Consider the following 72,089-nt stretch of genomic DNA (forward strand, 5'->3'; position numbering starts at 1 on the left):
CCGAGTCCGGCTCCAGAGAGTCCACATCCATAGAGGTGTTCAGGAGAGCCTCCAAGATGTGGTCTAAAGACAGAAAAACACATTAAATAAACTTTATTCGACAAAGACTCTCGTCTAACATGATAGTGAAGTTCGCTGATGACACCACTATAACTGTAACTGTGAAACATCTTTACCATGCACTGTAGATGGAATCTCAGGAACAGACAACATTGCTGAGTTATGGCGACAGCATTATAGCACCTTATTGAACTGCATCAAAAGTGATTTGTACAGCGTGGACAGTTCTGAGAGTAATGAGTGAATGGTAATTACATCATATGAGGTGCACCAAGCTATCAACAAACTGTCTGAAGGCAAAGCAAGTGGCTCAGACCATATTACTGCTGAACACCTTCAATATGCTAGTCCGAGGTTAGCTCCTCTCCTCGCTGTTTGTTTTACTGGCGTCATGATTCACGGCTTGTTACCAGACTCAATGCTGTCTGTTCTCTCAGTGCCAGTCATTAAAAACAAAGCTGGTAAAGTATGTAGCCTAGAGAATTACAGGCCCATTGCTTTGGCCAGCGTCCTGTCAAAAGTCCTGGAAAGAATCCTGCTGGACAGAATACAGGACTTCATCACCTCCACAGATAACCAGTTGGGCTTCAAAGCCAAACATGGCACTGACTTGTGTATATATGCCTTAAAGGACATTGTAAACAAATACAGAGGTCAAAACTCATCAGTGTTGATGTGTTTCATTGATGCCTCCAAAGCTTTTGATCGTGTTAATCACAGTAAGTTATTTTTTAAACTGAGCCAAAGAGGTGTCCCCACATACACAGTGAGAATTCTGGCTTACTGGTATGCGCACCAGAGTATGAGAGTAAAATGGGTAAAAGTGTGTCAGCCCCATTAGGGGTTAGCAATGGTGTCAGACAAGTTCTGTTTAATCTGTATATTGATGATCTGTCCAAGCAACTGAAAGCCTGTAATCCTGGTGCATGATGGGTAATACTCTGGTTAATCACATCATGTCTGCAGATGATCTGGTGATCTTTAGTCCTTCTAGTGCTGGTCTTCAGCAGCTCCTCACTATATGTACTGTGTACGGTGTGGAACATGACATCAAACACAACGCCAGTAAGAGTGCTGTCCTGATCTGTAGAACTAAAGAGGACAAATGTCTAAACTTCCCTGACTTCAAATTGTCTGACAATAATCTTGGTGTCTGTAGTGAAGTCAAATATCTTGGTCATTTTTTAACAGAACACGTGTCTGATGATAACGACATTTCCAGGCAATGTGGTATGATGTCTGCACAACAAAGAGTCTCTCACGTTAGTCTGGTGTGTGTACAGATGGAGTGAAGATGTCTCTGTTCAGAGCATATTGTACTCCACAAAGGATCTGAAATGGGCCCTTAACACCTCCACCTGTGGAGAAAGCCCAACAGAGGCTTTTCTTCTTGAGGAAACTCAAAAAAGTCAAACTCCCCTCTCAGCTCCTAGTCAACTTCTCCAGGAGCACCATAGAGACAATCCTCTGCCACTGCGCCACCGTGTGGTACACCAGCTGCCCAGCAGAGAACCGGAGAGACCCGGCCGGGTAGTTAAAGCAGCGCAGAGAACCGTAGGAACCGTAGGAACCGAGCTCCCGACTCGGGACACGGTGTATGCTGGCAACATCAGCAAGGACCCAACCCACCCAGGTCACAGTCTGTTTGTCCCCCTGCCATCGGGGAGAAGCTACAGAACTACACAAACACGCACAAACAGACTGAGGCCACGTCCACACTACTTCGTTTTCGTTTGGAAACGCATGTTTTGCTACGTTTACACTGAGCGTACACACTACGCCGGCGTTTGAGCACCAAAAAACAGAAGAGTTTAGAAACGATGACGCCCGCGTTCGCTACTTGATTGGTTGTTAGCAGTCACGACGTGTCCTTCCCCGATTGGTCACGCTCCTATCACGTGACCCTTACCCTGAAGATCACCAACAACATTGATGACCGATCATCTACCAGGTCAACTCAACATGGCCGACCGATCGCAGGCGCTGCTGACCGCGTTGTCTTTACCAGCAGCTGTTCAGTTGAAGTCTGCTTTGTTACGGAGGAAGCAGCTGTTAGTGCAGCGATCAGTGAGCAGCGTGACCAGCGGAGGTCCACTATCGGCTTTAGGGAGGGTGATGGACTCAAAACGGAGGACTCTCCTTATTAATGCTTAGTTTGTTCTGCACATCTATTGTGAAGTCCAGAGATAAACTGTAAAGGAACAAAAGCAGTAAATGCTCTGAGAGACTTCAGCCACCAGCAGAGCTACGAGTGAGAACAACGAAACCGAGGACACGAGTGAGAGACGTGTTTATGGATCATAATCTAGTAAACCTTTACGTGTAAGTGTTGATGTTAAAGTAAATGTGATGCGAGAGACAGAGATATAAAGACCTGCAGCGCTGTAACTACGTCTGAAAAAAATGTAACTTTCCACGAACTGTCTGTTTGAGTTCATAGAGGAAGATCTTAAGTATCAAACAACCTTTCATTATTAAAGACGACTTTATTACTCTGTCATATTTTTAAAACTAAGCAACCAATCCACTTCCTGTTTACACCGGCAACCACGCGCATGCCCAGTGTACGTGAAGAGTCACGTGATATTCGTTTTTAGGCGTTTTCGTCTGGACGGAGATCATTTCGTAAACGATGCTGAAACGCTGTGTGGACGGAGATCGTTTTGTTTTAAAACTCCGTTTTCAAATGGAGTAGTGTGGACATGGCCTGAGGAACAGCCTCTTCCTCCATCACCCCCCCGCCCCCCATCAAGCTGCTGATAACTCCACTGACTCCACTGACACACTTTATACTCAGTTACTGCACTGTTTGCACATTTTATTATTACTTTAGTAGCGTTTTTATTCATTTTGTGTATTTAATCTTGTATATTGCTTGTTGCCGTTGTTCGCTGCTGGCTAAGGGCTCGTTGTATCTACAATGAGAATAAAAACCTCTTTATCTTTATAAAGCACATTAAATAAACTTTTTGATACAAAAACTCAAACACTGAGTCTTTGTATGAATAAATGTATTCAAACACTTTCTTCAGAACTTTCTTTCTTTCAGAACTTTATTGATAACATTAATCGTCTCTTACCAAAGTCTCTGTTCATGGCCTCAGCGAGAGACGCCGCCGTCATCCTCTGTCTGATCTCCACTTCCTGTTTGTCCCCTTTAGCTTTGACCTTCTGGTTCCTTTGATCTTTTACCTATGACACATCACAACATCTAGTGTGTTTACATCGTTTAAATATTATATTTATGTGTGTTTATATGTTTAAATATTATATTTATGTGCGTTTATATGTTTACATATTATATTTATGTGTTTATGTTTACATATTATATTTATGTGTGTTTATATGTTTAAATATTATATTTATGTGCATTTATATGTTTACATGTTATGTTTATGTGTGTTTATATGTTTACATATTATATTTGTGTGTGTTTATATGTTTACATATTATATTTATGTGTTTATGTTTACATATTATATTTATGTGTGTTTGTATGTTTACATATTATATTTATGTGTTTATGTTTACATATTATATTTATGTGTGTTTATATGTTTACATGTTATGTTTATGTGTGTTTATATGTTTACATATTATATTTGTGTGTGTTTATATGTTTACATATTATATTTATGTGTGTATGTTTACATATTATATTTGTGTGTTTATGTTTACATATTATATTTATGTGTTTATGTTTACATATTATATTTATGTGTGTTTATATGTTTACATATTATATTTATGTGTGTATGTTTACATATTATATTTGTGTGTTTATGTTTACATATTATATTTATGTGTTTATGTTTACATATTATATTTATGTGTGTTTGTATGTTTACATATTATATTTATGTGCATTTATATGTTTACATATTATATTTATGTGTGTTTATATGTTTACATATTATATTTATGTGTGTTTGTATGTTTACATATTATATTTATGTGTGTTTGTATGTTTACATATTATATTTATGTGTGTTTATATGTTTACATATTATGTTTATGTGTGTTTGTATGTTTACATATTATATTTATGTGTGTTTATATGTTTACATATTATATTTATGCGTTTATGTTTACATATTATATTTATGTGTGTTTGTATGTTTACATATTATATTTATGTGTGTTTGTATGTTTACATATTATATTTATGTGTGTTTATATGTTTACATATTATGTTTATGTGTGTTTGTATGTTTACATATTATATTTATGTGTGTTTATATGTTAACATATTATATTTATGTGTTTATGTTTACATATTATATTTATGTGCGTTTGTATGTTTACATATTATATTTATGTGTGTTTATATGTTTACATATTATATTTATGTGTTTATGTTTACATATGTTTATGTGTGTTTGTATGTTTACATATTATATTTATGTGTGTTTATATGTTTACATATTATATTTATGTGTTTATGTTTACATATTATATTTATGTGTGTTTGTATGTTTACATATTATATTTATGTGTGTTTATATGTTAACATATTATATTTATGTGTTTATGTTTACATATTATATTTATGTGCGTTTGTATGTTTACATATTATGTTTATGTGTGTTTGTATGTTTACATATTATATTTATGTGTGTTTATATGTTAACATATTATATTTATGTGTTTATGTTTACATATTATATTTATGTGCATTTATATGTTTACATATTATGTTTATGTGTGTTTGTATGTTTACATATTATATTTATGTGTGTTTATATGTTAACATATTATATTTATGTGTTTATGTTAACATATTATATTTATGTGCGTTTGTATGTTTACATATTATATTTATGTGCGTTTGTATGTTTACATATTATATTTATGCGTTTATGTTTACATATTATATTTATGTGTGTTTGTATGTTTACATATTATATTTATGTGTGTTTGTATGTTTACATATTATATTTATGTGTGTTTGTATGTTTACATATTATATTTATGTGTGTTTATATGTTTACATATTATGTTTATGTGTGTTTGTATGTTTACATATTATATTTATGTGTGTTTATATGTTAACATATTATATTTATGTGTTTATGTTTACATATTATATTTATGTGCGTTTGTATGTTTACATATTATATTTATGTGTGTTTATATGTTTACATATTATATTTATGTGCGTTTGTATGTTTACATATTATATTTATGTGTGTTTATATGTTTACATATTATATTTATGTGTGTATGTTTACATATTATATTTATGTGTGTTTGTATGTTTACATATTATATTTATGTGTGTTTATATGTTTACATATTATATTTATGTGTTTATGTTTACATATTATATTTATGTGTGTTTGTATGTTTACATATTATATTTATGTGTGTTTATATGTTTACATATTATGTTTATGTGTGTTTGTATGTTTACATATTATATTTATGTGTGTTTATATGTTAACATATTATATTTATGTGTTTATGTTTACATATTATATTTATGTGCGTTTGTATGTTTACATATTATATTTATGTGTGTTTATATGTTTACATATTATATTTATGTGTTTATGTTTACATATGTTTATGTGTGTTTGTATGTTTACATATTATATTTATGTGTGTTTGTATGTTTACATATTATATTTATGTGTTTATGTTTACATATTATATTTATGTGTGTTTGTATGTTTACATATTATATTTATGTGTTTATGTTTACATGTTATATTTGTGTGTGTTTGTATGTTTACATATTATATTTATGTGTTTATGTTTACATATTATATTTATGTGTGTTTGTATGTTTACATATTATATTTATGTGTTTATGTTTACATATTATATTTATGTGTGTTTGTATGTTTACATATTATATTTGTGTGTGTTTGTATGTTTACATATTATATGTATGTGTGTTTATATGTTTACATATTATATTTATGTGTTTATGTTTACATATTATATTTATGAGTGTTTGTATGTTTACATATTATATTTATATGTTTACATATTATATTTATGTGTTTATGTTTACATATTATATTTATGTGTTTATGTTTACATATTATATTTATGTGTTTATGTTTACATATTATATTTATGTGTTTATGTTTACATATTATATTTATGTGTGTTTGTATGTTTACATATTATATTTATGTGTTTATGTTTACATATTATATTTATGTGTGTTTGTATGTTTACATATTATATTTATATGTTTACATATTATATTTATGTGTTTATGTTTACATATTATATTTATGTGTGTTTGTATGTTTACATATTATATTTATGTGTGTTTGTATGTTTACATATTATATTTATGTGTGTTTGTATGTTTACATATTATATTTATGTGTTTATGTTTACATATTATATGTATGTGTGTTTGTATGTTTACATATTATATTTATGTGTTTACATATTATATTTATGTGTTTATGTTTACATATTATATTTATGTGTGTTTGTATGTTTACATATTATATTTATATGTTTACATATTATATTTATGTGTGTTTGTATGTTTACATATTATATTTATGTGTGTTTGTATGTTTACATATTATATTTATGTGTGTTTGTATGTTTACATATTATATTTGTGTGTTTGTATGTTTACATATTATATTTATGTGTGTTTATATGTTTACATATTATATTTATGTGTGTTTGTATGTTTACATATTATATTTATGTGTGTTTGTATGTTTACATATTATATGTATGTGTGTTTATATGTTTACATATTATATGTATGTGTGTTTATATGTTTACATATTATATTTATGTGTGTTTGTATGTTTACATATTATATTTATGTGTGTTTGTATGTTTCCATATTATATTTATGTGTGTTTATATGTTTACATATTATATTTATGTGTGTTTGTATGTTTACATATTATATTTATGTGTGTTTGTATGTTTCCATATTATATTTATGTGTGTTTATATGTTTACATATTATATTTATGTGTGTTTGTATGTTTACATATTATATTTATGTGTGTTTATATGTTTACATATTATATGTATGTGTGTTTATATGGTTACATATTATATTTATGCGTTTATGTTTAAATATTATATTTATGTGTGTTTATGTTTACATATTATATTTATGTGTGTTTATATGTTTACATATTATATTTATGTGTTTATGTTTACATATAATATTCATGTGTGTTTGTATGTTTACATATTATATTTATGTGTGTTTGTATGTTTACATATTATATTTATGTGTGTTTATATGTTTACATATTATATTTATGTGTTTATGTTTAAATATTATATTTATGTGTGTTTGTATGTTTACATATTATATTTATGTGTTTATGTTTACATATTATATTTATGTGTGTTTGTATGTTTACATATTATATTTATGTGTGTTTGTATGTTTACATATTATATTTATGTGTGTTTATATGTTTACATATTATATTTATGTGTTTATGTTTAAATATTATATTTATGTGTGTTTGTATGTTTACATATTATATTTATGTGTGTTTGTATGTTTACATATTATGTTTATGTGTTTGCATGTTTACATATTATATTTATGTGTGTTTATATGTTTAAATATTATATTTATGTGTGTTTGTATGTTTACATATTATATTTATGTGTGTTTGTATGTTTACATATTATGTTTATGTGTGTTTGTATGTTTACATATTATATTTATGTGTGTTTATATGTTTACATATTATATTTATGTGTGTTTGTATGTTTACATATTATATTTATGTGTGTTTGTATGTTTACATATTATATTTATGTGTGTTTATATGTTTAAATATTATATTTATGTGTGTTTATATGTTTACATATTATATTTATGTGTGTTTATATGTTTACATATTATATTTATGTGTGTTTGTATGTTTACATATTATATTTATGTGTGTTTGTATGTTTACATATTATATTTATGTGTGTTTATATGTTTAAATATTATATTTATGTGTGTTTATATGTTTACATATTATATTTATGTGTGTTTATATGTTTACATATTATATTTATGTGTGTTTGTATGTTTACATATTATGTTTATGTGTGTTTGTATGTTTACATATTATATTTATGTGTGTTTATATGTTTACATATTATATTTATGTGTGTTTGTATGTTTACATATTATATTTATGTGTGTTTGTATGTTTACATATTATATTTATGTGTGTTTATATGTTTACATATTATATTTGTGTGTGTTTGTATGTTTACATATTATATTTATGTGTTTATGTTTCCATATTATATTTATGTGTTTATGTTTCCATATTATATTTATGTGTTTATATGTTTACATATTATATTTATGTTTTAAACAGGCAGTGACATCACTAGCAGATCGGAAGTGTCGAGTCAAGACTCACCTGTTTGGAGGCGAACTTCCTGTTCTGTTCACAGGTGAGCAAGGGGGCGGAGCTTCGAGCCGGACAGTGGACGGGCGGAAACAGGAAGTGGCTGAACAGAGCAGAGTCCACGAGGGCGAGCCGGCGGCCCCCCCGCATCACTGATGACATCACATTCATACCTGTAGAGGGACAGGTGAGGCTCACTCTGATTGGTCCTCTGATGCTGCCTGGTTGTTGTGACAACAGCATTAGAAAACATTTTTAATCCAATAGACTCACACAGACAACAGACAACAACAGATTCACACAAACAATAAACAACAATAGACAACAACAGACAACAATAGACAACAGATTCACACAGACAACAATAAACAATAGACAACAACAGACAACAGACTCACACAGACAACAACAGACTCACACAGACAACAGACACCAACAGACACACACAGACAACAATAGACACACACCGACAACAACAGACACCAACAGACTCACACAGACAACAATAAACAACAATAGACTCACACAGACAACAACAGACAACAACAGACTCACACAGACAACAGACACAACAGACAACAACAGACACCAACAGACAACAGACAACAACAGACTCACACAGACAACAATAGACACACACAGACAACAACAGACAACAACAGACTCACACAGACAACATACACCAACAGACACACACAGACAACAATAGACAACAGACTCACACAGACAACAGACACCAACAGACAACAGACAACAACAGACTCACACAGACAACAACAGACTCACACAGACACCAACAGACTCACACAGACAACAGACACCAACAGACAACAGACAACAGACTCACACAGACAACAACAGACACCAACAGACAACAAACAACAGACTCACACAGACAACAACAGACTCACACAGACAACAGACACCAACAGACACCAACAGACTCACACAGACAACAGACACCAACAGACAACAGACTCACACAGACAACAACAGACACCAACAGACAACAAACAATAGACTCACACAGACAACAACAGACAACAACAGACTCACACAGACAACAGACACAACAGACAACAACAGACACCAACAGACAACAGACAACAACAGACTCACACAGACAACAATAGACACACACAGACAACAACAGACAACAACAGACTCACACAGACAACATACACCAACAGACACACACAGACAACAATAGACAACAGACTCACACAGACAACAGACACCAACAGACAACAGACAACAACAGACTCACACAGACAACAACAGACTCACACAGACACCAACAGACTCACACAGACAACAGACACCAACAGACAACAGACAACAGACTCACACAGACAACAGACACCAACAGACAACAGACAACAGACTCACACAGACAACAACAGACACCAACAGACAACAAACAACAGACTCACACAGACAACAACAGACTCACACAGACAACAGACACCAACAGACACCAACAGACTCACACAGACAACAGACACCAACAGACAACAGACTCACACAGACAACAACAGACACCAACAGACAACAAACAACAGACTCACACAGACAACAATAGACACACACAGACAACAACAGACAACAGACTCAGACAACAGACACCAACAGACAACAGACACCAACAGACAACAGACACCAACAGACTCACACAGACAACAATAGACACACACAGACAACAGACACCAACAGACTCACACAAACAATAAACAATAGACACACACAGACAACAATAAACAACAATAGACTCACACAGACTCACAGAATATATTTGATTTCGTCATTGAAGCTCTTTTGACAAAACGAATAAATAGATGATATGAAGTTACCTCATCTAGTGAGGAAAGAGCCTGAAGACGTTCAAATCAGGGAGTACAAAGTATACAATAAATACCCACATCATTATGCATCATATTTTTTGTCGTTGTCATGGTAACTTGATATGTTGCTGCAAAGTGCTGTCCGTTCCTATTACACCATCTCAAGCCCTCACAGCCTCTCACACTCACCCGCTCACCAGGTGACGTCAGTAAGTCCTTGAGGGTTCAGGGTTTGAGGGTTTAGGGGGACATTGGGATTTGGCCCGTGTTTAACGTCACATTGCAATGATTTGTGGGTAATTCCCTGAGGCTAAGTCACCATGCTGACTTACGGAAAGGGTTCATAAAGGGCTCAACATGTCTGCGAGAGACTCAAACCCTTGATGATGTGACAGTGGGACAGAACTAAACCCTCACGGACTTCGCGGGAGCGCGCCTCAAAGTCCGTGAGTCCGTAAGGGGGACATTGGGATTTGGCCGATATGTCAACGACGTCTGGCGAGTCCGTCCGATCCACACGAGACGTTAGATTAGAACGAGACACAGAGCGCGAGGACAGAAAAGAACTCTCAGGTGAACTGAGTTCTGTCTCACCTGAGAGTCACGTGCTTCTTCTTCTTTCAGCTCATCCTCAAACTACCTCTGAATCTGTTGGTTCAGTTTCACCGTGAAGGAACCGTCCGACAGGGAGCCGCCATGACACCTTTTACACGACCAGGTGGTCCGGCAGCGCCTCCTGCTGGTCTGGAGTAGACCTGCTTCTTCCTGAGACTCTAGATCGAGACGAGGGTACATCCCAAGTCTCTTAATTGCATCCCCGTTTCCCTCACTTGCGTCCTTTCCTTGAGATTATTGTTTCTCTTAAATGATAAAACTCATCAAACACTCAGGAATGAACAGCGTCACGTGACTGAATGACATGATGATACATATATCTATATATATATATATATATATATTTGATCGGCTGCAGCGTCCAATCACATGACTGATGAACAATGAGGGGGCGTGTCGGCTGTTAAAACACTTCCTGGAAGTCTGTTCTCGTGGGTCCTCCTCACGGCTCCTCAGAGATCCCTCCTCCATCCTCAGAGCAGAATTAAGAGCTTTGGGACGATCGTCAATATGGCGGTGCAGAACAACTTCCTGTTCAAGCAAAGGAACGAGGAAATGACAATTAAGAGACTTGGGATGTACCCGAGCTTGAAACAAGGGGCCTTTCTCAATACCCAAGTTCACAAGTATGGACCAGACTCCAAGTCCATACTCCAAAAGTTCACAAGTCCAGAGAACGCAGTACGGACAATTGGAACAACAGCTTACTTGATGACATCACCACCTCAGCTGGTCTTACTAATGAGTTTAATCCGTTTTTTTACGGTAAAGTATTTTTACAATCAAACTAAATATGACAACCCTGCTGTTTTCGTTTTCATTTAAAATACAAAATTATATATTATTAAATAAGTATTATATTATATACACATATATATACATACAATTATATGTTTATATATATATATATATATATTATGTATATAATTGTAATTGTATGTATATATGTATCAGTGGCGGGCCGTGCATTTTATACCTGGGCCTTCACTGCTGTCCTGCAGCTGAAATACCACCTTAGAACCACATTGTGGCACCACAGTTCATCTTTAAGGCTGTAACTATGTACGTCTTTGTATTAAATCGTTCGGTACGAGTCGTTTGAATAACGCTCGAGCATTTAGAGAATGCAAAAGCCTAAATTCAGGAAAATATAATGTTCTCAGCTGGTCTGGCTGTGGGATCCACAGTCATTCCTTCATGACAAGCCGCGACCCAAAGAGAGTATCAAAGGATTTTACTTTCACAACATGAACGTTGAAGTACTGCTCTGCAGTGTCTTTCCTCCTCTCAGCACTCTCTATCATGTGCAGCTCAACTCAGTCAGAATGCTCATATTTGATTGGCTGAGCTGCATCACGTGATGTGATTCACTACCCATCAGCCTCTACTAGCTGTTAAATTTCGTGATAGTCACGTGCTCGCCCACTGACCAATCACAGCACACTGCACCTCGCGGGAAAGCTACAGATGAACACTGAGCTGCAGTAATGCTGACGTCATTATAGGCCGCTAGCGGCCGCTGACACGTCAAAGAATACGCCCAACATGTCAAACTAAAGATCTGATTGATTGAACACTGACAATCAACAATATCGTCCCCATATACTTTAACCTGCACTGGCGGCAGAGCCGAGTCTGCAGGCATCTGGCACAGACACAGAGGTGAGATCTGAGAGCAACTGAGGAAGACAGTAGCTGTGCAATGAGAAAATAAGATAATGGGAAAAATATTTTTATAAATTATAATACATGTAGTGCATTTAAGAAAAATTATAAAATTATAAAATAAATTATAATTTTTTTTTTTTTTTTATATAAATAGCTTTGTGATTCTGTTTAGGCCAGCAGAGAAGGCCTTGCAGGCCCGGACTGCCCGCAACTGATATATATATATATATATATATATATATATATAAAATTGTATGTCTATAAGTATGTGGATCAGATCCGGATTGATGTACTCTTTGCCGACGAGGAAAACGCTACAGAGACGTCTTTACCAGCAACAAGTTTCAAAGACTCGCCGAGATCAGGCAGTTCTAGGTGGGTAACGTGAGCGCTGAGCCCCGGTGCTGGTTTACTGCCGGTCCCGCTAGCAACACCTCACATCTCCAAAATCGTCGGAGCAGATTTTTAAATCGGCTGAATCTTGACAAACCGACCACAGATTTGATGCTTGAACAACCAACTTCTCGCCTCAAAACATCCTAAAATTACTTTCTGTGACTTAACAACAGTAGTATTTAGAAAGTTTCAACTTCCAGTTGTGTGATTTCTCCTCCGCCATTGTTTCCTGTTGCTGGTGCAAAATGCGTTCTGGGATATTTGGCTGTCCCAAGTACAGACAAGTCACATCCGGGCATTAGGACCGTGCTTGGCTCGATGTGAACTTTGAATTGGAACAGTACTTGGGCTGAGACTGATGACGTTTCACGAGTCCACAAGTACAGAGAAGTACGCATGTTGAGAAAGGCCCACAGTCAGTCAAGTGGACACTTTTTTTTTAAAGACAAGTTGTTTATTGTTGATTTTTGAATGCATCCTGAAGTTGGTCACCATAGCAACAAGTCAGGTTTAACTGTCAATAGTTATTGTTTGTTGTTATTAATAAAGTTATATTAATGTGTGTTTATACCATTTGTACATTTTTCAATGAAAACAAAAGTTACAGCGTCGTAAACGAAGCTCAACATCCAGATTATCTAAAAACACTCACAATAACATTGAACATCTTTCGTTTTACAAAATAAATCACACAGAACCAGAAGCACCAGAATCACATCTCTGGGGGAAAATCCTTGACGGTAATAAAGTCTCTCTAATAACAAACAGTTCCTTAAAGAACAGCTCCTTACAGAACAGTTCCTTATCCTTAAAGAACAGCTCCTATCCTTGAAGAACAGCTCCTTGAAGAACAGCTCCTTGCAGAACAGCTCCTTATCCTGAAAGAACAGTTTCTTGTAGAACAGTTACCTTCAGTTCGAACTATGCGTGAGACGTTCAGGTGTCTAACGTCCATGGGTAAAGTCTGTTCACGTGAAATAACAAGGGACCCAACACGGAACCCTGTGGAACTCCACAAGTACTAAAGGTGAGCTCATGTTTCTTCAATAAAGTACTGTCACCTGTACCAACATTAATCTTTGTGCTATAATTTATTAGGACGACACTCAATGATTCTTAACTCTAATTTATCAAACTCTTAAATACAGTTTCTGTTCTGACTGAGGCTGTTGGTTCTCTAGAGAACCTGTGGTTCTCAAACCTTTTCCCTGGTTAACTTCTATGTACTTCTTCTAAATATGAGTATTTATATTCTTTCGTTAAATGAAGCTCTACAAAAATAAACATTGTTCTGTAAACTTGAGCTACAAAACAGTTTTCATATTATAGAACACCTCCTCACAGAACAGTTCCACACAGAACAGTTCCACACAGAACAGTTCCTTACAGAACTGAGGATCATAAGGTAAATAACAAAGCATTCTGGGTGGTATTTCTCTTTAAATCCTCGTTCAGACGTTGAAAAGCAGTGTTCAGTTTCTTTAAAGTGATATTTCTACGGTTCTCAGAGAGAACACAGCGCCACCATGTGGACAGAAAAGGTTCCCATGTCTCTGTTCTGCTCAATGAATTCTAATTTGAATACCTTTAAAAAGTTTCACTTTGTTGTTTTTGAGGTAGAATTACTTTTTTTTTTTACTGGGATCAAACTAAGATCCATCTTTCTTCTATTTGTTCTACTTCATTTCAGAACTCAGTGCAGGAACATAGACCATCTTCATCATCATCAGACAACATAAAAACAACACATCTGTAAAAAGCCCGAAATGATCACGTTCCATAGCACCACGATTATAAATAAAGTTTTATCAAATGTTTGGTCAGAGTTAAAAAGGCACATTCTGACAAACAAACACCATTTAACAACACAGAGAACCTGAAATATAAAGAAGAACTACGTCACAATAACATACAGTACCATCACAGGTTTGATCCCCTGTGATGTCCCTTCCTGTCCCGTGTGGTTTTCAAGTTAAAAGAGCTGAAGAGTCAGCAGACTGCAGCATCACAGGAGGAGGAAGATGGAGGATTTCACTGACATTTCCACACAAATAAACTGCAGGGAAGAAACAGAGAAATAGGTTTATTTCACAATAAATGTTACATGATTTATCCCAGAGCACAGCGATTGTCTCCGCATGGCTCTCAACATGGTGACAGCCAGCGGCTAGCAGCTAACGAGGCTAACTAACGTGAACCAACGTGCACCAACGTGAACTAACGTGCACTAACGTGCCCTGTGTTCCTATATATTTGAGGGTTCCATCCAGAAAAACAATTTCATTTTAGATTTTTAGAATTTAGGAACGTTTCATCGGTGAGTGTAAAAACCTCTTTTGTGTCTTAGAAGCAGTTTATTCTTCTGCTCTTTACTGTGTGTTTGTAATAAATAAATAATACACACAAAGAGCTCTTCTGATTGGTCCTGATTGGACACTATTCAGGTATTTTCTCTGAACTATCTCACCTGCAGTCGCTGCCACCGGCGCTGATGACGAACTTATCGTCGCAGGAGAAGCGAACGTTTGTGATGTGAGCGGAGTGACCGAAGTAGCGCTTGTGTTTCGCCTGTGAGGTAAAAACCAGAAGGTTAAGTACGAAGAGGTCGATGAAGTGAACCCAAAGACGAGATTTCATCGTCATTACCGACGCTAAACTTACAAATTTGTCAGAGCATGGGAAGTCAAAGAGCTTGATGAGGCCGAAGTCGTCTCCGGTCACCAGGTTGAGGCCGGCGTGAGAAACACAAGCACAGTTAACGTCGGCCTTCTCTGTGTTACGAGGCCAAACTCCAAGAACCTCGTCACCGAGGATGCTGAGAAAACAAAAGTAACTAAGCTCTTCAGTATGTTCCTTAGACCCAACAGGATGACACCATAGAGCATGTTCCCTGAACTTAACACATCTCACAGTATGTTAGAGCATCTGAGACCCATTGATTTTTTTATCTCCAGTCAGCCTCACCTGGTCCAGGTAGCCCAGGTGATCCTCTCAAATACAGACTGCTCTGTGACAATCTTTCCTGAGGGAACTTCATGCACCTGTCGAGTGTAGGTGCTGGTGGACACCTGGGGTGGAAATGAAGGATTTCACGTTTTAGTCAGTTCACTGATATAAGCATCTGCACCATATAACAAGGAGCACCAAACCTACATTTGCGCCTGACTAAACTAAACCAGTTAACTTGGGTTTTTTTGTCTTTTTTAACCTGGATATGTTTGCTGTCAGCCGAGAAGTCGATCTGGATTACGGAGCCAGGGATGTCCTTACAATAGCCAATCCTGTTAAGAGACGGTCCCAGAGAAAGGTCGTAGAAATCCACAGCACTCTCAACTGAACCCACCGCCAAGAATCGGTTGTCTGGACTAAACCTGAACCACAAGAAGACCCCCAAAAATATGTGCAGTTGATTAAGGTTCAACATAGAGGTGTTAAAGACATGATATCTGTTGAAGACTGAAGTTGTACCGTATGTCCTGGATGGCGATGCTGCGGTCTCTCTTCTTGCCCCAGACGGTGAGGGAGTTGACCAGCAGGACTATGAACTCTCCGTTCTCCATACCGATGGAAACCATCTCTCCGTTGGGACTGTAGGAGGTACACTTGGCAGGGTGGCCCAAACTCACCTTGTTCAGAAGTTTCTAACACACAGAAAACAGAACAAATGAGTAGTTAAAAGGTTGAACCCACATCCTCAATCCCAGTCTTCAGGCCCGCTACCTTATCAGCCAGGTCCCATATTCGGATGGTGCCGTCATCGCTGGCGGAGATGAAGACGTCTTTGAAAGGATGAGTTGCCAAACCCCAGATGCCTCCCTGAGTGTGTCCGTTGATCATGGTGTTGGAGGCGGCGTTCTTTTCTCCAACCTCTATGATCTCGCCATCTTTGGTGCCCACCAGGATTTTACCCTGGACCAGGGACAAAAAGAGTCATTAAAGGTTTGCATTTATGCTGCATCAGAGCTTTCTAAATGTGATCTGATGAGCCTCGTACCTTCCCTCTGCAGACGGATCGGACGTTCTCCACCGGCTGGCCGGTCTCCAGCTGAAACGCTCTGCAGCGCTTCATCTCCTGATCCCACAGCTTGACAGCACCGCCCTCTTTAGTCCTGTCATATGCAACAAACAGACATATCATGGCTTTCTTTTAATCGTTCTTAATGCACTGCTTCCCCTATGTATCACATTCAAAGGGCCAGGAACATCAGCTGCCTCAGCTATTGTGGATCCAGATGAACTAAAACCAACTGCACCCCCAAGTCTTGACTTCAGGATTTGGTCCGGGTGTAACCTATTCCTGCTTCATGAACCAAATATGGGAGTCAGGAAAGAACCAATTGTCTCGTCTTTCATCTGAGACCAAGAGTTGGCCCTCATGTCCATAAGTCCTGCCACAGTTCTCTCTGATCATCTTTAAACCATCACAGGAGTCAAGAGCCACAGTTTGTCCGGTCCGTCACCTGGAACTCGGACCTTTGCTGAACCCACCAGAGGCACTGTTATTGTTATGATACAGGTGTGAGAACAACAAGAACCAGGATGTAAATAGACTAATTGTGACCTAGAGTGTGGTGGATTACAGTTTCTAACTGTAGCTGGGATAAAAGCATGTTGATTCTCGGGTACTCACGGCCTTTCCTTCCCTCCGGTGACGATGAGTCCGTCCCTCAGGGTGGTGTACATGGTGAAGACTGGACCGCTGTGCGCCTTCGCCACCACTCGGACCAGGAAGTGCTCCCTCCAAACATAAACGTCTCCGTTTATCGCGCCGGTGAACGTCAGGTTGCCCTGGAGACAAATCACTGACTTAACACAGGTTCATGCATCTTATTTTAGAAGGTGAGTCAGAGCTCCACGGTTCTGATCTTACAGCACCGAAGGCGACAGACAGCATGGTCTGCATGCGGCCGTCCTCCACCGAGCCGATCACGCCTTTCTTGTAAACGAGCGAACCTCCAACCAGAGTCCAGAACTTGATGTGTTTGATTCCCACTGACACAAACTGGGTGTCAGAGTCCGGTCTGAACTCCACCACGAAGATCCGCTCGGCGTGGCCACCTTTACAAGTCACCTTGGTGCCTGGCAGAGACGGTCAAAGGTCACATTCCAAGTCAATACGTCTCTATGGCATAATCATAAACCACTCAAAGCATTCCCCTTTACTGGGGCTCAGTATGTTCTTGGATCTTAATGGACGACCGTTCTACCTTCCTGAACCGCAGCCGCTCCTAAAAACGAATAAAGGACGTTGTACCTTCCTGCCACCTCCACACTGTGATGGTGTGTTCAAGCTCCACTCCCACCGACAGCAGCAGCTTTCCTGTGGCGCTGAAGTTAACGTAGCCGACACCTTTAGCGTGGGAACAGCGGAGGATGGACAACGTCTGCTTGGTCATGGCATCCCAAACGTGGATGGATGGAGCGAGGCCTGATAGAGGAAAAGACAAATGTCGGAACCAAAAGAGCTGAGGAGCCACAAAACTAAGGCAACGAGACACCCATGGTCTAAGGATCCAAGGAACTGTGGACCAGAGGGCCTAAGGCAGTAAGGAAGCCCTGGAACCATAGCACTTATGAACCAAAGAACCACAGTATCAATGGGCCAAGTAACTGTAGAACCAGGGACCTAAGGTAGTGAGGTAGCCCTGGAACCATAGCACTTAGGAACCTGAAAACCACAGTATCAATGGACCAAGGAACTATAGCACCAGGGACCTGAGGTACTATGGTAGCCCAGGAGTCAAAGAACCAAAATACCTAACAACTATGTTAATAGTCAACTATTCTGTCAATTATTACTTTGATTAATCAATTATTAATCTAATAAAGAGAACCAAGATCATCAGGGCCGTTAGCTTTATCAAGTCTTAAGGTTAAATTGGCTTTATCGGGGGCGTTAGCTTTAAAATAACTTTATCAAGCATTACGTTTAAAGTCCTTAGTAATTAAGATAGTAAGGAAGCTGAGGAACCACAGTATCAAGGAACCAAGGATCCCAAGAACTGTGGTACCAAGGAACCATGGAAATTATGCATCTCCTTAGATGTGGATCCTTGAAACTGTGGAACCAAGGATTCAAAGAACAGTAGAACCAAGCAACCTAAGACCCACAGTATCAAGGAGCAAAGGACTAGAGGTTCCCAGGCACTGTGGAAGCAACACACAAGGCACAGCTATAAGAAAACAAGGTTATGTACAGACAGGAACCTGGGGAACCTAAGGAATCAAGTACTTAGGGTAGTAAGGGAACCAAGGAACCAAAGAACAGAGACACAGAGAATCATGGAATCAAGGAGTTGATGGACCAAGGAATCGGGGAACAAAGGAATCAAAGAGCCATGAAATTAAGGAGGCAAAACACTAAAGAATAAAGTAAACAATGGACTGAGGAGGTAAGGAAATGGAACCAAAGGAAGTGAGGAGTGGAGAGTATCAGGGAGAACAGGCTAAGAATCAGGAGTTGAGGGAGGAGATGTATGGAACTGGACATTTATCTGGTTTAACAGAGGAAATCTGGTATAAGAGACTGTTTTGGATTCAGGGTTTGGGGAAAAATACAAACTGCTTCTTTTTCACTTTCACCGTGTAAGCAAACATTTAGAGCAAACACTATCAACTCCTTCAGCCACAATCACACAGGAGTTCCTTTAAGTCAGCGCAGATTGAGACAAGTTGTGTTTTTTGGGACGATCGGCTGAGTCGGCGCAAACAAAACAAATCCAGACCAAAAGGTAGTAAAGTTGCAGCAGCAGACTACTAAAACTTACTTTGGATGTTTGGAGCTTTGACAGATGGATTCGTATCAGCTGCGACTCTTCTGTTAATCTCTGGTGGGACACCCCAAGGCTCCAGTTTAGGGCCTCTGGTGTTTCACCTGAAATGGCTTTTGCTTTTTTTTCAATCTCTAAATCTCTGTAATTCCTCTTCGACATCCATTTGATTCCTCAGGTTCTCCTCCGAAGGTGATCAGACCTTTTTTCCAGAACAGTCTACATTATTTTTTAGTCCCCACAATATAGTTTTATATTTCATTTTGTGGTTATTTTTTTAAATTGTACTGTATAAATAAATCATTGGATTCGTCCTCTGGGGACCATGAACATATACATTTACTGTAGATGTTCATGGTCCCATGTGATCACGGCTGTAGAAGTTAATAAGACTGAATCCCAGTCTCGCCACGCGGCTACCTTAGCATGCTAATAAGAGCCGCTAAGTAAGGCTTTAGTCTCTCTACTGCCATGCTCACTCTAAAATGGACACATTTGAAAACACTGTTTGCAAAAAGGTTAACGATCCACACTAATGTTTTCAGATTCAAAATTAAGTCCTGAGCGACATGTGGAAATATTCCGTGAATTTCCCCTTTAGGACAGCATCAAAGAGGCTTTACAGTCTTGTTTTCCTTATTGCTAGTGCAACATTATTTCAACCAGTTTTCCAAAATTTGTTTAAAGAATGAACTTTCACATTTCCCTCGCTGTGGTTTCTGTTGAACAACCATCAGCTGAGATAGTAAATAGCTGCTGGTCGGCTCAAAGCACTTCCAGTGTTTCAGTAGCTTCAAGTCTTGTTTGAGCTCACGGATGTCCTCACCGACATCTTTAACACCTCCCTGAGCCAGGCTGTTGTTCCCACGTGCTTCAAGGAAACCACCATCATTCCTGTGCCGAAGAAGTCATCTCCAGTCTGCTTCAACGACTACCGCCCCGTCGCATTGACTTCTACCATCATGAAGTGCTTCGAAAGGTTGGTCATGAAGCAGATCAAATCCACCCTTCCTCCCTCCCTGGACCCGTTTCAGTTTGCTTACCGAACCAAACGGTCCACAGAGGATGCAATCACCTCCGCTCTACACCCAGCCCTCACACACCTGGACACTAAGAACTCCTACGTCAGAATGCTGTTCATAGATTTCAGCTCAGCATTCAATACAATCATCCCCCAGCAGCTTGTGTGTAAACTTACAGACCTGGGCCTCAGCCCCTCTCTCTGCAACTGGTTGTTGGACTTCCTCACAGAGAGACCACAAGCTGTTCGGGTCAACAACAACACTTCGAACACACTAACACTGAGTACGGGGGCCCCCCAAGGTTGTGTGCTCAGCCCCCTTCTCTTCACCCTGCTGACCCATGACTGTAAACCCAACTACAGCTCCAACCACATCGTGAAGTTCGCTGACGACACTACCGTGGTAGGTCTCATCAGCCACAACGATGAGACTAACTACAGGAAGGAAGTGAACCAGCTGGTCCGTTGGTGCCAAAATAACAATCTCTTCCTCAATGTGGGGAAAACAAAGGAGATTGTTGTTGACTTCAGGAGAACCCACTCCCAACCCCCCCTCCCTCTGACCATCAATGGTGCTGCTGTGGAGCAGGTGAGCAGCACCAAATTCCTGGGTGTGACAATCACAGATGACCTCACCTGGAACAGCAACACCACTGCACTGGCAAAGAAGGCCCAGCAACGCCTGTACTTCATCAGGAAGCTCAAGCGAGCAGGAGTCCCCCCCCCCCATCATGCTCTCATTCTACCGAGGCGCCACTGAGAGCATCCTCAGCAGCTGCATCACGCTGTGGTTCGGAAGCTGCACCGCCTCCAACCGCAAGAGCCTGCAGCGCATTGTGAACTCTGCCCAGAGGATCATCGGAGTCTCACTCCCTACACTACAGGACATTTACAACACCCGCCTCACCCGCAAAGCACTCGGCATTGCGGGTGACCCCACCCACCCCTCCAACAGCCTCTTCAGCCTCCTGCCTTCAGGGAGAAGGTTCCGCAGTCTCCGTTCGAGCTCTACCCGGCTGAGGAACAGCTTCTTCCACCAGGCGGTCAGGATGCTGAACTCTCTCCCTCCCTCTCTCCTCTCGCTCCCCCTCTCTCCCCCCTGCCATCTCTGCCATCTCTCCCCTGACCTCTCTACCCTCCCTCCCACCCACCTTTCCCCACTGCCTCAAATGGAACATACCAGGACATCTACTCCCCCTCACACACCCTTCCCTCATCCAGCACCAGTCACTTTTTATTCTCTGCTGCTACTGTAAAAATACTTTAAGGAATATTCTCTTACACTAGAAATATTTGCACTAAAGACAATAATAACCTGCACTACTGTTGACTGTGTTGATATATATCTTTAGATAGTTTGATATATATCTTTAGATAGATCTTTAGATAGTACTTAGCTTCTTGTTAATCCTTTATCTAGGCCCTTATGTTCTTAACTTTTCTTTTCTATTTTATTCTATTTTATTCTATTATATGTTATATGTTCATGTCTATATCACACTGTGGGACTGCAAGAAACGGCATTTCAAATTTTCTGTATGCATAACACGTGGAAACTTTGACAATAAAGTGAACTTTGACTTTGACTTGACTTTGACTGACTTTGTTTATAAAAAAAATGTCCAGTGCAGGGGGGGGGGGGGGGGGGGGGGAGCTACAAACAGATGAACCAGACCTGAACGGGATCCTGACTGCTGATACTCACCAGACACTTCAACCTCTACACACCGACAGCACACAGCACACAACACCAACACGTTAGACACTGAGTTCTCCACATGGATGTCAACATAAATTGTGTGGATGATTAGTGATGCTGAGTGACAGCACACTTACCTGGCAGGTCAGCCATGTCACCTGGTGATGAGGTGAGGCGGTGACAATGAGGAAGCAGTGGAAAAGAAAAGAAGTGCAAATGGACAAAAAAGCAGTCCGATCATGCATCAGAACAACATGGCTGTTTATCTGTATAAACACAAAGTGTGAGCTCTGCTTGTATCTCTACTCTGTAAATACTGTTCCATTCTTAAACTAGAGAGAATTCAAAACAGGAGCAGACGAGACAACTAAAATATCATCTCTATGTGGTTGTTTTGAGTCTATTTGGTTGTTTTGAGTCTATTTGTGGTTGTTTTGATAGATAGATAGATAGATAGATAGATAAACTTTATTTCAGACTCGGGGTCCATACAGACAGATACATAAAAAGACAGACACAAACAATAAAAGTACATAGGCCTAGCAATGCCTTACAAAGAGACAGCTGTACCAATGTCTCCACAGCTGGACTGGTAGCGTGTGGTGCTAAACCGTATGTTGGTTAAAACAAGTATGATCCCATTTACAGAGTCATTCAGTCTACAGATGAATTTGTACATGAGATTTCTTAAAACAGTTTGGAAAGTGTTGACTCGTGCAGCCACAAACATTACACTGGCACTGCTCCATCTCGCTCTCTTTAACAGTATTCTCATGGCGTCATTGAACGCTACTTGAAGTCTCTGTAAACTCTTTATTCTGTAGTTTGACCACAAGTGTGCAGTAGAGTGGAGTACAATATGCTCTGAACAGAGACATCTTCACTCCATCTGTACACACACCAGACTAACGTGAGAGACTGTTTGTTGTGCAGACATCATACCACATTGCCTGGAAATGTCGTTATCATCAGACACGTGTTCTGTTAAAAAATGACCAAGATATTTGACTTCACTACAGACACCAAGATTATTGTCAGACAATTTGAAGTCAGGGAAGTTTAGACATTTGTCCTCTTTAGTTCTACAGATCAGGACAGCACTCTTACTGGCGTTGTGTTTGATGTCATGTTCCACACCGTACACAGTACATATAGTGAGGAGCTGCTGAAGACCAGCGCTAGAAGGACTAAAGATCACCAGATCATCTGCAGACATGATGTGATTAACCAGAGTATTACCCATCATGCACCAGGATTACAGGCTTTCAATGCTTGGACAGATCATCAATATACAGATTAAACAGAACTTGTCTGACACCATTGCTAACCCCTAATGGGGCTGACACACTTTTACCCATTTTACTCTCATACTCTGGTGCGCATACCAGTAAGCCAGAATTCTCACTATATATGTGGGGACACCTCTTTGGCTCAGTTTAAAAAATAATTTACTGTGATTAACACGATCAAAAGCTTTGGAGGCATCAATGAAACACATCAACACTGATGAGTTTTGACCTCTGTATTTGTTTACAATGTCCTTTAAGGCATATATACACAAGTCAGTGCCATGTTTGGCTTTGAAGCCCAACTGGTTATCTGTGGAGGTGATGAAGTCCTGTATTCTGTCCAGCAGGATTCTTTCCAGGACTTTTGACAGGACGCTGGCCAAAGCAATGGGCCTGTAATTCTCTAGGCTACATACTTTACCAGCTTTGTTTTGAATGACTGGCACTAAGAGAACAGACAGCATTGATTCTATTTGTAGTTGTTTTGAGTCTAGTTGTGGTTGTTTTGAGTCGTTGTGGTTGTTTTGAGTCTATTTGTGGTTGTTTTGAGTCTCTTTGTGGTTGTTTTGAGTCTATTTGTGGTTGTTTTGAGTCTCTTTGTGGTTGTTTTGAGTCTCTTTGTGGTTGTTTTGAGTCTCTTTGTGGTTGTTTTGAGTCGTTGTGGTTGTTTTGAGTCTATTTGTGGTTGTTTTGAGTCTCTTTGTGGTTGTTTTGAGTCTCTTTGTGGTTGTTTTGAGTCTTTGTGGTTGTTTGGAGTCTATTTGTGGTCGTTTTGTGTCTATTTGTGGTTGTTTGGAGTCTATTTGTGGTCGTTTTGTGTCTATTTGTGGTCGTTTTGAGTCTATCCGTGGTCGTTTTGAGTCTATTCGTGGTCGTTTTGAGTCTCTTTGTGGTCGTTTTGAGTCTATTTGTGGTTGTTTTGAGTCTCTTTGTGGTTGCTTTGAGTCTATTTGTGGTTGTTTTGAGTCTCTTTGTGGTTGCTTTGAGTCTTTGTGGTTGTTTTGAGTCTCTTTGTGGTTGCTTTGAGTCTATTTGTGGTTGTTTTGAGTCTCTTTGTGGTTGCTTTGAGTCTTTGTGGTTGTTTTGAGTCTCTTTGTGGTTGTTTTGAGTCTCTTTGTGGTTGTTTTGAGTCTCTTTGTGGTTGCTTCGAGTCTCTTTGTGGTTGCTTTGCTTGCTCACCAATCTGTCCCGTAGCGATGACGTTTTGGTACTTTGGGTGTTGATTGACGGTCAGACAGAGGATGTCGTCAGTGTGTTCCAGATAGAAACTCTGGGTTCCTGTCAGGACAGGAAGCAGGTGGTGTGATGTCATCATCAACAACATTTACCATTAGAGGCCCGGTCTGAGGGCTGAACTGACCGGCCGACAGGTTCTGGACGACCACGGCAGCAGCGGTGTGGAAGATGATCTCAGCGCCGTCATTGAGGTAATGCAGGTTGTTGCGACAGTCGAAGCCTCTGTAGCCGAAGACGTGCTCCAACACCAGCTCCTGAAAACGAGATACGATCAGCTGTTTGAAGTGAAGTCACATGTCAGCGGACCGGCCAGTGTAAACGTGGTTCGGACTGACCTCCACCACCTTCTTCTTCTTCATCACATTGTTCTTCAGGAGTTTATCGGGCAGCGGAGCAGCTCGACTCACAGGAGGCCTGAAGAGGAGATCGGTTCAGAACCAGTTCAGATAGTGAAGCACTGTGTGTGTGTGTGAGAGTCATCATCTGATCACCTCTCCTCCACAGGTAGCTCTTTGAGCTGCAGGTGAGGTCTGGTTCCTGACATATTCCTGATGCTGGCAGAGTAGATCTTGGTGACGTAGTCCACCACCTTCTCTCGAGCCACATCGCTGTCGTACCCTGAAAACACAACGACGAGTCCACGGCTGAGATCACTGAGGGGAGATTTTCAGAATAAAAGTCTCCGTGGACTCGTTACCTCCATCCTCCTCCGTGTCGTCGTCTGACTCCTCGCTGTCCACAGCTTTGCTCTCTTTGTGGCCGGCTAGCTCTCTGGTCCAGATCATCAGCGCCGTGTCGGCTCCGCCCAACGACAGCAGCACGGAATCATCGTTGGACCAGCGGACGTTGGTCACGTTGGTGCTGTGACCCACGTACTTCTTAAACCTGGCAAACTGGCCCTGAGAGGGTCAGAGCAGAGGAAAAGTCAGAAAGAGAAGAAGTCACGATAAAAGAAGCATCATCAGACGGTTCTCACTCTGGACGGGAAGCTGAACAGTTTGAGGAAGCCGAAGTCGTCTCCGGTAGCGAGCAGTTTGCGATCTCTGGTGAGCGAAGCGGCGTTAACGACACTGAGCGTCGGCCATATTCCCTCACAGGTCGGACCCAGAACGGACGTCCAGCTCGCCCAGTCCAGCTTCTCAAACTGGAAAGCACACAAATATACAAATGTGTATCTATTATATTATATATAAACAACCCTGATGTGAATCATTCCACACAGACTGACCTCCACCACACTGATGTTCTGTTGGCGTCCTCGTGGAGCCTCAAAGAACAGCTGCTCTTTGGCTCCGGTGTTCACCTGCAGCAGTTTACCTGAGGAAGGACAGACATCCATGAAGCATCACAGGACTGAGACACAATGTTTCATCAGGACCATTGAAGTTAAAAACAGAAAAAGAAATGACGGAGCCGGAGGAGGGTAATATTAAATAATAAAGGCTTCAAGATAAAAGTCTTAAATTCATGAGAAAAACAACTCAAGCTTAAACCAACCTCATGACGCCATGTTTGAGGTGGACGACCTGATCAAATGATAGAAATGTTGTTACTGTAAACATCATAAACTGATGATTTTAACCCAGAAGCTCCATTTTAGCATCAAAACAACCGCCTGATGAGGACGAGGAGACTCTTCATCAGGAACTAAACACAGTGGACAGATGATGATGATGATCCTTCACGATGCTCTTTGTGGTGTTTCCTGTTTACCGGCGGTGGTGTGAAGACGTTGATCCATCCAAAGTGAAGCCGTGTCGTTTCTTGACATCTGAGAGTCTCTGAATATTGCCTCCCTCCTCCAGCTCTGTGTCTAATACGCCGTTGTATGTTTTTATGTCTCTTCTATGTAAAAGTGTATTTATCCTCAAGAGCTAATCTTTGAGTGCGTTCACCTCGAGAGTCCCAGTCGATGTGTGCGATGAAGCTGCCGGCTCCTTTACAGATGCCGACTCTCTTGCTGGTCAGGACGTTGTAGATGTCCACAAAGGAGTCGTGGGAGGCCACAGCCAGGTACTTCCCTCCATCTAAAAACACACAGAGCTCATGTGACCTCATCACAGACGGACCAATCACCTTCATCCTCACCTCTATGCTGAGTTCAGGTACCTTGGGAGAAGCGGACGTCTGAGATGAGCTCCCTGCGGTGGTGGAAGGTCACCATGTCCTCCAGCGTGTCGGCGTTCACCACCAGGAAGCTTCCGTCGTTCAGACCGACGGCCAGAGCTTTACCGTCAGGAGAGAAGGCACAGCACCGCCCACCTGATGGGTAACAAGCACAGGTAAACACACACACACACAGGTAACACGCACAGGTAAACACACACACACAGGTAACAAGCACAGGTAAACACACACACACACAGGTAACACGCACAGGTAAACACACACACACAGGTAACAAGCACAGGTAAACACACACACACAGGTAACAAGCACAGGTAAACACACACACACACACACACAGGTAACAAGCACAGGTAAACACACACACACAGGTAACAAGCACAGGTAAACACACACACACAGGTAACAAGCACAGGTAAACACACACACACACACACACACACACAGGTAACAAGCACAGGTAAACACACACACACACACACACACACACACACAGGTAACAAGCACAGGTAAACACACACACACACAGGTAACAAGCACAGGTAAACACACACACACACACACACACACACAGGTAACAAGCACAGGTAAACACACACAGGTAACACACACAGTTTGGATCCTATCTATCGGATCGATCTCAGTTTGTTTATGTAAATGATGAAGCCTGGATGAAGACCAACGTCAGTTATGGAGTTCCACAAGGTTCTGTGCTTGGACCAATCTTGTTCACCTTATATATGCTTCCTTTAGGCAATATTATCAGAAAACACTCTATAACCGTTCATTGTTATGCAGATGATACTCAATTATATATATCGATCAAACCAGACGAAACCAACCAGCTTGCTAAACTGCAAGCGTGTCTTAAGGACATAAAACCTGGATGACCTGCAACTTCCTGATGTTCAACTCAGACAAAACTGAAGTTATTCTACGAGGCCCAGAACACCTCCGACATCAGTTATCTGATGATATAGTTTCTCTAGATGGCATTGCACTGGCATCCAGCAGCACCGTCAAGAATCTTGGAGTTACCTTTGATCAGGATTTGTCTTTTAACTCTCAGATAAAACTTATTTCTAGGACTGCCTTTTTTCACCGACGTAATATTTCAAAAATCAGGCACATCCTGTCTCAAAGCGATGCAGAGAAATGAGTTCATGCATTTGTTACCTCTAGACTAGATTACTGTGATTCCTTATTTTCAGGCTGCTCTAATAAGTCTCTTAAATCTCTCCAGCTGATCCAGAATGCTGCAGCTCGTGTACTAACAAGAACTAAGAGGAGAGATCATATTACTCCTGTATGAGCTTCTCTGCACTGGCTCCCTGTAAAATCTAGAATAGAATTTAAAATCCTTTTACTGACCTACAAAGCCCGAACTGGTCAGCTCCATCATATCTTAAAGAGCTTATAGTACCATACTGCCCTACTAGAGAGCTGTGATCCAGTGATTCAGGGTTACTTGTGGTTCCTAGAGTCTTAACAAGTAGGACGGGAGCCAGAGCCTTCAGTTATCAAGCTCCTCTTCTGTGGAACCAGCTTCCCGTTTCAGTCCGGGGGGCCGACACACTCACCACATGTAAGAGTAGCTTAAGACTTTCCTCTTTGGTAGTGCTTATAGTTAGGGCTGGCTCTGGCTTGCATACATATTGTAAAGCCCTCTGAGGCAAATTTGTAATTTGTGATTTTGGGCTGTACAAAAATAAATTGAATTGAATTGAATTGTAAAACACACAGGTAACACGCACAGTGTGTGTTGCCTGCGTGTGTTACCTGTGTAAAACACATGTGTTAAACAGGTTTATATTCTCACCTTTCTTGAGTTTGCGGACAGCGACCATGCGGTGATTGGCTGACAGCTCCCAGATCCTCAGAGTTTTGTCGTCGCTGACGGTGGCGCAGACAGGAAGTAGAGGGTGAGCTGCCAAACCCCACACCTCCCCCTCCATGTGACCCTGAACACAACATGAACACCTGCAGTCAGTAAACGCCTCACAGACAACATTTGGTCAGGTGATCAGGTGATCAGGTCAATAGAACCCGTCTGACCTGAACCAGCAGCGTCATCGGTCCGCTCTTGTCAATCTCGAGGATTTCTCCGTTCTTGGTTCCCAGCAGGATGTGACCGTGACCCAGAGTGATGGCTCTGATGGACGGGTTGTCCTCCAGCAGCAGACCTGATCCACGACCACCCAACACAAACCAGACCATTAGTGACCCAGGTGACCCAGGTGACCCGGGTTAACCAGGCGTCCCGGGAGTCTCATGAGTTATAAAAGCATCATGAAAAAGAAAAGACAGCGATACCTTTAGAGGACGGAGACAGAGCGGCTCTCTTGATGGCGTACGTCTTCAAACACCTCTCGAACATGTCGTCCCAGAGCTCCACCACACCGTCCTTCCCCCCCGTCACGAAACCCTGAACAGTGAACGCAACACGGCAAACATCACCGATCAATAATCATATTTTATCTTAATGTTTCAAAAAAATTTAAATTCTAGTGCCAAATAATTTCTACGATTACAATGATCCACTTTTTGTGTCAAAGTAATCTAACTAATAATAATATTAATATTTAATTGTAATCTTCTTCTCATTCAATAAAAATTTTCCTCATAATACAACTTTGTGTAATTTTACGACTTGTCCCATGTGACCCAGGTGACCCAGGTGTTACCTTGTCCAGGGAGCACATGGCGAACACGGGGCCGTCGTGGGCTTTGATGGTCTTGATGAGCGTGGTGTCTCTCCAGATGTAAACGTCTCCGTTGGTGGCTCCAGAGAAGACCAGGTCCTCCGATCGACCGTAACACGCCGACATCATCGTCTCCTGCTTCCCCAGGTTCCCGAAAATCCCCCGTTTGAACGTCAGACCGCCACCTAAAAGGTTTGAACACATGTAATCCATTACACAGTGGACATGTCTGGGGCTTTTATTGTGAAAGGTAAGCGACGAACAGGAAGATTACCTGAATGTTGCCAGAACTTGATGTGTTTCATGCCGACAGTCACCAATTTGTCCATCCTGAACGGGTTACTCTTCACCACGAAGGTTTTGTCTTTATGACCCCTGAAGAGACAGAGAAGAAGGTCAAAGTGTTGCTGTTATTCTAGATTTTATTACATGTTGGTCTCACTTCCTGTCTGTGGCTCTTTGGTTCCTACTGAAGACTTGAATCAGTAATTCACTGTAGTTCTTATCAAACCAACAGGAGCAAATAGTGTTTATTTGGGACTATTTTCAGCGGCGGATGAATCCACATTTGGTTCTGGTGAGTGTCTGTATGTGTGATTGTCAGAATAAACTACAGTGTGACGATGATGATGAAGGAACAACAGTGAGGCTCATTGATGAGTTTGAATGAAGCTCTATCAGGATACTTGTTAGTAGAAACATTCACTGTTGGTTTGAGTCCACACAAACAAACAAACAGAATATCAGTTGTATCTAAATAAATGCGTCAGGTTTTGTTCAGGTCTCTCTCCACATGACATCTGTAGGTGAAGCAGACAGGCAGTTGTCAGGTGTGCAGGTGTACCTGGCCTTGGCCAGTCTCTCTCCTTTCTTCCAGTCCCAGATGACGATGGAGTGAAATTCATCAATTCCAACCGAGACCAAACTCTTCCCGTCCGCTGAGACACAAAGACAGAGACACAAGAGACAGAGATACAAGAGACAGAGATACAAGATATACAGAGACACAGATGTACAAGAGACAGAGAGACACAAGATGCAAGTGAGAAAGAGGCAGTATACAAACAGACAAGAGACAAAGAAAAGATACAAGAGAAATGGAGGCATGTTACAAGAGACAGATAGATACGATGAGACAAGATGCAAGTGACAAAGAGACAAGGTACAAGATAGATAAAGTGACAAGAAGACACAAAAAAAGTTACAAGAGACAGACATGGAGACATTAGAAGCTGCATTAACAAAACCTGACACACAAAAGTGTAACTTACAGTGACTTGGTTCTATACAAACACTTGTTGATTTAGGGATTATATAATTGGATAATATAATTGAAAGTTTATAAAAGGGTGTATATGTGATGATTTACGGATAACAAAGGATGATTTGGGGGAAACAAATGATGAAAGATATACAGGTGATTTATGTATTGCATGTGGTGATTCAGGGATACCAAATGGTCCACAGTGCAGTGAGTGTACCTGTGAACTCCAGGGCACACACCCCTCTGCTGTGGTGTCCCTTTAGCAGAGACAGACACTTCAGAGTCTGGATGTCCCAGACGTGGACAGCCGGGTCTCTGCCCACCTGAACCCACGGACAGCCAATCAGAAACACTCTGTCAGTCTGACGGAAACATGCTGAGCTCTGATTGGTGGGGGCGTACCTGTGCGGAGGCCACGTAGTCTTTGAGCGGGTGGACGGTGAGGCTGAGGATGTCGTCGTCGTGGCCGAGGTAAAATCTCTGACTGTGCTGAAGCCGGTTGTAAACGACGGCGACGGCGGCCACGTGGTAGATCACCTCCCCCGACTGACTGTAGAACAGGTTGTTACGGCAGTCAAAGCCCCGATACCTGCAGGAAACAGCACCGCCAAAATAAAGACCCCAACAGGTTGTTACGGCAGTCAAAGCCCCGATACCTGCAGGAAACAGCACCGCCAAAATAAAGACCCCAACAGGTTGTTACGGCAGTCAAAGCCCCGATACCTGCAGGAAACGGCACCGCCAAAATAAAGACCCCAACAGGTTGTTTTTTACCCGTGAACAAACTGCAGACGAAGCCCCTCCTCCGGAGCTTTCTGACGCTTCAGGGAACCAATCAGCTTGTTCCTCAGCTGAGGCAGGTCCTCCTTATACACCTGCAGACAGACACAGGTGAGTCAGACAGACAGACATGTTGTTTGCAAATTGTTACTGGTTTGTTTTTGGGTCACCTGACGTTCGTAGCTGGTCTGAGCTTCCTGTTCGATGTCCGAGTCGAGCTCCGGGACGTCCGACACATCAGAGTCCGACTCTCCACTGTTGGAGTCGGCGTAACCCTCTGAACACACCCACCGGGAAAATACCTCATTAATTACACGCTAATTAAAATTTCAGTTTTTCAGTAAACCGAGAAGATGTATCTCTGTTTCTGTGTGCAGTTTCAAATGAGCTCTTAAGGGATAACCAACAGCAATGTAGGAAAAACAACTGGTGTTTAAGCGCATACATATGTTCTACATAAGGTGTACAGATGCAATAATACTCATAATAAATGGTGAGTCAGTGTTTACTGAATATGACACACAATTGTAAGGGTGGGGATTTAGGGTTAACAAATGTTCAATTGAACATTATGAATGTATAACCCCCCCCCCCCCCCCCCCCCAAATGGACGACTTATAATTTAAAGACACTAATGGTCGTGTACCAGTGGTGGGCCGTCAGGGCCAGCTAAGCCTTCTCTGCTGGCCTAAACAGAATCACAAAGTTATATCTATTTTATCATTTAATAATTGTTCTTAAATGCACTACATGTATTATAATTTATAAACATATTTCTCCATTATCTCATGTTCTCATTGAACAGCTCATGTCTTCCTCAGTTGCTCTGCTTCCAGTGCAGCTTGTTTTAAGTAGAGCTTTCATCCAATCAGATCTCACCTCTGTGTCTCTAGGCAGAACAGAGCCAGAGGCCTGCAGACTCACACGTGCATCATGTGCACTTTAAGTGAACGGGGACGATGTTGTTGATTGTCAGTGTTCAACCAATCAGATCTTTAGTTTGACATGTTGGGCGTATTCTTTGACGTGCCACTGCTAGTGGGGCGACCGTGGCTCACTGGGTTAAGAGGGTCGTCTGGGAACCGGTTCGATCCCCGGCTGGGACGTGTCACGTGTCGAAGTGGACCTGAGCAATACACTGAACCCCTAACGGCTCCCCGGGCGCCGATCAATGGCAGTCCATTGCTCCCTACATACAGGGATGGGTCAAATGCAAAATGGTTTCTTCTTCTTCTTCATACCCAGGTAGCCTCTAAGTACGTCTGCGTTAAAGATGCTTGGTCAGCACGTGACTAATGTCAAATTTAAGGAACTGGCAGAGCTTAGTTGGAGGAGTAAGAGTTCAAATTGAAAGATAGAAGAAAGAAGTTAGAACATCTTTAGGGTTTTGCTTGGTGTAGTTTATTTATTTTTGTACCTAGCTTTGTGTTTTTAACACTCAATGGCTGAATAAGGAGGAGAAACGGATTTAGTGGCGGAGTTACTGGCGGAGGAACGCCTTTCTCAAGAAAGACATTTCAGGAAAAGCTGGACATTAAGAAATGGTCAGTCAACCTCAGCTGGCAGCCTGACTCAGCAGGAAGAGGATTTGTATGAACGGTATTTCTTGCTGACAGCGTCGGAGAAGCGTTGCACATGTTATGGCTGAATGTGTTTCATTTGAACTGAGCTCTTGGTGTTTGGAGCTACGCTACGCTAACCTGAGGACGCCATAGCACGGCAGGACACTACGGTGCTTTTGAAAACTTTTGGAGAAACCCGAGTGGATCTACAACTCAACGAACACGTCCGCAGGGAAAGAGCTCCTGGACCGCGGCCGGTCCGTGGTAACTCTTTAACAAAGAAAGGAGGATGGAGTTGGTCTTTAAGTGAACAGCATTCGGTAAGTGACAAACTGTGTTTCTTTGTTTACATCTGCAGTAACGTTACTACTGTTCATCTGTATGAATATTTGAATGGCTCGTGCTCTTGTGTGGTGGAATGTGTGGATCCGCTGCAGTGTTGCTGGATTGATGTGTCATGCTTTGTTGTCATATAAATATATATGTGACTGGTTCTTGTGAGTTTGTTCTCGTCATTGTGTTAATTACATTGATTTTGTCGATATGCATTGTCCGTTAATGACGCAGCGTCCAGTCATGCACGGATTCATGTATCTGCACTCTGCAGTTAGTGTATTTGTACATGTTGAGCTTCATGTAACATTTTATTTCACTTGTCAAATCTTGCAGTGTTATGTGAATATGAGGTTTTTACACGAAACAGATAACCGTTGCTGTGGCGTCATAATGAGGTTATTCGGCGGTAATTCAACGGTAGTAGGACAGCACTGAAGGCCCAGGTATAACATGCACGGCCCGCCGCTGTCGTGGAGTTATGGTAATGTAACGATTTGCAATCAAGGATAATGATCATTTTGTGTTGGTGGGGATTTTGGAGCTATATGGTAATCTAGGGAGGACAAATAAGTAGACAAATTGTGCATAGATAGTGGTTGGTAATAGAAGTGTAGGTACAACGAATGAAGAGTTTATAGAATACAGATGTTGGATGAGGTTTTACAGATGTTATAACAAATGGGAACTAATTTTTACTATTTTGTTTGTGTTTACAGATCATAAAATTCTAGGGATAACAAATTTTCTCTTTAAAATAGAGAAATCGTGTCCTGGTGTTTAATTATTATTTACAGATAGCAGTTCTGGCATAACAATGGCGATTTAAGAGAGTCATAAATAAGAATTTGCAGATGGTTAAGGGTTACTAAGTTAGTAAGGATAACAAACGATACTGTCACAGATAGTGATTTAGGGACAACAAATGGAGCCAAAAGGAAGTAAACACATCTGATTTTAGGGACTCCAGGTAACTTCTGGTCCTAGGTGGGTTAACCTAATGTGTTACCTTGGAGGAGGGGCTCCAGGACGCCGTTCATGACGCCCTCAGGCAGAAACCTCCACTGGAAGACGGCGTGGTCGGCTCCGCCGGTGCTGACGACCCACTGCAGGTCGTTGGACCAACGGACGTTCGTCACGTGGGCGGAGTGACCGATGTACTTCTTAAATTTGGCACCTGTTTGAGGAAGAAGAAATGAATTCATACCCTGATCTGACTGAAATAAAAAAGACATAAGCTAAAAATGGGTAAAAAGGGTGTCTAGGTTCGTGGAAAAACACCCGCCTTTCTTGAGGCAGGGGAATCTGAAGAGCTTGAGAAGGCCCAGGTCGTCTCCGGTCACCAGCACGGCGCTGCTGTAGTTGGCGTCCACAGAGTTCACGTTTGTGACATTGGAGTATTTGGGCCAGATGCCGTTCACCTCTGGACCGATGACGCCCGTCCAAGTCATCCAGTGGATCCCCTTCGCCTCCTCTTTAGGAACCAGTTTACCCACTGAAGGAGACAGGAGGGTGCCAAAAGGTCAAGGGTATCGGAGAGATGACAAAAGGTCTAGACAGGTAAGTCCCAAAGTAAACAAAGTTTACTGAATAAGTAAACACTTTGAGTTTCCGTGTGTCGGAGCCTCCGAGTCTGAAGGTACCTGGCATCCTGTAGAAGAGCCGCTCTCCGGCGCCGTCGTTAGTCTGCAGGAAGCGGCTATCGACCGACCAATCCAGGTGGGTGATGAAGGAGGCCGAGCGGCTGCATTCGCCCATCTTCTTGTAACGCTGAGCGACGGCGTACACGTCCACCATCCCGTCGTTTGATCCCACTGCCAGGAAGGAACTGTCGGGTGAAAACTTCAGCTCATGTATTACTTCCTTCCTGTCCTTGATGTGCACGACCTCTGTCATGTCCCTGAAGAAAAAAAAAGCTCATTACCTCAAGTTCCTTAACAAATTTAAATCACCTTAATCTGAGGTTTTAAACAAGTGAGGTCACCTGACACGCAGCACGGTGAACGATCCGTCCTTCATGCCCAGAGCAAGTTGAGAGCCATCATTGTTGAAGGAAACACTGCGGACAGATTCCTCCATGTTACAGCGAGCCAGCAGAGTGTGGTCAGGAAGACTCCACAGCCTGAGAGACAGACAGGGGAGAGGTGAACTCAGAGGATAAGCCGGCATTGGTGGGTTCAGACCAACCTGACAGAGTGGTTGTCTAAGGTAAGTCCCAAGTCAGGTGCCTGTCTAAACAGGTAAGTCCCAAGTCATTTCCCAGTCTAGACAGGGATAAGCCAGCATTGGTGGGTTCAGACCAACCTGACAGAGCGGTCGTCGCTCCCCGTGACGGCGACTGGTTGTTTAGGGTGCAGGTCCAGCGCCCACAGCTCGCCCTCGCTGTGACCCTGCATCAGCAGAACCGGTTTGTCGCGCTCTCGCACCATGACTTCGAAGATCTCGCTGTCCTGTGTCCCCGCCAGGATCCTGTCGGCCTTCCAGCAAACGCTGCGGATCGACAAACCTGAAATAAGGAGCACACCTGACACTAACCGAGAGCAAAATGGCCATTGTGTGAATACGCTGGATTGAGGACCGCACGTGCTAATTCATTTTTAAAGAGGAACAGCCGATAGGGGAACTCCGCACTCGACCGACCAATGGTGTAACTTCATTACATAATAAGTCGGCGACAGACTTTCGCGTTGATCGGGCGGGATCCACTTTGCCGCTGTCTGATCAATTATTCAATTATAAAGATACATTGAAAGGACTTTGTAACAGACGTGTAATTCAGACCTTTGTATCCCTGCTCGGCCTCTCTCAGGTCAATCTTGGTGATGGGTTTGAAATCGACGTCCCACAGTCGGATGCAGCCATCTCGTCCTCCCGTGGCAAATCCTTCCTCACAAGAGTGCATGCTGAAGATCCCCGCCTGAACAACACATTACATAGAAACAACACATTTCCCATCAGTCCTTTGCTGCATCTCAACTGTCCATCGGGAAATTCAAAACATGGCCAGACTCAACCACGTATTTACCCCGTGTGCAGCCTGTACGGTCCGGATCAGACTGATCCCGCTCCACACGTAGACGTCTCCGTTCAGAGCTCCGGAGTAAGTCAGCTGCTCTTTGGCTGCAGAAACACACAGGATGGTCTGCAGGTCACCCGCCTTCCCAAAGATGCCTCTCTTCGGAGTCAGAGCGTTCCCACACAGAGTCCAGAACTAAAAACAAACGACCTTGTTAAAAACCAAACAACTCATCAAGCGCTAAATTATTAAATTGATTCAAAATGATGCGGCAAACTGAGTCTCTGTCTCACCTTGATGTGTTTGACTCCACAGCTCACCAGACGGCTGGACTGAAATGGATCCCAGGCCACATCAAAGATCTGCAGGAATGAAAGTAAACTTCATTTATATAGCGCCTTTCAAAACTAGAGTTTCTAGAATTACTAGAGTTAATATAGTTGATAGAGTTAATAGAGTTAATAGTTTCTAGAGTTACTAAAGTTTTAGAGTTACCAGTGTTCCCAGTTATACATATACATATATATGTTACCAGAGTTATAATTACCAGTTACTAGTTACCAGAGTTACTAGTGGGACCAGTTACCAGAGTTACTAGTGTTACTAGTTACCAGAGGTACCAGAGTTTGTAGTTACGAGTTATAGTTATCAGAGGTACCAGAGTTACTAGTTACCAGAGGTATAGTTACCAGAGCTACCAGAGTTACTACTTACTCGTGTTAATAGTTGTCAGAGTTATATTTACCAGAGGTACCAGAGTTAATAGTTACCAGAGTTACTAGTTGCCAGAGGTACCAGAGATTATAGTTACCAGAGTTACTAGTTGCCAGAGGTACCAGAGTTTCTAGTTACCAGAGTTATATTTACCAGAGGTACCAGAGTTAGTTACCAGTTATTTTTTTAAATGTATTATACTATATTGATCTCCCTTTAAGGGGGATCCCTCGCTACCCCATGAGCCATGGTCGCCCCCAAAAGTGAATAGTGTTACCAGAGGTACTAGTTACCAGAGTTACCAGTTATAGTTACCAGATTTACGAGCTAATAGTGTTATCAGAGGTACCAGTTACTAGTTGCCACAGGTACCAGAGTTAATAGTTACCAGAGTTACTAGTTACCAGAGGTACCAGAGTTTCTAGTTACCAGAGTTATAGTTACCAGAGGTACCAGAGTTACTAGTGTTAATAGCTGCCAGAGTTAATAGTTACCAGAGTTATATTTACCAGAGGTACCAGAGTTACTAGTTGCCAGAGGTACCAGAGTTAATAGTTACCAGAGTTACTAGTTGCCAGAGGTACCAGAGCTTCTAGTTACCAGAGTTACTAGTTGCCAGAGGTACCAGTTTCTAGTTACCAGAGTTACTAGTTGCCAGAGCTACCAGAGTTTCTAGTTACCAGAGTTATATTTACCAGAGGTACCAGAGTTATAGTTACCAGTACCTTTTAAAATGTATTATACTATATTGATCCCTTTAAGGGGGATCCCTCGCTACCCCATGAGCCATGGTCGCCCCCAAAAGTGAATAGTGTTACCAGAGGTACCAGTTACTATTTACCAGAGTTACTCGTTACCGGCGGTACCAGAGTTATAGTTACCAGATTTATTTGTTAATAGTGTTACCAGAGGTACCATAGTTACTAGTTGCCACAGGTACCAGAGTTAATAGTTACCGGAGTTACTAGAGTTACTAGTTACCAGAGGTACCAGAGTTAATAGTTACCGGAGTTACTAGAGTTACGAGTTACCAGAGGTACCAGAGTTAATAGTTACCGGAGTTACTAGTTATTAGTTACCAGAGGTACCAGAGTTAATAGTTGCTAGTTACTAGTTACCAGAATTACTAGTGTTAATAGTTACCAGAGGTACCAGAGTTTCTAGTTACCAGAGTTACTAGTTGCCAGAGCTACCAGAGTTTCTAGTTACCAGAGTTATATTTACCAGAGGTACCAGAGTTATAGTTACCAGTACTTTTTAAAATGTATTATACTATATTGATCCCTTTAAGGGGGATCCCTCGCTACCCCATGAGCCATGGTCGCCCCCAAAAGTGAATAGTGTTACCAGAGGTACCAGTTACTATTTACCAGAGTTACTCGTTACCGGAGGTACCAGAGTTATAGTTACCAGATTTATTTGTTAATAGTGTTACCAGAGGTACCATAGTTACTAGTTGCCACAGGTACCAGAGTTAATAGTTACCGGAGTTACTAGAGTTACTAGTTACCAGAGGTACCAGAGTTAATAGTTATCGGAGTTACTAGAGTTACGAGTTACCAGAGGTACCAGAGTTAATAGTTACCGGAGTTACTAGTTATTAGTTACCAGAGGTACCAGAGTTAATAGTTGCTAGTTACTAGTTACCAGAATTACTAGTGTTAATAGTTACCAGAGGTACCAGAGTTTCTAGTTACCAGAGTTATATTTCAGAGAGGTACCAGAGTTAATAGTTACCAGAGTTACTATAGTTACTAGTTAATAGTGTTACCAGAGGTACCAGAGTTACTAGTTCCTAGTGTTACTAGATGCCAGAGGTACCAGAGTTAATCGTTACCAGAGTTACTAGAGTTACTAGTTACCAGAGGTACTAGTTAATTGTGTTACCAGAGGTACCAGAGTTACTAGTTACGAGTGTTACTAGTTGCCAGAGGTACGAGAGTTAATAGTTACTAGTTACCAGAGGTACCAGAGTTAATAGTTACCAGAGTTATATTTACCAGAGTTACTAGTTACCAGATGTACTAGTTAATAGTGTTTGCAGAGGTACCAGAGTTACGAGTGTTACTAGGTGCCAGAGGTACCAGAGTTAATAGTTACCAGAGTTACTAGTTACCAGAGTTACTAGTTAATAGTGTTACCAGAGGTACCAGAGTTAATAGTTACCAGAGTTACTAGTTACCAGAGTTAATAGTGTTACCAGAGGTACCAGAGTTACTAGTTACCAGTTACTAGTTAATAGTGTTACCAGAGGTACCAGAGTTAATAGTTACCAGAGTTATATTTACCAGAGGTACCAGAGTTAATCGTTACCAGAGTTACTAGAGTTACTAGTTAATAGTGTTACTAGTTGCTAGAGGTACCAGAGTTAATAGTTACCAGAGTTAACATAGGGGGGAAAAGAAAGACTATTCCAGGTGTGTGTGTGTTTCAGCTACAAGCAGCTGAGAATAGAATCCGTGTGAACGAATGAAAGAGTCATACTCGGTCCGAGTGTCCGGTTGCCATGGCGAGGACTCGTCCTCTCCTCCAATCCCAGACACACAACGTGTTCTTAGCGTCCAGACCAACAGACACGATCCGCTAAAAACAGAAACAAGAAACAAACACATCAGAGTTGAGTACGAGGCATTTGGTTTTACAACATGTAGGTCTGCACACCACACTAAATGAGAATATAGTGTTGTTATATATATATATATATTGGAGTTCCTCAAGACAAAATCCTGGGTCCTCAAGTGTTCCCAATACATCAAACAATCTATTGAGGATTTTATATATATATATATATATATATATATATATATATATATATATATATATATATATATATAATAACTTATATAATAACTTTTAGAAAAGGTGTCTGAAGGAATGAAAAAGGGAGGCTGAGTCCAACAAGGTCCAACAAGTCCTCCACCTCTGGAACACTAAATTAAATGATTTTAGCTCATGATGTTCACTTTAACATATTTAGACGTGATGAACAACGTGTTCGGACATCGACCCGTCAAACACAGAAGGATTCACTGGGGATGAAGATGAGGAAGATTAGGTTGTTTTACGTTAATCACAATATAAATGTATGCATGTAAACAGGATTATTAGCCTAACAGATCATTAGGAATGTTGTCTTTTGGGAATGGGAATCAGACCTGTCCATCACTCCTGATGCTGATTTCTGGAACCAAATCTGCAATAACATCTACTTCATGACTAAAAATGCCAATTTACAACTAATACAGTATAAAATACTTCACAGAATTCATTACACCGAGCAAAAAATGTTTCAAATGGGATTCACGTCAGATATCTGTCCACATTGCACTCAGAACAGCCGGATAGCTTTGTTCACGCCACCTGGCACTGCACGCCAGTTCATCACTTTTGGGAAGAAATAAGTGAGTCACTGTCTGTCCTCCTGCTGCCTCGTCCCTTTATCCCCTTCACTGTGCTGACTAGGAGACATCTCAACAATACATCTGAGTAAAACAAACCGCAAATTAATCCTTGTGGCCCGAACTATCGCCAAGAAAACTATCCTCATGAACTGGAAATCAAGGAATAACACACACATCACACACTGGAGAAACTCAATGATAGAATATATTTCAATGGAAAATCTAACCTCATCCATCATATACAATACAACAGAACACCATTCCACCTGGTCATCCCTCACTATGTTTCTGCAAACGTGACACCACCCATTCTATTAATGTTGAAATATGTATAGTATATATACACCGGTATATATATATTTTTTTTGTGTATTTTTTACTATTGTTGATTTCTGTTTTGTTTTTCTTGCCGGACAACCAATTGAAACCCACGTACATGCACACATGAACATCCATATGCACACATACTTACCTGTTTTTCATTTATTTGGTTTGTTGTTTTTTAAATTATTATGATTATTTTTATATTTTTTTCCCTCCATCTCAAAAGGCTCAAGGACATTCTCACACACACACGCGCACACACACACACACACACACACACACACACACACACACACACAGACTATATGATATTTGCTGGCTTTTATCCCACTGTTCTTGTCATCCTCTTGTTGTTATGTCTATGTATTGTCTAAATATTGTCTCGTGTCTTTCAATAAAAAATGTATAAAAAAAAGGAATGTTGTCTTTTTTTGGAAAAACCAGAATTTGGTGCATGTCATCGTGAGGGGGGGGGAGGGGGTGGTCTGACCTGTCCATCAGAGTCGAAGGCCAAACAGGCGACTCCGTGTGTGTGGACGTCCCTCAGGATGGACACGGTCTGCATGGAGTAGGTGTCCCAGATACAGATGAACGGGTCTTTACCCACCTGACCCGTCGCCACCTGGACCTTATCTGGATGGATCGCTAGACTGAGAGAGAGACAGACAGGCAAGGACAGAAAGACAGACAGACAGAGAGAGTGAGACAATGTTCTGCGGACATCTTCCCTCCACCCACAAAAATATGCTTACCAGAAAAGAGCAACTTTCCTGGTAAACAAAGAGGACAACAAGGTTTCTTGTCTCTTTACAACAAAGTCTACAAACCTGCCTAACAGACAGAGACCCAGGGGCCAAAAGTATCAGAGGCCCCTGGGCCTTCTCCTACTAAATGTCAATCGAAGAGCTGCCTACCAACCAGGATGAGACTCAAAATGACCACAAAGGAACATGAAACAACTACAAGGAGACACAAAGTGACTGCAAAGAGACAAAGTGACGACAACGAGACACAAAGTGACTACAAAGACACTAAATGAAAGCTGCGAGCAGCATTGATCGGGCCCTCGCAACTGCACGCACGTCGAGGATACTAGCAGGACTCTGGCCATGCATTGCTGTGATCGTCATACACTGCATGCACGAGTTAAACGGTATTTCCTGGTACTGGCAGGACTCTGGGTGACGCGGCCGTGCATTTCTGTGACCATCACACTCTGCGTGCACGAGTGAGATATTTCCTGTGTAGACCAGCAGCGTAGCAAGATCATGTTGCCAGGTCTGAAGCCTCAAATGTTTTGAGTGTACATCCGATACAATCATAAATGTAAGCCTTTAAAGATCATTAAGAAAATGAATGTGTGTGAATGTGCTTCAGTGTTTGTAACACAACAGACTGTCAGTTTACTGGGATGGGTTCAACTCCCTGCAGTGTCCTGCTGATTGTATTTGGACTTACATGAACGTTAACGAAACAGTAGTGCCATTTGCTGTTACTTGAACACTTTCATTTCACACTGTTTTCATTTGAAGTTCTTCTGTAACTTTAGACTGTAGTGTGAAGCATTCATTGTGACGTTTAACCTGATTGTCATGAAGAAGCTCTGGACAGATCATTTGTACTAATGCCACTGACATGGTTTGAGAATGACTGTTATCTAACGTTTGCTCTCCAAACATCTGTTTGCACATATTTAGATCAGAGAAGTCTTTTTCTCATGCTGTGCCCACAAACCCTTTCAATAAGTTCAGTGTTTGGGCCGCTGTAGTTATAGAATCCTGCTAACGTCCGTGCTTATCAGTAGGTGGCGCTATGACAATAAGTTAATATTGGCATGCAGAAGTCCTAAAGCCATGACAGTCAACAAGCATGTCAAGTTTGGGACAGTTTTGACAAAGTACAGTCGAGTTACAACAGCTTGATGGATGATGGCGAACCATGTAAAATGGCCGTCACACCATATCCACGTCGTTCGATGAAACCTAAAGCTTTCACTCACTTTTAATCGCTACGGTCTTTAGATTGTTCTGACCAAATTCTAAGCTGATCGGATTAATTCCCTAGGAGTTCGTAGTACAGCACCTGTAAATGGAAAAAAAACACGAGAAATTCATACAAAATTCAAAATGGCTGACTTCCGGTTGGGTTTAGAGCTTAGACCCCTAAGACTTTTTTAAGTCTACATGGGATACATCTGCTTACCAAATTTTATACATCTAGGTGAAATGTACTGCGAGGGCTGCATCGTCGAAATTTTGTAGGGGGCGCTATTGAGCCGACTTGACACTTTGAAGCATTACAGTCACATTAGATAACCACATTCAGGATTTTGAATGTGTTTGACAACTTTGGTCATGTTTTGAGCATTTTTAGCCCCTCAAAAACACCTTCATTTTTCATGGCGAAGAATGCGTCGTCACGGCAACGGCTTTTCACGAAACAACAAGCCTCGAGTAACTTTTCATCTGAAAGTTCTTTAGATTGTACTGACCAAATTTGAAGTTGACTCGATTATTTCCCTCGGAGTTCGTTTAAGTACAGCGCCTGGAAATGACAAAAACGACACTAAAAATTCATAAAAAATTAAAAATGGCTGACTTCCGGTTGGGTTTAAAGCATGGTCCCAAGAGACTTTATTGTAAATCCACATGTGATACATGTTCCTCCCAAATTTTGTAAATCTATGTACAGCGAGGGCTGCTTCGTCAAAATTTTGTAGGGGGCACTATTGAGCCGATTTGCCACTCTGAACCAATAAAATCATATTATATAACTATATTTTGGCCTTTAAATCTGTGTGCCAAGTTTGCTTATGTTTCGAACATTTTTACCTTCGTTGTTCACGGCGAAGACTGTGTCGCCACGGCAACGTCGTTCGACGAAACATCAAAAGCTTCATGAACTGGCATTATGAACTTGTTATATTTGTGTGTAAGTAATTTTATGTTGATTGGATTTACCTACTAAGAGAAACAAGCCAAAGTATAAAGACTTTAACTTCCTGTTACCAGTAGGTGGCGCTATGACTATGATTCAAAATTGGCCTGCGGATGTCTTCAGGCCTGGAGTCTAATCAAACATGTGAAATCTGGTAAAGATCTGATGATGTGGAGTCGAGTTACATCAGTTTATTCGTTGATGGCGAAGGATCGAAATTCGCCGAGCCACCACGTCGCCGCCCTTCAACAACTTCTTACAATCTTCACATTGAAGCATTATCAAGGTCTTAAGGCTTTTCTGACAACATTTGAGAGGGATCAGATTAATCTGTGAGGAGCAGGATGTCAAAGTACACAACGTACAACTTCCGGTTGCCACTAGGTGGCGCTATTACTATGATTCTGAATTATCATATAGATGTGTTCCAGGTCAGGATGTTATGACATATGAGAGATTTGGAGCAGATTAGACAATGTACGGCCGAGTTACAACAACTTCCTGTTTCGCGGCGAACAGTGTTTTTTTGATGCCACACCTCGGCCACATAGTTCGATAACTTTTTGATCTTTGAGTAACTTTTCACTGCCAAGGTCTCAAGAGCAGACTGACCAAATCTGAAGTCAATCGGGTCAAATCTGTGGGATGAGTTCGTTAAAGTATGATGCCTTGAAATGGTCAAAAACGTCATAACATTAAAAATGGCCGACTTCCTGTTTGGTATAATGAAAAACTCCAAGAGGATTTTTTGTGCGTCTCATCACGTTCCACATACCTACCAAATTTCATACAGCTAGGTGAAACCCGATTTTGGGGATACTCAATAGGGGGCGCTATCGAGCCAATTTTTCATACCGCAGCTGGGCACCCCAATTAGACTGCAATTTTCGCAAATTCTGGCTTGCGTGCCAAATTTCTAAAACTTTGCAGTATCCCAAGCACCTCCTTTTTGCGACGAAACGGGTACGATAATAATCATAAACATGAGAATAACAATAGGTCCTCCGCTCCGACTACGTCGGTGCTCGGGCCCTAATAACTAAAAAGAGACACAAAGTTACGACAAAAAGACACAAAGCAACTCCACAAAGACACACAGCGACCACAAAGACACACAAAGTGACTACAAAGACACACAGTTACACTTCGCAAATACAAAGTGACTACAAAAATACACAAAATGACTACAAAGAGACACAACGTGACTACAAAGAGACGACGCAAAGATACAGAAAGCGACTACAAAGAGACACAAAGCAACTACAAAGAGACACAAAGCAACTACAAAGAGACACAAACTGACTACAAAGAGACATAAAACTAGATGGAGACGTGTATTAAGACACAACAACTATAACGTCTGTGTCCTTCGTCTCATAATCCAGCCATGACATCAGAGATAATGAAATTAGAGCCATTTGAGACTTTGTAAGATGTCTTTTATTTTTATATATACACTGATGATGAGAACGCACCATATGACATACAAATCAAAGAGCAAATATTTTCATTTTTTGTGCACGCGTTTCTCATTTTACAGTAGTAAAGGAGAAAATAACAAGAAAGAAAAGCAAAAAACATTAAAACAAACAAACAAAACAAAAACAGAAAACAAAGAGTCACTTCAATCAAAACACCCACCCACAGACAAGGCCTTCACATTTGTTTACGTAAAGTTTATGTAGTACAGTATTGTAAAACTATAGTTCAGTAGTTAGGTTAAATTGCAATTAATCAGACAGATAAGGGAAGGACAGAGGACCAGATAAATCAGTACAAATTACCAGACATATCTCATTCGGTAGGCAGCACTAATAGATTCTGAAAATATGAAATGAAAGGTTGCCATTTTTTAGCGAAATTGTCATTACAGCCTCTAAGTGCATATTTAATTTTTTCAAGACTTAAAAAGAACATCACATCCTTAAGCCAGGCAGGCTGAGATGGTGGACTTGGAGATTTCCAAGCAAGAAGTATTCTGACGTACCAGAAGAGCGGTGAAGGCAATAATGTCCTTCTCTTAAGTACTGTATGTGATGGGTTTGGCTGGGATTCCAAAGACTGCCAGAAGAGGGCATGGTTGTACCTTGATCCCTAAAACTATAGTTAAAATATCAAAAACATAGTACCAGAAGTGTTCAAGTTTAGGACACGCCCAAAACATGTGTAAAGTAAATCTGCTTGAGGATGATCACAACGGTTACATCCTGGGTCGCGACCTGGCAATATTTCAGCCAGTTTGCTGTGACTAAAGTGCATCTATGGACCACTTCAAACTGAATGAGACCAAGTCTGGCACAAGACGTAGATGTGTTCACCCTGTTCAGTGCATCCACCCACCAATTCTCTGTCAGGTTCATCTCACTTTCCCATTTGGTTTTGATTGTAGAAGAGGTATCTATTGTAGTTATGATCTGGTTGTAAACTTTAGAGTTCAGTCCCTTCTGAGTTGGATGTGTGTCCAGCAGGCTTTCCCAAAGTGTTTTGCGCAGGAGGTCAGGGTATGATGGAAAGTGTTTCACTACAAAGTGACGGGCCTGAAAGTATCTGAAGAGATTTGAACGGTCCAGGCCACATCTCTGACAAAGAGAGTCGAAGCTAGAGAAGTGGTCACCGTCAAAAAGATCCCTGAAACACTTCAGTCCACTTTTTCCCCACTGCGAGAAGGTTCTGTCCACTACAGATGGTGGGAATAGATGATTATTACGGATCGGACCCTGAGCAGAAGCTGTTAGAAATTTAAAGTGAAGACGAAATTGAATCCAAGTTCTAAGAGTAGCAAGGACAATCGGGTTAGAAGAATGGCTGGACAGTTTTATCGGAAGAGATGAGTATACCAATGCAGGAAGAGAAGATGAATAGCATGATGGAGCCTCCAAAATGCACCAATCAGTCTCAGGGGCATTAATCCAAAATTATATTTTTTGAATATTAGTTGCCCAAAAATAAAAAAAATAAAATTAGGAAGAGCCAGGCCACCCAAGTCCCTTGGGCATTGCAGAAAGACCTTACTCACTCGTGGAGACTTGCCTGCCCAGACAAAGTTTAAAATAATCTTATCAACAGACTAGAAAAAAAGATTTTGGCAAGAATATTGGTAAGCATCTTAATGAAATGTTTTTTTTGAGTTTATTTATTTTGCACAATTCAAACAACAAAATTCAAAATCAACAAACATAACAGATAAATGAATATCACAGAGCAGGAAGAGACAGAAAGCCAACTGGGCTTATTTGAAGCCTCCACCTATATAATGTTAACATTTTACAAAATTACAAAGATAAAATTAAATATGCATAATACATTAGATTACAACAAAACAAAGAAAGAAATAAAAGAAAATAAATAATGTAATTGTGTCGAGTGTGTGTGAGCACGTGTGTGCATGTGTAATATAACAGCTAAAACAAGAAAGACATGAACACTAATACATAAAAAAACTGTTACAAAACAGCAATTCGATTTTCTTTTCGGCATCTTTTAAAACATTATTTTTGTTAGGTGGGAAAAGTCATTCCATAGTTTGGTTCCCTAAATCTTATTGGAAGTTGTCCTCTGCTAGTCAGTGACTTAGGAGGATGAAGATGTGAAGATTGAGTGAGAGTGGACCTGTGAATTGAATTTATAGTAGGTCTTGAAATGATCAGCAATATTCCTTCACCTGAAAGTATCTTATAAATAAAAACACAAGTTTATGAAATATTGATGTCATAAATAGTCAGAATCTGTAGTTTCTGAAATAGAGGAGCAGATGAGAAGTGTGACTGATCGGGTTGCGATCCGAACAAAACGTTTCTGGAGGACCAACATTTTTTTGCAGAGTAGTAAGAAAAGTACTGATCCAAACTACATTACAATATGAAAGATACAGATAAATGATACTGTCATAAAGAATAAGGAGACAGTTTGCAGAGACAAGATGTCTCATTATTATTCCAATAGATTTGTTTATTTTTCTACTAACAGTCAATATGTTTACTCCAACTTAAACTCTCATCAAAAATAATTCCTAGGAATTTTGTAGATGACACTTGAGGCATCTCAACAGATTCAATTTTAATTTTAGATAAATCCTTACAGTACAATTCTTTGCCACTGAAAATAATAAAATTCGATTTTTTGATATTCAAAGATAGTTTATTTATCTGAACCATGTAGCATATGCAGTTAAACCAGCATTAGCTTCCATAATCAGGGAATTGAAATTGGAATGAGAGAGAATGAGGGTTGTGTCATCTGCCAACATTGTCGGAAAAAGGCTTTTTGACACATTAGACAAATCATTAATATAAATAAGGAATAATAATGGTCCCAGAATGGACCCCTGTGGAACCCCACATATTAGTCTGCTTTGTTTGAATAACAACCTTTAACACAAACAAACTGTCTTCTGTTGGAGACATCATTTTTTAGCCATTTGTATGCAATGTCATGGAAACCATATTTATGCAGCTTTTCCAATAAAATATTATGGTTTACTGTATCGAAGGCTTTGGAAAGGTCTATAAAAATGCTGCAAGTAAATTCATTACTGTCAAGTGCAGAGATAACTTTATCAACTGGGTAAAGTAAAGCCATATAAGTTGAACGATTTTTACGGAACACATACTGGTGTTTGTAAAGAATTGAATTAGACTCTCCATGAAACATAATCCTTTTGTGTCAAATTGTTTCTAGTATTTTTGAAAAACAAGGCAATATATATATGGGTCTATAGTTGTTGAAACAAAGTGGGTTTTCTGCTTTGAACAAAGGAATAACTTTGGCAATTTTTAAATCCTCTGGCACAACACCTGACAAAGACAAGGTGACGATGTGAACAAGTGGCTGCAATATTGACTGTTTCACCTAAAATTAGAGATAATAGGGACATTTGTTGGAATAAAATCCAGTGGATTCCCATGACAAGCCGGAATAGTTAGTTAATTCATGACCAATATTTACAAAGAATTCATTACATTTTTGAGCGATATCAAAATGGAGAATTGTCACCATCCAAAAAGACTGAAGGAAGCTCTGGTGTCGTCTTTTCTCTTTGCAGCACTTGATTTATTGCTTTCCACGTGTTTTTTATATCTTTTGAGCACTTCATAAATGTTTCACTGTAATATTTCTTTTTTGTAGATCTAATGATATGGGTATAGTTATTTCTACAGGATTTATAAGCCCCATGAGTAAGAGGCGTGGGATTTGAAACATATCTTCTGTAGAGTTTATTTTTGTTCCTCAGCAGCTTCAGTAAATGTATTGTGAACCGGTTCTTACTAACTTGACTGCTTTTCTTCGTGGAACTACAAATTGGAAAACAATCATTGAAACTAAGGTTCATAACTTTCATAAACCTCTGATATGCCAAATCAGTGTTATTTTCCACATATAGATCATCCCATGAAATACTGGTAAGAATATCTTTACATTTTGAAATATTTGATTTGCTCATAATTCTTTTCTGCATAATTTTCTTAGTATGTTTAGCTCTCTTAATCTCGATTAAAGAGTACTGGCAAATGGGAAAATGATCTGACAAGTCGGAATACAAAACTCCAGATTTGGTTCCTTCACTCAAAGAATTGGTTGAGATGTTATCAAAGTCACTGATTGTTCTGTAACGCGTGTTGCTTTATGAATAAGAGAGAAAAAGTAACTAGAGTAAAGAATATTGAGAAAATCCCCAGTAGGAGTATGTAGTCGATGTTTGAAAAGGTTTATATTGAAATCTCCTAAAATGTAACAAAGTTTATCCTCATTGTTTATCAGGTCAAGAGAACAGCCCAGACTGTCATTGAACACTTTGACGTCAGAGTCAGGTGGGCGATAAATAACCAACAATAACATTCTTTCCACCAGAGACACCAGAGAGTCTACAAAAACTGATTCCACCTCATCCCTCTGTGACTTCAACGTGAGATCATCCCCGATGTTGAATTCATAGTCACCGTGAATAAACAGAGATACTCCCCCTCCACATCTATTCTCTCTTATATAGTGAACTGAATTGTATTTTGGTATTTTAAAGATGTCTCTTGAGTCCTCAGTAAGCCATGTTTCTGACAGGGCAATAACTGAAAAATCATGCTTCAGTAAGGATAAATAATGAATACATTTGTCATAATTACTAGGAAGACTTAAACAAGACTTATATTCAGATGAAAAGTAGAGAATGTATTACGTGGCAGAGAAACACAGAAGTCATTAAACTGAGTTCCATCATCAAAACTACAGAGGTTAGAGACATCAAGTGATGAAAAGAAATGTAAATCTGGGTCAATATCAAAATGATAAGAGTCACTGGTAGAGAGATCAAAATGCGTAAAGGTCTGGCCTTCCAGATCAGATGTGTTGTGGACCATAGTGTCTGTAGAGAATCATGTATACAGATACAAACAAATCTAAAAAGTACCTTTAGAGGTTAATACATTCCTAATGTCGGAGACTAGGGAGCCAGACTCTGGACATTTCTTTGTTGATGTGGGTTTTGGGAAGGTGGATGGACAATAAGTTTGTCGTATCTCAAATATGCAATGTCGCCTCTCTCTCTCGAGCTGCCTTCATTGCTGGGAGAAGTTCCTTTCTTCTTTGGCGGATGGATTAAGTCCTCATTGATGAAGATGCCTGAGCCCTTCAGATGTTTAGCTTTATGTAGAACAGAGAGTTTATCCTGCAGCCGTAGAAATCTGACCACAATGGGTCGGGGCTTTTGTGAAGATGGAATATGCTTCCCAACCCGATGGGTCCCATCCAACTCTATCTTCAGATGATCCAGTTTCACTGAAGAGTTTTCTCACTTAGTACTAGGTAGGATTCCTCAGATTATAGTTGGATAGAAATGCCAACCACAAGATCACAGAAGCACAGCAGCAGCCATCTTGGAAAAGGGGCGTGAACGATCAACGAACGTGGCTTCTGCTTCCCAGAGAGGAGGAAGTTTGGGGAATACATTCATTTTTATAGACTGTACCCTGCCAGGTAGTGACAGGGGCAGGTTGCTCCATCTAAGAAGATCATTTTTCATATTTTCAACCAAGGGGTTAAAGTTGGCTGTATGAAGAGAGGCAAGACTGCGGATTATGTTCACACCTAGGTATCTGAAACCCAAACTGGCTAAACGAAAAGGTACTGAAGACTGTTGAATTTGGGAGGCCAAATCGTTTATTGGGTACAATTCACTCTTTTCGAAGTTCAGTTTATATCCTGAGAATGAACCAAATTCCGTCAGAATCGATTTAATTATCGGAGAAGATGCCACTGGGTCATTCACATACAACAAAGGTCATCTGCGTACAGTGACACACGATGTTCTATCCCACCCCGCCGTACTCCCGCAAAAGTGGTGATGTTTTCAATGCAATGGATAGTGGTTCAATTGCAAAAAGCAAGGGGAAAGTGGGCATCCTTGGCGTGTGCCTCTCGTCAAAGTGAAATATGGGGAACGTAATGAGTTGGTGCCGACACACGCTTGCGGAGATGAATATAAGAGTCTAATCCAGGAGCCGAAAACATCACCAAAACTGAATTTCTGCAAGACCGTGAATAGATACTCCCACTCGATTCGGTCAACTTTGCATAGTTGGATAGGTCTAATCACTGATAGATATATAGATGAATGAATAGGTCTAATCACTGATAGATATATAGATGGATGGATAGGTCTAATCACTGATATATAGATGAATGGATAGGTCTAATCACTGATAGATATATAGATGAATGGATAGGTCTAATCACTGATAGATATATCGATGAATGGATAGGACTAATCACTGATAGATATATAGATGGATGGATAGGTCTAATCACTGATATATAGATGAATGGATAGGACTAATCACTGATAGATATATAGATGAATGGATAGGACTAATCACTGATAGATATATAGATGAATGGATAGGACTAATCACTGATAGATATATAGATGAATGGATAGGACTAATCACTGATAGATATATAGATGAATGGATAGGACTAATCACTGATAGATATATAGATGAATGGATAGGTCTAATCACTGATAGATATATAGATGAATGGATAGGACTAATCACTGATAGATATATAGATGAATGGATAGGTCTAATCACTGATAGATATATAGATGAATGGATAGGACTAATCACTGATATATATATAGATGAATGGATAGGTCTAATCACTGATAGATATATAGATGAATGGATAGGACTAATCACTGATAGATATATAGATGAATGGATAGGTCTAATCACTGATAGATATATAGATGAATGGATAGGTCTAATCACTGATAGATATATAGATGAATGGATAGGACTAATCACTGATAGATATATAGATGAATGGATAGGTCTAATCACTGATAGATATATAGATGAATGGATAGGACTAATCACTGATAGATATATAGATGAATGGATAGGACTAATCACTGATAGATATATAGATGAATGGATAGGTCTAATCACTGATAGATATATAGATGAATGGATAGGACTAATCACTGACAGATATATAGATGAATGGATAGGACTAATCACTGATAGATATATAGATGAATGGATAGGTCTAATCACTGATAGATATATAGATGGATGGATAGGTCTAATCACTGATAGATATATAGATGAATGGATAGGACTAATCACTGACAGATATATAGATGAATGGATAGGTCTAATCACTGATAGATATATAGATGAATGGATAGGTCTAATCACTGATAGATATATAGATGAATGGATAGGTCTAATCACTGATAGATATATAGATGAATGGATAGGACTAATCACTGATAGATATATAGATGAATGGATAGGTCTAATCACTGATAGATATATAGATGGATGGATAGGTCTAATCACTGATATATAGATGAATGGATAGGACTAATCACTGATAGATATATAGATGAATGGATAGGTCTAATCACTGATAGATATATAGATGAATGGATAGGACTAATCACTGATAGATATATAGATGAATCGATAGGACTAATCACTGATAGATATATAGATGAATGGATAGGTCTAATCACTGATAGATATATCGATGAATGGATAGGACTAATCACTGATAGATATATAGATGAATGGATAGGACTAATCACTGATAGATATATCGATGAATGGATAGGACTAAAACCACAACCTCCACGTCTTCATTAGAAACGTATTTCCCCCTCACCTGATGATGTCATCGTTGTGTCCCAGGTAGAACTTCTGGGTGTGTTCCCGGGTGTTGTAGACCACGCCCACTCCGGCCACGAAGTACAGCACCTCCTTCCCGGCGGTGTAGTACAGGTTGTTACGACACTGGTGTCCTCTGTAGCCGTGGATCCACTCCAGCCTCAGCTGGCAGCGTGGCGCCGTCTTATCCGACATCTGAAAAGTCCACGTTTAAAGATCCACTGGGTTCAAACTACACGTCCCATAATGCCAAGCTGCAGCCTCGCCTCCGCTAACTCATGTTAGTAACGTCTCATGAACGCTCCATCGTCAAAAAAAGATTTGATCGTTTTCCACATAAAATAATAAACCGAGGTTTAAATGTACATTGCTGACGTCATAACGATGATGTCGTAGACAGACAGATGATGTCACAGTTTAAAGTGACTCATCGCTCCACTTTAGGATTCTGATTTTAATATTTTAACTTGTGATTGAATGAATTAAGAGAAATGTTCTCAGGATGTTTTAACATTACAAAATATTAAAAAATAAATAAAATCTATAAAATCACTGGTGTTTTCAAAGGAACATTTATAACCTAAAAATTTAAAACTAACTACAAGAATAATAAAATAAATAGTTGCTCATGTTTGTGGATGAATGAATAATATAAAGGGTTCTAAATGGTTCTTTAAATGAGACCAGAACCGACAGGAACACGTGTTCCGGAACATTACCAGAACGATGTCTGAAGGTTACTGGAGAAATTACGGTAACGGTGTATAATACATATTATATATATATATATATATATATATATATATATATATATATATATATATATATATATATATATATATATATATATATATATATATATATATATAATGTCCGGTAAACACCGTCAGCACGAGCTCCTATCGCGGTAAAAACAACCGTGTGAAACGCCGCCGTATGGTTCGCTGTTTGTGGCTAAAGATCCGGAGATTAACGGTGTTACGGTTTATCTCCGTCGGTCCGCATCCGACACCGACCTCTGCTGCTCCTGGAGGCCGGAGGAGAGACTTCTTTAGGCCGGAGGAGACGCTTGAACCCGGCGGAGACCCGCAGCAGCTTCGCGGCTCAGACGGAGCTCCGGAAAATCATCAAAATATGATGACGGAAAGTCGGGATATTAACGGGAGAACCGGGGATCACCGAAGGAAGTCAAGACCGGAACGATACACACCGACACTTCCGGTTGGGATTTTCAGAATAAAGCACTCACTGGCAGCGCTTTGGGTTAAAAAATAAGTTTTTTTAGTAATAAAAACTTGAACATCAGCTCGACAATAATAATGAAACTTTAGTTTAGATTTTTTAACTTTTTGACAATAAAAGTATCTTTAGAGGAAAATATAGCTGGTTATTGAGGTCTCATCGTTTGGATGTTTAGTAAACAAACGAGTTTATGGTTTTAATTTTTAAATTACTCATATGTATTTTGTTGGAATGTACGACATGGAGTAGTTTCTTTTTTTAAATTACATTTATTTTGAAGCCAAATAAACCTGTTTCCGGTCTACTTCACACTTGCCTCTAGCAGAGCGTCAGGTCAGGTGCGGCTTTAGGGTCTTCACGATGATCACTCAGAAGCCCGCGGTGCATGATGGGAAGTGTAGTGTTCTAACGAGCTGTACAGAAGCACATTCGGATTTATATCAGAAATATGTTATTAATATTATCATCACTGACTAAATATGAATACAGGAAAGTACTCAAGTAGGCTACTGTATATTAGTACAACTTCATTGTACTTTCTACTTCTCCACTACATCTCAGAGGACCTGAGGACCCTCCCGTACCCTGAGGACCCTCCCATACCCTGTGGACCCTCCCATACCCTGAGGACCCTCCCGTACCCTGAGGACCCTCCAGGACCCTGAGGACCCTCCCGTACCCTGAGGACCCTGAGGACCCTCCCATACCCTGTGGACCCTCCCGTACCCTGAGGACCCTCCCGTACCCTGTGGACCCTCCAGGACCCTGAGGACCCTCCCGTACCCTGAGGACCCTCCCGTACCCTGTGGACCCTCCAGGACCCTGAGGACCCTCCCGTACCCTGAGGACCCTCCCATACCCTGTGGACCCTCCCGGACCCTGACAATCCTCCCGTACCCTGAGGACCCTCCCATACCCTGTGGACCCTCCCGGACCCTGAGGACCCTCCCATACCCTGTGGACCCTCCAGGACCCTCCAGGACCCTGACAATCCTCCCGTACCCTGTGGACCCAGTTTCTGGTTCCGGTTTCTTTGTCTTCTGTGATCATAAACTAAAGATCTTTATATTTTGGATAAAATCCCAGATTCTGAATGAATACATTTATGATGAAACAACAGGAAGCTTAAAGTTTAAAAGCTTTAATGACATCGCACATTTTGACAGAGAAGAGAAGCTTTTAAAGTCTACAGGTGCAGTTTCATACATGAGAAAAGCCGTTATGGTCTACGGTCGGTTTAAATATTCTTCATTCCTATAGACGTAGTTCTGATATTCTTCTTCTTCATTCCTATAGACGTAGTTCTGATATTCTTCTTCTTCATTCCTATAGATGTAGTTCTGATATTCTTCTTCTTCATTCCTATAGACGTAGTTCTGATATTCTTCTTCTTCATTCCTATAGATGTAGTTCTGATTGTGCAGTAAAGATGCCGTTAACTTCCACACATGTTAGGTACGATAAGATACAAAGAGCAGAAAAGAGCCAACGATAAGCGAGCGAAGCTTCTTCTGTCCGGCTACGATTAAACCGGCTAACATCGAGCTTTAAGGGTTTACATCTGAACCGGGTCAGAACCAAAGAAGAAGACTTTTAGATTCAGGTGAGTGTTTTCAGGCCTGATGAAGCATGCAGGTGGACATTTTCTACATCGAGACGACTCCTCCACGGTGATCGGAGGGTTTTAAGACCAAAAAGACCTCCAGGACCTGTACACCTCTAGGACCCTGAGGACCCTCCAGGTGATTGGATGATTTTAAGACCAAAAAAAGAAAATCACTGAGTGAAAAAACAATAAAACAAAATGCACTATTGGTCCAATTTCTCAACGGCGAGGTCGTCTCTCAGGACGCCGTCTCAGAACTGAAGACATAACTTGTGTCAAAACAATCGCAAAAGTATAAAAATAACTTCAACTAAAAAGTAAAAACCAAACAAAGGAAAGTGTTCCTGCTGACGTCACTAAAGTCGGTTCAGATGTGAAGAAACGGCGGTTAATCGTCTGCAAACGGGCGAATCCTCAAAAAAACAGAGCGAGAGAATCTTTCTGGAGACGCGTCGGCTGTAATCCGCTGTTTGTTGTTGTTTACCGACGTCAACAACAGTTACATCACAAAGTGTAAATAGAAACCGCCGTTAACGCCACGACGTCTGAAAACCGACGGAAGACAATCACATCAGAAATATATAAAAACACAAACAAACAACACCAACATCGCACTTTGGTGAAACTTTGACGGCTGTAAAAACTGGCCGTCATTGGCTGTTCAGCGGTGATATCAGCGCGGGTTTCACCAAAAGAGCCCGCGGGTTTGATTCTCTACTGTTTCTTCTTGCTGAACAGACTGAATCGTTTCTCTTTGTCCTTCTCTTTGTCCTTCTCTCTCTTGCCGGGACTCGACTCGGTCGGCAGCGTCTGAGCGCGGCCGGACGTCGGCGGTGTGCCGGGGCTGCCCCCCCCACCGCTCTGCACCTCGGCGGAGCGGTCGCCACCGGCGTTCAGGACGGCCTGGATCCAGGTGCTCATCTCCTCCTGCAGGGGGCGACACACAAGTACTTACAAATAGTTGTACTTTTACTTCAGTCAACTTTCCAATGCAGGACTTTTACTCATAATCATTGTACTTCTACATAGTGGTATTAGTACTTTTACTCATAATCATTGTACTTCTACATAGTGGTATTAGTACTTTTACTCATAATCATTGTACTTCTACATAGTGGTATTAGTACTTTTACTCACTTCATCTTTGGCTTGAAACAGAAACTCGTTTCCATCCGTGACTCTGAAACAAAGATGAAGAGTGTGATGAAGAGCAGAAGATGAAGAGCAGCTGATGAAGAGTGTGATGAAGAGCAGAAGATGAACAGTGTGATGAAGAGCAGCTGATGAAGAGTGTGATGAAGAGCAGAAGATGAAGAGTGTGATGAAGAGCAGAAGATGAAGAGTGTGATGAAGAGCAGAAGATGAAGAGTGTGATGAAGAGCAGCTGATGAAGAGTGTGATGAAGAGCAGAAGATGAAGAGTGTGATGAAGAGCAGCTGATGAACAGTGTGATGAAGAGCAGCTGATGAACAGTGTGATGAAGAGCAGCTGATGAAGAGTGTGATGAGAGACCAGAGGCTCGTTACCGGAGTTTGAACACGTGTTTCTTCTTCTTGTAGTCCGAGGCCACGTCACAGGTGGCCTCCTTCAGGCTCACAGGGACCTGGTTGTGGTAGTGGACTCCCTGAGCCGCCGCCTTGCTGTCTTTGTAGAAACCCACTTCCTGGTTGTTGATGACGCAATACACGTTGTGCCACGACCTGTCAACCACAGAGCAGAGGGGGTTCAGAGGTTCAGAGAGTGAAGGGGTTCATGGGGCGGAGTGAGACGTATGTGGGGGGTCACCTGTTGGAGGCCTTCTTGTTGGGAGCCTCCCACTCGTGTTTGCGGTGCAGGAGTCCCTCAAACTGGGAGCCTGAGTCCTGGTTCCTGGAGGGCAGCGTGGACGACTGGCTGGTCTTACTCTTCCTGCCAGAGGTCGGAGATGCGACGGGGCTGGGTTCACAAACACCGTTCACCAGATCTCCACCGTCCTGAGACAGAACCACACAGGGACAAGTATCAACAAAACCAGTACCAGTACCACACACAGGGACAAGTATCAACAAAACCACTACCAGTACCAGTACCACACACAGGGACAGGTATCAACAAAACCACTACCAGTACCAGTACCACACACAGGGACAAGTATCAACAAAACCACTACCAGTACCAGTACCACACACAGGGACAGGTATCAACAAAACCACTACCAGTACCAGTACCACACACAGGGACAGGTATCAACAAAACCACTACCAGTACCAGTACCACACACAGGGACAAGTATCAACAAAACCACTACCAGTACCAGTACCACACACAGGGACAGGTATCAACAAAACCACTACCAGTACCAGTACCACACACAGGGACAGGTATCAACAAAACCACTACCAGTACCACACACAGGGACAAGTATCAACAAAACCACTACCAGTACCAGTACCACACACAGGGACAAGTATCAACAAAACCACTACCAGTACCACACACAGGGACAAGTATGAACAAAACCACTACCAGTACCAGTACCACACACAGGGACAGGTATCAACAAAACCACTACCAGTACCAGTACCACACACAGGGACAAGTATCAACAAAACCACTACCAGTACCACACACAGGGACAAGTATCAACAAAACCACTACCAGTACCAGTACCACACACAGGGACAGGTATCAACAAAACCACTACCAGTACCAGTACCACACACAGGGACAGGTATCAACAAAACCACTACCACTACCAGTACCACACACAGGGACAGGTATCAACAAAACCACTACCACACACAGAAGTGAGGCTCATTAAACATTGAGCACTGACCCGAGGAGAGTCCTGGTCTGAAGGGAGTCCGTTCTGAGTGACGAGTCCGCTGAGGACACAGAAACACAGCAGTGAGTGAGTGAACGAGAAAGTGAGCGAGTGAGTGAAAGAAAGAGTGAACGAATGAAAGTGAGTGAACTCTCACCTCTGCTGATGAGCCTCCTCCTCCTCGTGAACCACTACCGGCTCTGGAGACGGTGGCCTCCTCATCCTCTCCTCTTCCTCCTGCAGCCTCCTCACCTCCAGCAGCTCCAACTGGAAGACAGACAAACGGACAGCTGCGATTGGCTGGAGGGACCTCTGACATCACAGCGACACGTCGAAAGAGGAGGAGTCTGTGGGAGCTCAGACCCAGAGGGTCGCCGGTTCAAGTCCCCGCATGGATGGAGTACAGAGTGTCAACTGGTAGCTGGAGAGGTGCCGGTTGGCCCTCTGGCGCTCTCCCAGAGTGCCCTTGAGCAAAAACACCATGATTTAACCCCGCCTGCTCACCGTAGTCAGCCTCTCCAGAGCAGAGAAGCGCTCCTCCCAGGTGGCGGCGGACTTCTCGAAGGCCTCGTGACGTTTGATGAGCTTCTCCACCTCGTCCACACTCTGACCCATCTCTCTACTGGACAGGTACGGCTCCTGACCCAGCAACCAGGACTCAGCTACACCGGCATCACGGGAGAACTGGTGCACCTCCAGGACTGTAAAGGAGGGCGGGGGGAGTCAGACCTCAACAACATCACAGGAGAACTGGTGCACCTCCAGGGCCCCGTTCCTCGTACGTGGTTCAACTAAGTCGATCAAATGTCCTGTTAGCAGCCTAAATGAACGAGATGATCGATGTCAGGCTATCTCGGTTTCTCAAAGGCTCCTGATCATCTCCTGCTCGTCAGCGGAGAACAAAGAGGCTCTTTCTGTGACTTTATTTCACATTGTACTGTTAGAACATCATGGTTTGGGTGATCCACGCTTCCCCCTTTAGAAGTAGGACGGGCACTGATCCTGATCGTCTGGCTCGGATTAACGAGACTGTTTGAGAGGATCAGCCTCGGAGAACCCGAGATAGCCTGACTCCAATCATCTCGTTCATTTAGGCTGCTAACAGGACATTTGATCGACTTAGTGAACCACTACGAGGAACGGGGCCCTGGTCCACCTCCAGGACTGTAAGGGGGGGGCTAGAAGAAGAAGAAGAAGAAGAAGCTCAGTCAGCTCTTCATCAAAAGGACAGTGAGAGCCTGAGGAGTCTTCATCGCTGAAGAGTCATCGTCGTTGATGACTCCTCAGCGATCGCTGCAGCGTCCAGTCAGTTGTGACCTGTGACAGTATTCATGCTTCATGATGAACGTGTGAATCTTACTGAGTCGTAGCCACTCCCACCGGTCCTCCCACTTGTCAATCATCTCTTTCCTCTTGTCCGTCAGCTGCAGCAGCTTCTCTTTGATCTGAAAAAACACCAACACCTGTTAGCACCTGTTCTACCAGTTCACACCAGACAGACGGATACTTTATTCATCCCCAGGGGAATTTGTTTGTAGCAGCAGCAAACAAAGTGACATAAAAATATTAAGTATGAAAAATGTTCTACTAGTTCCTCCTCCTCCTTTCCTCCCCACCTCCTCTGAAGCGTAGTGTTTCCTGGCCAGCAGGCTCTTCCCCAGCTCGATGCAGGAGGTGAAGCTGTCGTTTCGTGCGTCGATCTCTGCCTTAATTCCCTGATGGTTGTTCATCAGGAGCTCCACCGACGACACGTCTCTGAACACAGGACACACAGGAGGAGGTGAGGAGGAGGAGAGGAGGTGAACACAGAACGACACGCAGGAGGAGAGGAGGAGGTGAACACACAGAAGGTGGTGAGGAGGAGGAGAGGAAGTGAACACAGAACGACACGCAGGAGGAGAGGAGGTGGAGGAGGAGTAGGAGGAGAAGAGGAGGTGAGAACGACACACAGGAGGTGAGGTGGAGGAGGAGGAGGGGAACACAGAAGGAGGTGAGGAGAGGAGGTGAACACAGAACGACACGCAGGAGGAGAGGAGGAGGTGAACACACAGAAGGTGGTGAGGAGGAGGAGAGGAGGTGAACACAGAACGACACGCAGGAGGAGAGGAGGTGGAGGAGGAGTAGGAGGAGAAGAGGAGGTGAGAACGACACACAGGAGGAGAGGAGGAGGTGAACACACAGAAGGTGGTGAGGAGGAGGAGGTGAACACAGAAGGAGGTGAGGAGAGGAGGTGAAAACACAGAACGATACGCAGGAGGAGAGGAGGAGGTGAACACACAGAAGGTGGTGAGGAGGAGGAGAGGAGGTGAACACAGAACGACACGCAGGAGGTGAGGTGGTGGAGGAGGAGGGGAACACAGAAGGAGGTGAGGAGAGGAGGTGAACACACAGAACGATACGCAGGAGGAGAGGTGGTGGAGGAGGAGTAGGAGGAGAAGAGGAGGTGAGAACGACACACAGGAGGTGAGGTGGAGGAGGAGGAGGGGAACACAGAAGGAGGTGAGGAGAGGAGGTGAAAACACAGAACGATACGCAGGAGGAGAGGTGGTGGAGGAGGAGTAGGAGGAGAAGAGGAGGTGAGAACGACACACAGGAGGTGAGGTGGAGGAGGAGGAGGGGAACACAGAAGGAGGTGAGGAGAGGAGGTGAACACACAGAACGATACGCAGGAGGAGAGGAGGAGGAAGAGGAGGTGAACACACAGGTGGAGGAGGAGGAGGGGAACACAGAAGGAGGTGAGGAGAGGAGGTGAAAACACAGAACGATACGCAGGAGGAGAGGAGGAGGAAGAGGAGGTGAACACACAGGAGGAGGTGGAGGAGGAGGAGGGGAACACAGAAGGAGGTGAGGAGAGGAGGTGAAAACACAGAACGATACGCAGGAGGAGAGGTGGTGGAGGAGGAGTAGGAGCAGAAGAGGAGGTGAGAACGACACACAGGAGGTGAGGTGGAGGAGGAGGATGAGGAGAGGAGGTGAACACAGAATGACACACAGGAGGCGGTGAGGAGGAGGAGGAGGATGAGGAGAGGAGGTGAACACAGAATGACACACAGGAGGCGGTGAGGAGGAGGAGGAGGATGAGGAGAGGAGGTGAACACAGAATGACACACAGGAGGCGGTGAGGAGGAGGAGGAGGATGAGGAGAGGAGGTGAACACAGAATGACACACAGGAGGAGGTGAGGAGGGCCTACCTGGGGTTCTCCTGGTTCTCGATGAGCCGGATCACATCGTCCATCCACAGCAGGAGGTCTCGGACCAAACTGAAGAACCTGAACTTGTCCCCGGTGTCGAGGAGGCGAAGCCTGCGTCCGTCACAGGCCTCCAGCAGACTCCTCCAGGCCTCCAGCACCTCGCTCTCTCTCCGCTGGATGTCGTCGGCTTTGTCTCCGGCGTACGCCGACTGGAGGCGCACCGCGTCCTCCTGCAGCTGCCTCACCTGCACACGGGGTAAAACGGTCAAACAGGTATGACTGAATGATCACCTGGAACCCTCACAGTGAGGCACCGACTGGGGTCACGTTTAAAAACCCACTGTGTCTCCATAAACCCACTGTGTCTCCATAAACCCACTGTGTCTCCATGAACACACTGTCTCCATGAACACACTGTGTCTCCATGAACACACTGTGTCTCCATGAACACACTGTGTCTCCATGAACACACTGTGTCCCCATAAACCCACTGTCTCCATAAACCCACTGTGTCCATATAAACCCACTGTGTCTCCATAAACCCACTGTGTCTCCATAAACCACTGTGTCTCCATAAACCCACTGTGTCTCCATAAACCCACTGTGTCCATATAAACCCACTGTGTCTCCATAAACCACTGTGTCTCCATAAACCCACTGTGTCTCCATAAACCCACTGTGTCTCCATAAACCCACTGTGTCTCCATAAACCCACTGTGTCTCCATAAACCCACTGTGTCTCCATAAACCCACTGTGTCTCCATAAACCCACTGTGTCTCCATAAACCCACTGTGTCCATATAAACCCACTGTGTCTCCATAAACCCACTGTGTCTCCATAAACCCACTGTGTCCATATAAACCCACTGTGTCTCCATAAACCCACTGTGTCTCCATAAACCACTGTGTCTCCATGAACCCACTGTGTCTCCATAAACCCACTGTGTCTCCATAAACCCACTGTGTCTCCATAAACCCACTGTGTCTCCATAAACCCACTGTGTCTCCATAAACCCACTGTGTCTCCATAAACCCACTGTGTCTCCATAAACCCACTGTGTCTCCATAAACACACTGTGTCTCCATAAACACACTGTGTCTCCATAAACACACTGTGTCTCTATAAACCCACTGTGTCTCCATAAACCCACTGTGTCTCCATAAACCCACTGTGTCTCCATAAACCCACTGTGTCTCCATAAACCCACTGTGTCTCCATGAACACACTGTGTCTCCATAAACCCACTGTGTCTCCATAAACCCACTGTGTCTCCATGAACACACTGTGTCTCCATGAACACACTGTGTCTCCATGAACACACTGTGTCTCCATGAACACACTGTGTCTCCATGAACACACTGTGTCTCCATAAACCCACTGTGTCTCCATGAACACACTGTGTCTCCATGAACACACTGTGTCTCCATGAACACACTGTGTCTCCATGAACACACTGTGTCTCCATGAACACACTGTGTCTCCATAAACCCACTGTGTCTCCATAAACCCACTGTGTCTCCATAAACCCACTGTGTCTCCATAAAGACAGGTAGGTGTGACCGACCTGTGTTCCCAGGGCCTGGATGTCGTGTTCGAAGGTGGTGTGCATCCTCTGGAGCGTCTCCACCGTGTTCTGGTCACGGCCGACCTCCTCCGGCAGCTTCTTCTGCTTGTCCATGATGCGTCCCAGGATCTCCTTTCCGTCGTGGTAGAACTTGTGGAGCTCAAAAGAGGCGGCGAGGATCTGCGTCCGGGTGTCAATGAGCTCCAGCAGGTCGGCCCAGGCCTCGTTCAGCCCGTCCTTCCACTCCGCCACCGTCGCCGCGTCGCCGTGACCGGCGTTGATCAGCTCGTCTGCCAGACGGTTGACAGCGTCCACTCGCTCCTGACCGATGTTTCCGGTGTCCCGAGCAAACTCACGGAAACGCTCCTGCAACATCTGAGCGCAGGAGGTCAGAGGTCAGGTGACTGAAGACACACTCAGGTCGTGGTGGTGGTTGTAGATATATAAATTTATACGGTACCGTAACGTGCTCGTAGTCCTGTCCCAGCTCGTGAGACCCGGCCACCACCTCCCGCTCAGCGATCCACTGCTCCAGGTCGTCCACCTCCCGGTTCAGCAGGAAGAGGCGGAGCCTCTCGTCCAGTTTGCCCCGCCTCTCCTCTGACAGGTCCTTCAAGCCCGCATACAGCTTATCCACCTGAGACTGCCGCATGCTGATTCGCTCACTGACACACACACACACACACACACACACACACACACACACACACACACACACACACACACACACAGGAAGAGGACAGTGTTTGGTCCAGGGTCGTGGGGTGAACAACATATGAATTCATTTGATCCGAGTGTCCTCACAGGTGCAGTAAAAGTCACCTCTCCGGGTGCCCGTCGGCCACCAGTCCTCTGCTGGTCTTGGACAGCTGGTGGACGGTCTCGGCGTAGTCCTCCACCGCCTGCTCCACGATCTGGTGCTTCTTCTGCATGGTGACGGCGCTCAGCTCGTCCTGGAGTGAACGACGACACGTTTACAACATCGTACATTATTTTATCCGTTATTTATCACATTTATCAGAAACCCCCCCACCTTGGCCTTCTCCTCTGACATCATGTACAGCTCCTGCTCGCTCATCCAGGCCTCGGCCTCGGCGGCGTCGAAGTAGTACTGCTGGGCCTTGTGCGCCTCCTCCAGACGGCCGTGGCGAAGCTCCGCCTCCTCCGTCAGCCGCCGCCACAGCTCCTGCAGGTCGTCCAGACGTTGCCGGATCACGTCCCCCAGGAGGCTCCGGCTGCGCTGCAGGATGTCGTCAATACGAGGCTGATGACCCTGGATCTCCTTCTGCAGGGTCTGAGGAGGAAGAGAGTCATGATAACGTTATAGTTTACCTGAGCAGAGCCTGAAGGCATCATAATGTAACTGAAGTGAACCTCCGTTGGTTAGCCGCTAGTGGTGCTGCTAACGTTACTAGATCTCCTCCTGTTGATTTAAACACCGATTGGTTGTTTACAATGTAACATTATCAGAGATCAAGGACTAGAAATGACTATTAATAAAGTCTACGGGACTCTCTGTCTCCGGTTCATCTCACCTGGTTCTTCTTGATGAGCAGCTGGACCGTCTGCAGGTTGTGTCCGTGGTCCGAGGACGTGGCCACGGCCATCCTCTCCTGGACCCACAGCTGAAAGACAAAACACACCCTGAGTCTTCTGCAGGTTTAATACGGAGACATTTATACGGTAAGAGACCACTTCACGAGACTCTGGACTCTCTGGGTACGTACGATCTCATCCTCCACATCTCGGTTGAACTGGTGAACCTCTCTGGACTCCACCAGGAAGTTCTTGCGGCAGCGAAGTGGATCCAGCAGCTCCTGAAACTTCATCTCCACCAGCTGCCTCCGCCCGTCCACCTCGTCAGTGTCCTTCACCTCCTGACCCAGAGCCTTGACCTGGGTCTGCAGCTCCACCACCTCCTTCTGCCGCACCTCCACCTGCTTCTCCAGCATCTACGGGACAACCACAGTTAATACTAGTACTACATTACATTCATTTAGCAGACGCTTTTATCTAAAGCGATTTACAATAAGTGTTTTCAACATAGGTATTCAAGAGAACTACTAGTCACCAGAAGTCATCAGTGCATCTCCTTTAAACAAGCATCTAGGAGCATCAACCAGAGCAGAAGTACCGAAACAAACTAGTATGAATACAATAAGTGCTGAGTGAAGGTTCAGGTAGTGCTTCTTGAAGAGGTGAGTCTTCAGCCTGATGAAAGATGGGCAGTGACTCTGCTGTCCTGAGGTCAGTGGGGAGTTCATTCCACCACTGAGGGGTCAGGACAGGAAACAGACGCGACCGGGTCGATCGGCCGCAGGGACCTCTGAGCGACGGGGTAACCGATCGCCCCGAGGCAGCAGAGAGAAGAGGTCGGGTGGGGGTGTAGGGCTTGACCGTGGCCTGGAGATAGGAAGGAGCTGTTCCTTTCACTGCCCTGTAGGCTAACACCAGAGTCTCACACTGGATGCTCTTACAGGAGCCAGTGTAGAGAATGGAGAAGGCAAGTTGTGGGAGAACTTTGGGGGATTGAACACCAGGCGAGCTGCAGCTTTCTGGACAAGCTCCAGAGGTCTGATGGCCGACGCCGGGGCTCCGGCAAGTAGTGAGTTGCAGTAGTCCAGGCGGGAGATGACAAGAGCCTGGATGAGCACCTGCACCGTCTCCTCAGTGAGGAAGTGAATCCTCCTGATGTTGGAGAGCAGGAATCTGCAGGAGCGTGTAACCGATGCAATGTTTGCTGAGAACGACAGTTGGTCGTCCAGGGTCACACCCAGGTTCCTCGCAGTCCGGGTTGGCGTCAACACGGTATCATCAATGGTGGTGGACAGGTCTCTGTGAGGGCAACCCTTCCCCGGGAGGAACAGCAGCTCGGTTTTGTCCAGGTTGAGCTTCAGGTGGTGTGTCGTCATCCACTTCGAGATGTCAGCCAAGCACGCAGCGATACGTACCTCCACTTGAGTGTCCCCGGGGGAAATGACATGACCAGCTGGGTGTCATCGGCATAACAATGGTAAGAGAAGTCATGAGAGCGAATAACAGAACCCAGAGATGTTGTGTAGAGCGAGAAGAGAAGGGGGCCCAGGACTGAGCCTTGTGGAACCCCCGTAGTCAGCATGCGTGGTTCTGTCACGGCCCCCCTCCATGTCACCTGGTAGGATCAACCTGTCAGGTAGGATGCAAACAGGGAGAGTGCAGAGCCTGAGACGCCCATCCCCTCGAGGGTGGAGAGGAGGATCTGGTGGTTCACAGTGTCAAACGCCACAGACAGGTCCAGGAGAATCAGGACAGAGGAGAGCGAGTTCGCTCTCGCAGCGTGAAGAGACTCCGTCACCGCAAGGAGGGCCGTCTCTGTCGAGTGACCACCCTTGAACCCGGACTGGTGGGGGTCCAAGAGGTTGTTTTGGTGGAGATAGGAAGACAGTTATTTAAAGACAGCACGTTCAAGTGTTTTGGAAAGAAAGGGTAGAAGAGAAACCGGTCTGAAGTTCTTGACATCAGAGGGGTCAAGTGATTGCTTCTTCAGAAGGGGGGTGACTCTGGCAGTCTTGAAAGCCGTGGGAAAGCATCCTGAGACAAGAGATGTGTTGATGAGGTGGGTGAGGAAAGGAAGGAGTTCAATCGCAACAGACTATAGAAGAGGGGAGCACGTGGGGGGGAGGTTAGATGTAACACGGTTGAGGACCTCGTTAGGGGAGAGGGGAGCAAGATAGGGTAAGATGGGGCATGGAGAGGGGAGGGAGAGCTGAGGGGAAGAGCTGGAGATGGTGGACAGGGACACAGAGAGTGGGGGAGAGGGTGGACGGGGAGAGGGGGGCTGAGAGAAGGAGGATTTGATATTGTATACCTTCTTGTCAAAGAAGTTGGCGAAATCATCAGGGAGAAGAGAGGAAGTAGGAGGGGGGGGGGGGGTTGGAGGAGTGAGGAGAACGTTTCGAAGAGTTTTTTAGGATTGGAAGCAGAGGTTAGGATTTTAGAGCGGAAGAACGCAGCTTCAGCAGTAGATAGAGAGGAGGAAAAAGTGGAAAGAAGAGATAGGAAGTTAAGAAGGTCCTCCGGGAGTTTGCCTTTTCTCCATTTTCGCTCAGCCTCTCTTAGGCTCCGTCTGTCAGTACGCACTGAGTCCGACAGCCGTGGGGCAGGTGGGGTTGGCCGTGCCGGCCTGGAGGTGAAGGGAAAGAGGTTGTCCAAAGAAGAGGAAAGGATGGAGAGGAGAAGGTCAGTAGCAATATCAGGGGATAGCAGAGAGAAGGATTCAGGGTCAGGGAGAGCAGAGGTAACAGAAGAGGAAAGATCAGCCGGGAGAGGGAGCGGAGATGACTATGGGTAGAAACCATGTGGGTAGGTGGAGGGAGTAAGGGGGGAGAGGAGAGGGAGTAAGACATGAAAGAGTGGTCAGAGCGCTGGAGGAGAGTGACGGAGAGGTTAGCAGTAGAACAGAGTCTCGTGAAGATAAGATCCAGCTGGTTGCCTTGTGGGTCGGAGGAGAAGAGGAGTGGAACAGGACAAAGGAGGAGAGGAAGGAAAGAAGAGGTTCTAACTCATCAGTCTGGATGTTGAAGCCACCGAACAGGATGAGTGCTGAGCCATCGTCATGGAAGTGCGAGACTAATGTGTCGCGCTCCTCCAGGAACTCACCAAGAGGGTCTGGTGGGCGATACACAACAGCTTGACTGGATAAGTGACAGTAACAGCATGACATTTGAAAGAGGACGGGGAGAACTGAGGAACAGAGACAAGAGAGTATTTCCATTTTGGGGAGAGTAGCAGGCCAGTACCACCACCTCGCCTCACAGCTCTGCAGTGTGAGAGACAGAGTCCACGTCTGACAGAGCTGCAGGTGTGATGGTGTTTTCTGTTGTGATCCAGGTCTCAGTTAGAGCAAGAAAGCTGAGGGAGAGCAAGGAAGAGTAGCCTGAGATCAACTCAGCCCTCCTGCCACCGATTGCTCGCCATGAGCTGAGAGAGTAGGAGAGATGAGGTTAGTGGGGTCACGGCACCTGGGAGTGGCCCAATGTCTACGTGACCACCGGACAGAAATAGGATGCAAACACATGGTAGTCAATACAAACAGATTACTGACCCGCAAGTACACGCTCGAGAAGTCTGTGCTTGACAAAGTCGCCCTGTTGCCTTCGTTTGCCTGATGCTTCAACCACCAGTTAAGGATGGCTACCTACTGATTGGTCATTGTCTGCCAGGAGTGCAAGCCACGCCCCTGCCACTTAAGAGGGCAATTGACCAGGTGAAACTAAATCACACCTACCGGTACCTTACACAATCAGAAACTGCAAAAGTATTAACACTGAAGCAGCCTAGGTACAGCTAGTAACTAGTTAAAGCAGGAACAATATACTTAGTGTATTCTAGCTGAGTCAGTCGTTCAGTATCCCTCCAGAAGCCAAATACGACTACAATACCTCCTTCTGCTGTACCTCTACCTGCTTCTTCAGCATCTACGGGACAACCACAGCTGGGGCTGGGCGGTATACCGGTTCAACCGGTATATCGGTTTCAATTTCCCGTACGATATGAATTTTTCATATATCGTCATACCGGTGCACAGCCGAAACAACTTCTGTCGCTTTTCAACAGGCAGCAAAATATATTGTTCGCCGCTGGGGGTGCTACGGATGGAGCTAGTTGTCTTACCTGTATTGAGAGGGAGTCCTAGTCATGGTCATAACAACAATGAACAACCCACAACTAACACTCTTGAACAAGGTAAAACACCACGACACAGTTTGTGACAGATAAACAATTTGTAACACTAATAATTGTATTTATAAAATGTATCCGCCGAACTGCATGCTGGGTAAAGCTCGCTGACAACAGTCTGCTAACAGCTGGGAGGCTCTGTCGCGCCAGTAACTTTACATTAAAGAACAGAGCGATGCAGGATGAACAAAGACTGAACAACAAAAGGTATTTTTGTCAGACACATAATAACGCTGATTACCGTAATATGTGTGGTATTTGTTGTAAATGTACGTTGGTACATAGACGGTGATAAGAAGCTGGGGGCTTCTTCTTTAAATTCATGGAGACACAGTGTGTTTATAAATAATATATATATATATATATATATATATATATATATATATATATATATATATATATATATATATATATATATATATATATAACTAAAGAAATAAACCTAAACAACACCTAACAACTAAATCCTACGGTCTGATCCCGTTTCTTTCCATGGAGGGGCTTTAGGACCCAGGTGAATGTAGGTGAAGGAAACAGGAAGTGACGGAACGGAAGACACGCCACACAAACAGCTGTTCACTGCTCGCTGGCTGGCCGTTTCTTCTCGGCGTTCATTAATTAATGCTTTAACGCGAAAAAACAAAATACCGTGACATACAGTGAAACCACCAGAATCTGACAAAATACCGTGATATGCATTTTTGGTCATCCCGCCCAGCCCTAACCACAGCACTACTGTTAATACTAGTACTACTACGGATTCAGACTATTGCTTTAATAGTAAAACCAATACTACTAATACTGCAATTATAGCTGGTAGTAGTACTCCTCTTTCTCATAATATTGCTCATACTACAATAAATCCTACTCCCAGTACTGCTAATCTACGCTTATCAGTGATGAAAGAAGTACTTGTTCCCTGCATTATTATCACAGTGTTGAATACTAATACCTGAATCTGTAAATGTAGGCAGTAGAAGTATAAAGTGGAGTATTTCCTCCACTGCTAGTACTGCATCTTGTCTCAGTACTAGCAGTACTACATGCGAGCGTACCTGTTGTTTCTTCAGCAGGATGTTGACGGAGGTCAGGTCTTTGCCGTAGTCGTCGGACTGGATCTGACCCTCCAGGCCTCCCATCCACTTGTCCAGGTCGGCGCAGCTCTGAGTGAACAGCTCAGCCTTGTTGGCGTCAAACAGACACTGAGCTTTGGTCTGCGTGGTCGACTCTAGCTCCTCCCACATGGCGTGCAGTGCCGCCATCTTCTCCTTCACCACCGCCTCCGTCTCCGGCTTCTCAGACACCAGCAGCATCCCGTCCTGCAGCAACACAAACAAAAACACTCCGTCAACTTCTGTAAAGAAACATTTATATACACACCACTACTGTTGTGTCCAACGAGTCAGAGTTAAGACCCTCCGTACCTTCTGGATCTTGTCCAGCCACTCTTTGTTGGACTGCAGTTCGGCCATGAAGGCTTGGTGCTTCAGCCACTTGCTGTGCAGGTTCCTGGCCTCGTCGTAGGTCATGTCCTGAGCCGTGAGCATCTTCTCATTGATCCACAGAGACAGCTGGACACAAACACTGAATGTTATATCACTAAAGTCCAAAAGGTTCATCCTGGGATCAATACATTTCTATCGGCTTCTGGACCAAACCAATGAGACTTACCTCCTGGCAGTCCTGCAGGAACTTCTGCAGATCTCTGTTGTCCTTCAGTCTCATCAGCAGCTCCACTGCAGCCTCCCGGTTCTTCTTGTGTCTGAAACATGGAGGATGAGGTCAGATCAACACGGGGGTTCTATAATCATCAACAATAAGGCAACAAATTCTCCTACCGATAGGAAAAGTAACAGGAAGTCACCATAGTAAAAAACAGAAACAATCCACTCTGATCAGTGCAGTTATGGAGAGTAATGCACTGGGAGGGTTACTTTAACTCATAAAAAAATATGGATTTGTAGAGAACTCTTTCTAAAAATGGTCCAATTAAGTCTGAAATGTCTGAAAAGTGATCTGAAGCTGATGGCCACCTGTCGTCGATGGAGGCGACTCTCTCCTGGATGCGTTCAGCGTTGATGTTTCTGTCGCTGGCCAGCCGCCTGCCGGCCTCCACCACGCCGTTGATCTTGTCTTCGTTGGCATCCATGGTGGTCATGAAATCCTCCTGCTTCTTGATGGCGGCCTCGGCACCCTCGAGAGTGGTGGGCATCTCGGTGTGAGCCAGGACGTACTCCTGTGTGATGGCAAGAACACAGGATTCAGTACCGCTACAGGTCCGTTTGTGGGACAGTAACAGTGCCGGGGGAAACTTTATGTAAGGATGACCCTTGAGGTCATCATTAAATGATAAGGGTTCATCGTCTACCTATCTGTGCTGCTGGTCCTGACTGAGGACCTGCATATCCATGCAAATCAGGAAAATACAGCAGTCCTGAGCTGGTTGAATAGATTGATTTGGACCAAAGATTTGGACAAAGTGACATGCTCTGATACAGAGACCAGAAAACATCAATAACAATGTCAAAATGTGGGTTCTTTTTAGAGTGTCACTTTGTTTTCAGATCAGGTTCTTTGGTCACCTGCATTACTAGAACGGGTCCAATCCTGATCCACGTTAACCACATTAAAAGATACTGGACTGCTGACTGCAGAGGAGAGTCTCTTTGTGTTTA

General features: G+C 42.8%; 3 protein-coding genes across 6 annotated transcripts in view; all 3 read right to left on the minus strand.

Moving 5' to 3' along the window:
* The window catches only part of mtif2 (mitochondrial translational initiation factor 2), a 15,662-nt gene extending 4,671 nt beyond the window's left edge, over window positions 1-10,991 (minus strand). Inside the window, exons 1-4 of one of the 2 annotated variants that reach the window (XM_079279127.1) lie at window positions 10,865-10,991; window positions 8,442-8,650; window positions 3,141-3,252; window positions 1-63 (exon numbers count right to left, since the gene is read on the minus strand). The exon at window positions 1-63 is cut by the window's left edge and continues 109 nt beyond it. In XM_079279127.1, the coding sequence (XP_079135253.1) occupies window positions 1-63; window positions 3,141-3,252; window positions 8,442-8,600 (334 nt within the window). In that variant the 5' untranslated portion in view covers window positions 8,601-8,650; window positions 10,865-10,991. The remainder of the gene's footprint in view (window positions 64-3,140; window positions 3,253-8,441; window positions 8,651-10,864) is intronic. The other variant, XM_079279128.1, reaches the window with a different exon arrangement.
* Window positions 10,992-13,460: 2,469 nt separating this feature from the next.
* LOC306784690 (echinoderm microtubule-associated protein-like 6) lies at window positions 13,461-53,483 on the minus strand (the record flags this gene model as incomplete). Of its 2 annotated transcripts, XM_079278777.1 has the most annotated exons (42): window positions 13,461-15,005; window positions 15,417-15,517; window positions 15,611-15,764; window positions 15,914-16,017; window positions 16,158-16,320; window positions 16,418-16,590; window positions 16,670-16,858; window positions 16,944-17,058; window positions 17,580-17,737; window positions 17,820-18,028; window positions 18,204-18,377; window positions 22,577-22,597; window positions 24,908-25,006; window positions 25,089-25,218; window positions 25,300-25,378; window positions 25,456-25,582; window positions 25,662-25,863; window positions 25,941-26,108; window positions 26,193-26,281; window positions 26,860-26,991; window positions 27,074-27,226; window positions 28,911-29,052; window positions 29,147-29,274; window positions 29,405-29,516; window positions 29,776-29,978; window positions 30,068-30,168; window positions 30,638-30,731; window positions 31,275-31,380; window positions 31,460-31,646; window positions 31,832-31,932; window positions 32,008-32,114; window positions 34,742-34,909; window positions 35,018-35,227; window positions 35,376-35,632; window positions 35,717-35,854; window positions 36,037-36,238; window positions 36,514-36,649; window positions 36,758-36,943; window positions 37,042-37,110; window positions 39,947-40,045; window positions 41,678-41,837; window positions 53,287-53,483. In XM_079278777.1, the coding sequence occupies 42 exons, from the start codon at window positions 53,481-53,483 to the stop codon at window positions 14,981-14,983; spliced, it is 5,868 nt and encodes a 1,955-aa protein (XP_079134903.1). In that variant the 3' UTR covers window positions 13,461-14,980. The 2 variants fall into 2 exon arrangements, with proteins under 2 accessions (XP_079134903.1, XP_079134902.1); XM_079278776.1 differs by lacking the exon at window positions 22,577-22,597 and having other exon boundaries at window positions 24,872-25,006.
* Window positions 53,484-56,212: 2,729 nt separating this feature from the next.
* The window catches only part of LOC306784927 (spectrin beta chain, non-erythrocytic 1-like), a 41,875-nt gene continuing 25,998 nt past the window's right edge, over window positions 56,213-72,089 (minus strand). For both annotated transcript variants that reach the window (XM_079279125.1, XM_079279126.1), the window contains 20 exons: window positions 71,448-71,650; window positions 71,086-71,176; window positions 70,839-70,985; window positions 70,470-70,733; window positions 65,424-65,648; window positions 65,232-65,321; window positions 64,730-64,990; window positions 64,519-64,649; window positions 64,157-64,361; window positions 63,697-64,071; window positions 62,132-62,376; window positions 60,556-60,694; window positions 60,300-60,384; window positions 59,444-59,640; window positions 59,097-59,206; window positions 58,952-59,000; window positions 57,922-58,109; window positions 57,663-57,836; window positions 57,274-57,316; window positions 56,213-57,063 (listed from right to left, as the gene is read on the minus strand). In XM_079279125.1, coding sequence (XP_079135251.1) covers window positions 56,851-57,063; window positions 57,274-57,316; window positions 57,663-57,836; window positions 57,922-58,109; window positions 58,952-59,000; window positions 59,097-59,206; window positions 59,444-59,640; window positions 60,300-60,384; window positions 60,556-60,694; window positions 62,132-62,376; window positions 63,697-64,071; window positions 64,157-64,361; window positions 64,519-64,649; window positions 64,730-64,990; window positions 65,232-65,321; window positions 65,424-65,648; window positions 70,470-70,733; window positions 70,839-70,985; window positions 71,086-71,176; window positions 71,448-71,650 — 3,435 coding nt within the window. In that variant the 3' untranslated portion in view covers window positions 56,213-56,850. The remainder of the gene's footprint in view (window positions 57,064-57,273; window positions 57,317-57,662; window positions 57,837-57,921; window positions 58,110-58,951; window positions 59,001-59,096; window positions 59,207-59,443; window positions 59,641-60,299; window positions 60,385-60,555; window positions 60,695-62,131; window positions 62,377-63,696; window positions 64,072-64,156; window positions 64,362-64,518; window positions 64,650-64,729; window positions 64,991-65,231; window positions 65,322-65,423; window positions 65,649-70,469; window positions 70,734-70,838; window positions 70,986-71,085; window positions 71,177-71,447; window positions 71,651-72,089) is intronic.

Source organism: Melanostigma gelatinosum (genome assembly GCF_949748355.1).
Source record: "Melanostigma gelatinosum genome assembly, chromosome: 11".
Taxonomy (NCBI): Eukaryota; Metazoa; Chordata; class Actinopteri; order Perciformes; family Zoarcidae; genus Melanostigma; species Melanostigma gelatinosum.